This window comes from Somniosus microcephalus, chromosome 32, assembly GCF_052327205.1.
Source record: "Somniosus microcephalus isolate GS21.2 chromosome 32, FLI_Smic_1.0, whole genome shotgun sequence".
Classification (NCBI taxonomy): domain Eukaryota; kingdom Metazoa; phylum Chordata; class Chondrichthyes; order Squaliformes; family Somniosidae; genus Somniosus; species Somniosus microcephalus.
Window position 1 is genome coordinate 18,304,736 of NC_141018.1, and position 66,579 is coordinate 18,371,314.

The 66,579-nt window shown below is 48.4% G+C and overlaps 1 protein-coding gene across 1 annotated transcript; it reads right to left on the minus strand.

Annotated features, from left to right (window-relative positions):
• Positions 1 to 17,581: 17,581 nt before the first annotated feature.
• On the minus strand, positions 17,582 to 57,623 carry LOC147097315 (uncharacterized). Its single transcript, XM_085972185.1, has 12 exons — positions 57,508 to 57,623; positions 54,572 to 55,312; positions 47,318 to 47,377; positions 44,650 to 44,702; positions 40,640 to 40,784; positions 38,202 to 38,626; positions 33,639 to 33,867; positions 31,610 to 31,727; positions 27,475 to 27,598; positions 25,331 to 25,442; positions 23,113 to 23,225; positions 17,582 to 21,375 (listed from the first exon to the last, which is right to left on the minus strand). The coding sequence occupies exons 2-12, from the start codon at positions 55,298 to 55,300 to the stop codon at positions 21,303 to 21,305; spliced, it is 2,181 nt and encodes a 726-aa protein (XP_085828311.1). The 5' UTR covers positions 55,301 to 55,312; positions 57,508 to 57,623; the 3' UTR covers positions 17,582 to 21,302.
• Positions 57,624 to 66,579: the final 8,956 nt, after the last annotated feature.

The following is a 66,579-nucleotide window of genomic DNA, read 5'->3' on the forward strand; positions in this document are numbered from 1 at the left end:
GGCACAGCAGTCATCATGGGTGACTTTAATCTACATATAGATTGGGCTAACCAAATTACTAACAATACTGTGGAGGAGGAATTCCTGGAGTGTTTACGGGATGGTTTCCTGGACCAATATGTTGAGGAACCAACCAGAGATCAGGCCATCTTAGACTGGGTATTATGTAACGAGAAAGGATTAATTAGCAATCTTGTTGTACGAGGCCCCTTGGGTCGGAGCGATCATAATATGATCGAATTCTTCATTAAGATGGAGAATGAAGTAGTTGACTCAGAAACTAGGGTCCTCAATTTAAATAAAGGAAACTACGATGGTCTGAGGAGCGAGTTGGGTAGGATTGATTGGGGAATGGCACTCAAAGGGTTGACGGTGGATAGGCAATGGCAAACATTCAAAGACCGAATGGATGGACTACAGAAGTTGTTCATCCCAGTTTGGCATAAAAATAAAACAAAAAAGGTGACTCAACCGTGGCTAACAAGGGAAATTAGGGATAGCATAAGATCCAAGGAGAGGACATACAAATTGGCCAGAAAAAGCAATAATCCTGAGGATTGGGAGCAGTTTAGGATTCAACAAAGGAGGACTAAGGGATTAATTAAGAAAGGGAAAATAGAATATGAGAGTAAGCTTGCAGGGAACATAAAAACTGACTGTAAAAGCTTTAATAGATATGTGAAGAGAAAAAGATTGGTGAAGTCAAGCGTAGGTCCCTTGCAGTCAGAATCAGGGGAATTTATCATGGGGAACAAAGAAATGGCAGACCAACTAAATACATATTTTGGTTCTGTCTTCACAAAGGAGGACACAAATAACCTCCCGGAAATACCAGGGAACATAGGGTCTGATAAAAGGGTGGAACTGAAAGAAATCAGTATTTGTAGGGAAATGGTGTTAGGAAAATTGATGGGACTGAAGGCCGATAAATCTCCAGGACCTAATAATCTACATCCCAGGGTACTTAAGGAAGTGGCCCTAGAAATAGTAGATGCATTGCTGGTCATCTTCCAGAACTCAATAGACTCTGGAACAGTACCCATGGATTGGAGGGTAGCTAATGTTACCCCACTATTCAAAAAAGGTGGCAGAGAAAATGTGGGTAGTGGGGAAAATGCTAGAGTCTATTATAAAAGATGTAATAGCAGAGCACTTGGAAAGCAGTGACAGGATCGGACAAAGTCAACATGGATTTACAAAAGGTAAATCATGCTTGACTAATCTACTGGAATTTTTTGAGGATGTAACTGGTAAAATAGATAAGGGAGAACCAGTGGATGTGGTGTATTTGGACTTTCAGAAGGCTTTCGATAAGGTCCCGCATAAGAGATTAGCGTGCAAAATTAAGGCACACGGGATTGGGGGCAAGGTATTGACTTGGATAGAGAACTGGTTGGCGGACAGAAAGCAAAGAGTTGGAATAAACGGGTCGTTTTCCGAGTGGCAGGCAGTGACTAGTGGGGTACTGCAAGGATCGGTCCTAGGACCCCAGCTGTTCACAATATATATTAATGATCTGGACGAGGGAATTGGATGTAATATCTCCAAATTTGCAGACGACACAAAGCTGGGTGGGAGGGTATGCTGTGAGGAGGATGTCATGAAATTCCAGTACGATTTGGACAGGTTAGGTGATTGGGCAGAAACATGGCAAATGCACTATAATGTGGATAAATGTGAGGTTATCCACTTTGGTGGCAAAAACAGGAAGGCAGATTATTATTTGAATGGCAATAGATTGGGAGAAGGGGAAGTGCAAAGAGACCTGGGTGTTCTTGTGCACCAGTCGCTGAAGGTAAGCATGCAGGTGCAGCAGGCGGTTAAGAAGGCAAATGGTATGTTGGCCTTCGTAGCAAGAGGGTTCGAGTACAGGAACAAGGATGTCTTGCTACAGTTGTACAAGGCCTTGGTGAGACCGCACCTTGAGTATTGTGTGCAGTTTTGGTTGCCTTATCTGAGGAAGGACGTTCTTGCCATGGAAGAAGTGCAGCGAAGGTTCACCAGGCTGATACCTGGGATGGCAGGAATGATGTATGAGGAGAGATTGTGTCGATTGGGCTTATACTCACTGGAGTTTAGAAGATTGAGAGGGGATCTCATCGAAATCTATAAAATTCTGTCAGGCCTGGACAGACTAGATGCTGGAAGGATGTTCCTGATGGTCGGGGAGTCCAGAACCAGGGGTCATAGTCTAAGGATAAGGGGTAAGCCATTTAGGACTGAAATGAGGAGGAATTTCTTCACCCAGAGAGTGGTGAACCTGTGGAATTCTCTGCCACAGAGGGCGGTGGAGGCCAGTTCATTAAATATATTCAAGAAAGAGTTGGATATATTTCTTAAGGCTAAAGGGATCAAGGGATATGGGGAGAAGGCAGGGACAGGGTACTGAATTTGGATGATCAGCCATGATCTCATTGAATGGCGGAGCAGGCTCGAAGGGCTGAATGGCCTACTCCTGCTCCTACCTTCTATGTTTCTATGGTATGTTGGCCTTTATTACAAAAGGATTTGAGTATAAGAGTAAAGATGTCTTACTGCAATTATATAGGGCCCTGGTGAGACCACACCTGGAGTATTGTGTACAATTTTGGTCTCCTTACCTAAGGAAGGATATACTTGCTATAGAGGGAGTGCAACGAAGGTTCACCAGACTGATTCCTGGGATGGGGGGATTGTCCTATGAGGAGAGATTGAGTAGACTAGGTCTATATTCTCTAGAGTTTAGAAGAATGAGAGGTGATCTGATTGAAACATACACAATTTTTAAAGGGCTTGACAAGGTAGATGTAGGGAGGATGTTTCCCCTGGCTGGGGAGTCTAGAACCAGGGGTCACAGTCTCAGAATAAGGGGTCGGCCTTTTAGGACTGAGATGAGGAGAAATTTCTTCACTGAGGGTGGTGAATCTTTGGAATTCTCTACCGCAGAGGGCTGTGGAGGCTCAGTCGTTGAGTATATTCAAGACAGAGATCGATTTAGATTTTTGGATATTAAGGGAATCGAGGGATATGGGGATAGTGCGGGAAAGTGGAGATGAGGTAGAAGATCAGCCATGATCTTATTGAATGGTGGAGCAGGTTCGAGGGGCCGAATGGGCTATTCCTGCTCCTATTTCTTACGTTCTTATGAACTCTCTTCTCACAGATGTGCTTTGACTCTGTCCCAAATCTGTGGGCAGGGTCCTTTAAATATTGTGGGCAGGACATTTCTGGCATTAATCTACCATCAGCCTTGGAGGAGATTTGAAGGAGAGAATTTTGGCTGCAGGGTCTGTTTGCAGCATGGGTAGGCCAGTATTGCTGACCCAAGATCATCCTCACGCCAAGTATCATTGGCACTTTCTCGAGGCCAGTTTCCTGATCAGTTTCTTTTGCGGAAACCAGCCTTTTAAATTCTCCCCCTCCATTTTCCCCCCAGAAACACTAAGGCCAGGGATGCACAGGTGCTCAGGGGTGTTGGGGTGCAAGTGAAGAGCGATACATTCCGTTTGTAGATGACACCATCCACCCTGTCCAAATCCACCTGAATTTCTGAACGGGGCCTCGGGCTCTGCCTAACCAGGTCCTGGCTCACGTGGCCTCAAAGATTCCTCTTGTGCATGAGCCCTACAGACCTTTGACTCCCAAGTTCGATTGAGCCATTAGGTCTGAAATATAAGACACGGTAATAAAGGCAACTGAGACACTAAGTGTATAGCTCGTGTATTTCCTCTCTCCAGTTTTCTCCCCTCACCTTCTCTCCTGCCTGCTCTCAATCCTTGCTGGTCCACAGACGCCTCCAGTATCTCCTGCAAGTGCTATTACTCACATGTGAGCTTTAAACGTGTCAAAAGCCTATTCGACTGTAATCGTAATTGAGCCGGATCCTGACCTCACCTAACGGCTAAACTCCAGTGAGGATGATTGGATAGTGATCAGGAACAAGAAGTGCACCCAATTTTTGCCTCCTTGAATTGACTGAGCCCATAGATAGTGTTGAGCATTTAACTTTCTAACCTTTATTATGGTGCAGTTCAGTTTATTTTAAAAAAAAATTAAAAAAAAATTAGTTCAAATGTAATAAAGTTTGTAATTAACAGGTAAAGGCTTTAAAAGAAAGACTTGCATTTCTATAGCGCCTTTCACAACCTCAGGATGTCCAAAAGCGCTTTGCAGCCAATGAAGTACTTTTGGAGTGTAGTCACTGTTGTAATGTAGGATTTTCTCAGTGTTCTTGCTCAGGCCAGCATCCCCAGCATCAAACCTTTGACCATGCTTGATCAGCTCCGATGGACGGGCCACGTCGTCTGCATGCCCAATATGAGACTCCCAAAACAAGCACTCTACTCTGAGCTCCGACACGGCAAGAGAGCCCCAGGTGGGCAGAGGAAATGCTTCAAGGACACCCTCAAAGCCTCCTTGAAAAAGTGTAACATCCCCACCGACACCTGGGAATCCCTGGCCCAAGACCGCACAAAGTGGAGGAGAAGCATCCGGGAAGGCGCCAAACACCGCGAGTCTCTTCGCCGGGAGCAAGCAGAAGGAGCGCATGTCAACCCAAGCACCCCACCCGCCCGCCCCTTCAACCACCGTCTGCCCCACCTGTGACAGAGACTGTAGGTCCTGCATTGGACTCATCAGTCACCTGAGAACTCATTTTTAGTGTGGAACCAAGTCATCCTCGGTTCCGAGGGACTGCCTAAGAGGAAGAAAGGATTTAATTTAAAATTTAATAGCCTTTGATTTTATAATTCCATCTTGGTTAACTCACTACCTTCTGCTCTCAGTTGTTAGACCTCAGAATTCTATACACCATTATTTACTCTTAAGGAAGAAAAATAGCAAGAGCTAAGTGTTGATACTAGGTTAGTAAATACAGATCATGAAAGTCTGGCTCCTATTAACTCGCAGGCTTTAGAACCATCCTCCTCCCACTGAGGAAAAATATTCCTGGGAATAGTTGGCCTCCATTGTAGACATATAAAGGCTAATTTAAAACATTTCACTGACAATCGCAGACTAGTGGAAACACTGTGAAGAATGAGAAACTTTTATAAACAGTTGTGCCCAGAACTTGATAACTTTGCAGCAACTTCTCCAGTTAAAGGCCGAGTCATTTTATTTCCTACAGCTCCACAAAGCTCAGATGGATAGGGGTTTACCAACTCTCCAGAATTGACCTGGAGTCTCCAGGAATTGAAGATTAATCTCTAGGACACTGCTGCGAGCAATACCCGGGTGAAAAATCATACAGGTATTAAAAAATATTTTTTTACCCATTTATACTCCTGTCCTAACTCGCACCAAGTCCCGTTCGCCCATCACCCCTGTGCTCGTTGACCTACATTGGCTCCCGGTTAAGCAACACCTCGATTTTAAAATTCTCATCCTTGCTTTCAAATCCCTCCATGGCTTCGCCCCTCCCTATCTCTCTCATCTCCTCCAGCTCCCCCGAGATCTCTGAGCTTCTCTAATTCTGGCCTCGAGTATCCCTGATTTTCATCGCTCCACCATTGGCGGCCGTGCCTTAAGCTGCCTGGGCCCTAAGCTCTCAAATTCTCTCCCTAAACCTCTTGGCCTCTCTCTCCACCTTTAAGACGCTCCTTGAAACCTACCTCTTTGACCAAGCTTTTGGTCACCAGTCCTAATATTGTGGCTCGGTATCAAATTTTGTCTGATAATTGCTCCTAGGAGGAGGTGCCTTGGGATGTTTTACTACATTAAAGGTGCTGTATAAATGCAAGTTGTTGTTGTTGGAGGGGGGAGGGGAAAAAAGTAGTTTGACTGAGTCAAGAATCATCCAATCGTATAATGAGTTTGTTTGCTTCCCATTTGGTGTGGGAAGTTGGTGCACCGCGAGGATTGACATGTTGGGTGACCAATGGTGGGGGCGGGGCAGTTGGAGGTGAGAGGTCATTGATTAAACCTCCAGGAATACGTCCAATCAGAGTTAGTAACCCTACCCGTGGACCACTAGGGTTCGAGCGCCAGTCACCACCAAGATTCCAGTGCACCGTTAACGCAATGTGAAGTAAGCTTTTCAATAACTTTGCCAACAAGTTGATTTATGCATTTGCTGAGTGGATAATTCAGAGATTTTCAGAGCCACTGCCCCAGATTTTCATCTTGGTTTAGCTAATACAGTGGATACTTTTGTCAGCTTCTTTATTACAGCTGGGGGGAAAATCTGCTTATAATAAAACCATTGCAGCTTTCGGTCCTGGGCTTCTCATATGATGCAAGATCACGCCACAGATTCAGTGGGTATAAACCACGTATTTATTCTGAATTCTATTTCTCACAGAACAGTGAAGTAGTGGAATAGAAACAGAGGTATACAGCTAAACTCCTATTGCTGATTTGTGAGGGTCTGTCCAAAGTTGTACTTTATCAGAGTTCTTCCAGCTCCATTTTAAATTGCTGACAAAAATCAATCTTTTTAAATGGAAAAAACTCCCCTCCATGCCAAGCACCATCTTCTGGTGAAACAGCAAGAGACTCATTCCTGGGCTTCTTTCCTCTGGTTTCCCTTCTGTGTCCCCTCATGCCCTCTCCAAGCTCATCGTATCCTTGACCCCCACTCCCAGTAAACTGCTGACCACCCAACTTCCCTCCCTGGCCCCCAATGCTAGCTGACATTGTAAATGGTTTCCTCTCCTCAACTACTGCCGTCCTCCCTTTCAAAACTGCCACCAGCTAAACCCTCAAAAAAAAAAAACAAAAAAAAAAAAAAAAAAACCCCCTCGACTCCTCTGTCCTTGCAAACTAACACCCCATCTCCAACCTCGCTTTCCTCTCCAATATCCTTGAATGTGTTGTCACCTCCTAAATCCATGCCCGTATTTGAATCTCTCCAATCAGGTTCCATCCTTCCCAGTGCACCCAAACGGGTTTAATCAAAGTTGCACATCACACCCTCTGGGACAGTGACGTTCTATCCCTCCTTATCTCTCTGCAGCCTTTGATAAGGTTGACCACACCATCCTCATTCAATGCCTCTCTGCCGTTGTCCAGTTCTATGGAACCACCCTTGCTTCATCCCACTCACATATCCCAACATAGCCAGAACATCTCTAGCAATGGCTTCTCTTTCTGCCCCTACATAGTTAACCTCTGGTGTTCCCCAAGGATCTATCTTTGGTCTGCTACTCCTTCCTCATCTACATGCTGCCCCTTGGTGACATTATCCAAACACATGGGTCAGCTTCCACATTGACACCCAGCTCTACTCTCCACTGCCTTTGCATTGTCAGACTGCTTTTCCACCATCCACTCCTGGATGAGCTGAAATTTCCTTGTGTTAAGCATTGGAAAGATTAATGCCAACATCTGCGGCAGCTGCTAGAAACAGTATCCTCGTCACCTGCCCTGCCAGAAACCGTATCCTCGTCACTGCCCTGCCAGAAACCGTATCCTCGTCACCTGCCCTGCCAGAAACCGTATCCTCGTCACTGCCCTGCCAGAAACCGTATCCTCGTCACTGCCCTGCCAGAAACCGTATCCTCGTCACCTGCCCTGCCAGAAACCGTATCCTCGTCACTGCCCTGCCAGAAACCGTATCCTCGTCACCTGCCTTGCCGGAAACCGTATCCTCGTCACCTGCCTTGCTAGAAACCGTATCCTCGTCACCTGCCTTGCCGGAAACCGTATCCTCGTCACCTGCCCTGCCAGAAACCGTATCCTCGTCACCTGCCTTGCTAGAAACCGTATCCTCGTCACCTGCCCTGCCAGAAACAGTATCCTCGTCACTGCCCTGCCAGAAACAGTATCCTCGTCACCTGCCCTGCCAGAAACAGTATCCTCGTCACCTGCCCTGCCAGAAACAGTATCCTCGTCACCTGCCCGGCCAGAAACAGTATCCTCGTCACCTGCCCTGCCAGAAACAGTATCCTCGTCACCTGCCCGGCCAGAAACAGTATCCTCGTCACCTGCCCTGCCAGAAACAGTACCCTCGTCACCTGCCCTGCCAGAAACAGTATCCTCGTCACCTGCCCTGCCAGAAGCAGTATCCTCGTCACCTGCCCTGCCAGAAACCGTATCCTCGTCACCTGCCCTGCCAGAAACAGTATCCTCGTCACCTGTCCTGCCAGAAACCGTATCCTCGTCACCTGCCCTGCCAGAAACCGTATCCTCGTCACCTGCCCTGCCAGAAACAGTATCCTCGTCACCTGCCCTGCCAGAAGCAGTATCCTCATCACCTGCCCTGCCAGAAACCGTATCCTCGTCACCTGCCCTGCCAGAAACAGTATCCTCGTCACCTGTCCTGCCAGAAACCGTATCCTCGTCACCTGCCCTGCCAGAAACCGTATCCTCGTCACCTGCCCTGCCAGAAACAGTATCCTCGTCACCTGCCCTGCCAGAAGCAGTATCCTCGTCACCTGCCCTGCCAGAAACCGTATCCTCGTCACCTGCCCTGCCAGAAACAGTATCCTCCTCACTGCCCTGCCACAAACCGTATCCTCGTCACCTGCCCTGCCAGAAACAGTATCCTCGTCACCTGCCCTGCCAGAAACAGTATCTTCGTCACTGCCCTGCCACAAACCGTATCCTCGTCACCTGCCCTGCCAGAAACAGTATCCTCCTCACTGCCCTGCCACAAACCGTATCCTCGTCACCTGCCCTGCCACAAACCGTATCCTCGTCACCTGCCCTGCCAGAAACAGTATCCTCGTCACCTGCCCTGCCAGAAACCGTATCCTCATCACCTGCCCTGCCAGAAACCGTATCCTCGTCACATGCCCTGCCAGAAACAGTATCCTCGTCACCTGCCCGGCCAGAAACCGTATCCTCGTCACCTGCCCTGCCGGAAACAGTATCCTCGTCACCTGCCCTGCCGGAAACAATATCCTCGTCACCTGCCCTGCCAGAAACCGTACCCTCGTCACCTGCCCTGCCAGAAACTGTATCCTCGTCACCTGCCCGGCCAGAAACCGTATCCTCGTCACCTGCCCTGCCAGAAACAATATCCTCGTCACCTGCCCTGCCAGAAACAATATCCTCGTCACCTGCCCTGCCAGAAACAATATCCTCGTCACCTGCCCTGCCAGAAACTGTATCCTCGTCACCTGCCCTGCCAGAAACTGTATCCTCGTCACCTGCCCTGCCAGAAACAATATCCTCGTCACCTGCCCTGCCAGAAACAGTATCCTCGTCACCTGCCCTGCCACAAACAGTATCTTCGTCACCTGCCCTGCCAGAAACAATATCCTCGTCACCTGCCCTGCCACAAACCGTATCCTCGTCACCTGCCCGGCCAGAAACCGTATCCTCGTCACCTGCCCTGCCAGAAACCGTATCCTCGTCACCTGCCCTGCCAGAAACAGTATCCTCGTCACCTGCCCTGCCAGAAACAGTACCCTCGTCACCTGCCCTGCCAGAAACCGTATCCTCGTCACCTGCCCTGCCAGAAACCGTATCCTCGTCACCTGCCCTGCCAGAAACCGTATCCTCGTCACCTGCCCGGCCAGAAACCGTATCCTCGTCACTGCCCTGCCAGAAACAGTATCCTCGTCACCTGCCCTGCCAGAAACAATATCCTCGTCACCTGCCCTGCCAGAAACAGTATCCTCGTCACCTGCCCGGCCAGAAACAATATCCTCGTCACCTGCCCTGCCAGAAACAGTATCCTCGTCACCTGCCCTGCCACAAACAGTATCTTCGTCACCTGCCCGGCCAGAAACAGTATCCTCGTCACCTGCCCTGCCAGAAACAATATCCTCGTCACCTGCCCTGCCACAAACCGTATCCTCGTCACCTGCCCGGCCAGAAACAGTACCCTCGTCGCCTGCCCGGCCAGAAACCGTATCCTCGTCACCTGCCCTGCCAGAAACCGTATCCTCGTCACCTGCCCTGCCAGAAACAGTATCCTCGTCACCTGCCCTGCCAGAAACAGTACCCTCGTCACCTGCCCTGCCAGAAACCGTATCCTCGTCACCTGCCCTGCCAGAAACCGTATCCTCGTCACCTGCCCTGCCGGAAACAGTATCCTCGTCACCTGGCCTGCCGGAAACAATATCCTCGTCACCTGCCCTGCCGGAAACCGTATCCTCGTCACCTGCCCTGCCAGAAACAGTATCCTCCTCACTGCCCTGCCAGAAACCGTACCCTCGTCACCTGCCCTGCCAGAAACAATATCCTCGTCACCTGCCCTGCCAGAAACCGTATCCTCGTCACCTGCCCTGCCAGAAACAGTATCTTCGTCACCTGCCCTGCCAGAAACAGTATCCTCGTCACCTGCCCTGCCAGAAACCGTATCCTCGTCACCTGCCCTGCCAGAAACCGTATCCTCGTCACCTGCCCGGCCAGAAACCGTATCCTCGTCACTGCCCTGCCGGAAACAGTATCCTCGTCACCTGCCCTGCCAGAAACAATATCCTCGTCACCTGCCCTGCCAGAAACAATATCCTCGTCACCTGCCCTGCCAGAAACAATATCCTCGTCACCTGCCCTGCCAGAAACAATATCCTCGTCACCTGCCCTGCCAGAAACTGTATCCTCGTCACCTGCCCTGCCAGAAACAATATCCTCGTCACCTGCTCTGCCAGAAACTGTATCCTCGTCACCTGCCCTGCCAGAAACAATATCCTCGTCACCTGCCCTGCCAGAAACTGTATCCTCGTCACCTGCCCTGCCAGAAACAGTATCCTCGTCACCTGCCCTGCCAGAAACTGTATCCTCGTCACCTGCCCTGCCAGAAACAATATCCTCGTCACCTGCCCTGCCAGAAACAATATCCTCGTCACCTGCCCTGCCAGAAACAATATCCTCGTCACCTGCCCGGCCAGAAACAGTATCCTCGTCACCTGCCCTGCCAGAAACAATATCCTCGTCACCTGCCCTGCCAGAAACTGTATCCTCGTCACCTGCCCTGCCAGAAACAATATCCTCGTCACCTGCCTTGCCAGAAACAATATCCTCGTCACCTGCCCTGCCAGAAACAGTATCTTCGTCACCTGCCCGGCCAGAAACAGTATCCTCGTCACCTGCCCTGCCAGAAACAATATCCTCGTCACCTGCCCTGCCAGAAACAATATCCTCGTCACTGCCCTGCCAGAAACAGTATCCTCGTCACCTGCCCTGCCAGAAACAGTATCCTCGTCACCTGCCCTGCCAGAAACAGTATCCTCGTCACCTGCCCTGCCAGAAACAGTATCCTCGTCACTGCCCTGCCAGAAACAGTATCCTCGTCACCTGCCCTGCCAGAAACAGTATCCTCGTCACCTGCCCGGCCAGAAACCGTATCCTCGTCACCTGCCCGGCCAGAAACAGTATCCTCGTCACCTGCCCTGCCAGAAACCGTATCCTCGTCACCTGCCCTGCCAGAAACCGTATCCTCGTCACCTGCCCGGCCAGAAACAGTATCCTCGTCACCTGCCCTGCCACAAACCGTATCCTCGTCACCTGCCCTGCCACAAACCGTATCCTCGTCACTTGCCCGGCCAGAAACAGTATCCTCGTCACCTGCCCGGCCAGAAACAGTATCCTCGTCACCTGCCCTGCCAGAAACAGTATCCTCGTCACCTGCCCTGCCAGAAACAGTATCTTCGTCACCTGCCCTGCCAGAAACCGTATCCTCGTCACCTGCCCTGCCAGAAACAATATCCTCGTCACCTGCCCTGCCAGAAACAGTATCCTCGTCACCTGCCCTGCCAGAAACAATATCTTCGTCACCTGCCCTGCCAGAAACAGTATCCTCGTCACCTGCCCTGCCAGAAACAATATCCTCGTCACCTGCCCTGCCAGAAACTGTATCCTCGTCACCTGCCCTGCCAGAAACTGTATCCTCGTCACCTGCCCTGCCAGAAACAATATCCTCGTCACCTGCCCTGCCAGAAACAGTATCCTCGTCACCTGCCCTGCCAGAAACTGTATCCTCGTCACCTGCCCTGCCAGAAACTGTATCCTCGTCACCTGCCCTGCCAGAAACAATATCTTCGTCACCTGCCCTGCCAGAAACAGTATCCTCGTCACCTGCCCTGCCAGAAACAATATCCTCGTCACCTGCCCTGCCAGAAACAGTATCCTCGTCACCTGCCCTGCCAGAAACAATATCCTCGTCACCTGCCCTGCCACAAACAGTATCTTCGTCACCTGCCCGGCCAGAAACAGTATCCTCGTCACCTGCCCTGCCAGAAACAATATCCTCGTCACCTGCCCTGCCAGAAACAATATCCTCGTCACCTGCCCTGCCAGAAACTGTATCCTCGTCACCTGCCCTGCCAGAAACAGTATCCTCGTCACCTGCCCGGCCAGAAACAGTATCCTCGTCACTGCCCTGCCAGAAACAGTATCCTCGTCACTGCCCTGCCAGAAACAGTATCCTCGTCACCTGCCCTGCCAGAAACAGTATCCTCGTCACCTGCCCTGCCAGAAACAGTATCCTCGTCACCTGCCCTGCCAGAAACAGTATCCTCGTCACCTGCCCGGCCAGAAACAGTATCCTCGTCACCTGCCCGGCCAGAAACCGTATCCTCGTCACCTGCCCGGCCAGAAACAGTATCCTCGTCACCTGCCCTGCCAGAAACCGTATCCTCGTCACCTGCCCTGCCAGAAACCGTATCCTCGTCACTGCCCTGCCACAAACCGTATCCTCGTCACCTGCCCTGCCGGAAACCGTATCCTCGTCACCTGCCCGGCCAGAAACAGTATCCTCATCACCTGCCCTGCCACAAACCGTATCCTCGTCACCTGCCCTGCCACAAACCGTATCCTCGTCACCTGCCCGGCCAGAAACAGTATCCTCGTCACCTGCCCTGCCACAAACCGTATCCTCGTCACCTGCCCGGCCAGAAACAGTATCCTCGTCACCTGCCCGGCCAGAAACAGTATCCTCGTCACCTGCCCGGCCAGAAACAGTATCCTCGTCACCTGCCCTGCCAGAAACAGTATCCTCGTCACCTGCCCTGCCAGAAACAGTATCCTCGTCACCTGCCCTGCCAGAAACAGTATCCTCGTCACCTGCCCGGCCAGAAACAGTATCATCGTCACCTGCCCTGCCAGAAACAGTATCCTCGTCACCTGCCCTGCCAGAAACAGTATCCTCGTCACCTGCCCTGCCAGAAACCGTATCCTCGTCACCTGCCCTGCCGGAAACAGTATCCTCGTCACCTGCCCTGCCGGAAACAATATCCTCGTCACCTGCCCTGCCAGAAACCGTATCCTCGTCACCTGCCCTGCCAGAAACCGTACCCTCGTCACCTGCCCTGCCAGAAACAATATCCTCGTCACCTGCCCTGCCAGAAACAATATCCTCGTCACCTGCCCTGCCAGAAACAATATCCTCGTCACCTGCCCTGCCAGAAACAATATCCTCGTCACCTGCCCTGCCAGAAACTGTATCCTCGTCACCTGCCCTGCCAGAAACTGTATCCTCGTCACCTGCCCTGCCAGAAACAATATCCTCGTCACCTGCCCTGCCAGAAACAGTATCCTCGTCACCTGCCCTGCCAGAAACAATATCCTCGTCACCTGCCCTGCCAGAAACAGTATCCTCGTCACCTGCCCTGCCACAAACAGTATCTTCGTCACCTGCCCGGCCAGAAACAGTATCCTCGTCACCTGCCCTGCCAGAAACAATATCCTCGTCACCTGCCCTGCCAGAAACAGTATCCTCGTCACCTGCCCTGCCAGAAACTGTATCCTCGTCACCTGCCCTGCCAGAAACAGTATCCTCGTCACCTGCCCTGCCAGAAACAGTATCTTCGTCACCTGCCCTGCCAGAAACCGTATCCTCGTCACCTGCCCTGCCAGTATCTCAGGCTGAACAAGATTGTTCACAACCTCAGTGTCCTATTTGATCCTGAGCCGAGCTTCTGACCCCATATCCTCTTCACAAAGACCGGCAACTTCCAGCTCCGTAACATTGCCTGTTTCCACCTGCTGTTGAAACCCTCATCCATGTCTTTGTGACCTCCGGTCTTGACTATTCCAATGCTCTCGTGACTGACCTCCCATCCGACTCACTCCATAAACTTCAGCTCATCCAAAGCTCTGCTGCCCATATTCTATCCCATACCAAGTACCGTTCTCACCCCTCTTCTCACTGACCTACATTGGCTCCGAGTACCCACACATTTCAATTTTAAAATTCTCATCCTTATGTTTAAATCCCTACATGACCTCGCCCTCTCCCTATCGCTGTAACCTCCTCCAACCCTACCATCCTCTAAGAACTTTGCATTCCTCCAACTCTGCTTTTAAAGAGCAATCTAGTTCGTCCCACTCCCCCGCTCTTTCCCCATATCCCTGCAATTTTTTCTCCTTCAAGTATTTATCCAATTCCCTTTTGAAGGCTACTATTGAATCTGTATCCACCACCCTATCAGGCAGTGCATTCCAAATTTTAATTAATTATTCATTAGCTGTGAAGCACTGAGATCATAGAATTATACACCACAGGTGGCCATTCAACCATCGTGTCTGTGCTGGCTTTCTAGAACTAGCCATCTAGTCCCATTCCCTGCTCTTTTTGAAATATTTATCCATTTTCCTTTTTAAACGCTATTATGGATTCTGCTCCACCATGTCCTAACAACCCTCTCCATAAAAAAATCCTCTAATCTCTGTCCTTTTGATGTTGATCTTAATCAGATTTTCTCTTGACAGTTCTCGTGAAAAGAGCCGCCGTTTCTCTAGTCTTTCCTCATATCTAAAACCTCTGTGTGAGCCATGGCTCAGTTGGTAGTACCCTTGCCTCTGTATATTAATGATCTAGACGAGGGAACTAGATGTAATATCTCCAATTTGCAGACGACACAAAGCTGGGTGAGCATGTGTGCTGAGAGGAGGATGCCGAGAAACTCCAGTATGATTTGGACAGGTTGGGTGATTGGGCAGAAGCATGGCAGATGCAGTATAATGTGGATAAATGTGAGGTTATCCACTTTGGTGGCAAAAACAGGAAGGCAGATTATTATCTGAACGGCAATAGATTGGGAGAAGGGGAAGTGCAACGAGACCTGGGTGTCCTTGTGCACCAGTCGCTGAAGGTAAGCATGCAGGTTAAGAAGGCAAATGGTATGTTGGCCTTCGTAGCGAGAGGGGTCGAGTACAGGAACAAGGATGTCTTGCTGCAGTTGTACAGGGCCTTGGTGAGACCACACCTTGAGTATTGTGTGCAGTTTTGGTCGCCTTATCTGAGGAAGGATGTTCTTGCCATGGAGGGAGTGCAGCGAAGATTCACCAGACTGATACCTGGGATGGCAGGAATGACGTATGAGGAGAGATTGGGTCGATTGGGCTTATACTCGCTGGAGTTTAGAAGAATGAGAGGGGATCTCATTGAAACTTATAAAATTCTAACAGGACTAGACAGACTAGATGCAGGAAGGATGTTCCCGATGGTCGGGGAGTCCAGAACCAGGGGTCACAGTCTAAGGATAAGGGGTAAGCCGTTTAGGACAGAAATGAGGAGGAATTTCTTCACCCAGAGAGTGGTGAACCTGTGGAATTCTCTACCACAGAAGGCAGTTGAGGCCAATTCATTAAATATATTCAAGAAGGAGTTCGATATATTTCTTAAGGCTAAAGGGATCAAGGGATATGGGGAGAAGGCAGGGGCAGGGTACTGAGTTTTGATGATCAGCCATGATTTCATTGAATGGCGGAGCAGGCTGGAGGGGCCGAATGGCCTAATCCTGCTCCTATCTTCTATGTTTCTATGAGTCAGAAGGTTGTGGGTTTAAGTCCCACTCCAGACATTTGAGCACAGAAATCTAGGCTGAGGGAGTGCTGCACTGTCAGAAGTGCCGTCTTTCAGACGTGGATAAACCGAGCTCTCGGGTGGGGGTAAAAGATCCTCTGGCATTATTTCGAAGAGGAGCAGGGGGGGAGTTCACCCCGGTGTCCTGGCCAATACTTCAATAAACATCACGAAAGCAGATTATCACATTGCTGTTTGTGGGAGCGTGCTTTGCACAAATTGGCTGCTGCGTTTCCTACATTACGACAGTGACTACACTTCAAAAAAGTACTTAATTGGCTGTAAAGCACTTTGGGATGTCCTGAGGCCATGAAAGGAGCTATAGAAATGCATCTTTCTGTTTTTCCTTTCTCTAATTCCTGGTATCATTTTAAGTGACTTTCTTCTGCATCATCTCCATGGCCTTGACATCTTTCCTAAGTCAAGTGCCTTGTAATTCAGCGTGCAAGAATAAGATCTGTATTCTACTCCACACTTTATAATTGCACGTTTAGATGCTACATCTGACCTCCATGAGCACCAGAAAAATATCTGGTACACTTGGGTTATAAATTAGGCTACAAATTAATCACAAGTTGTGTTATGCTTGTTGCTATGAGACCATTTGTCTTGTTCAAATCTGACCTCTGCAGATGTTACTGGGATGCTAGTGCAGCATGCAAAATTAATGGTAGTGACTGGATTTAAAGAGTACATGTCATCTTTAAGACAAAGCTGTTACCGCCCGTTTCACACAATAATGTGCACAAGGAGACATCACATTAGCAATGCCACCACAGATAACCTGTAAAAATTGTTAAAAGCAAAGGGCAAGGGGGCCACAGGTCTTGCTGGAAGAATAATGCAGTGTGCCGTGGGTCAGTATAACAAGTTACGTGCCTGTAATTCCCCACAGATTCGAGTCAAGGTGCCTCCCTGGAGATTTAATATAACCATTATACTGTATTCTCAAACAGTTATCCAAACAAGGTGACATCTTATGCTTTGTGATTCTTGGTACATGGTGTGGCATTTCACTGGGCAGGCAATCACAGGAAGGGAGTGGACGCTCCCAGGCAGCATCAAAGCTGGAAATCTCCCCTCCCAGTTCTACTCTCAACTCCTAAATAAAGATTTTCTTGTTCTTTGTGGCCTCACTTGCTTCCCCCCCAGCCAGGTAGACAGCCGCTCATAGTAGTGTCCTAGCACCCGTTGATTTGCCTTCCTGTTTCACCTGCCTCCCCATTGGGGGGGACCGCCTTGTCCCCGCTCTGTAACCGAGACCAACCCCATAGCGATTGCGACTTCACAGCAATGGAGAACCACAGGTGTGAAATGGTATCCGGGCTCTCCAGGGCCACAGAGGTTGGTGCAGTGCGAGATAGGTTCCGTAATAACTGATCTGCATCATTCCATGAATCTTGGGCCTGTGGTGGTTAATTGGAACTTGAGGTGGCAAATTGCATTGGATTAGTAATTACAAAGAGTAATAGACACAGTTGTTAGGCATGTGATCTTTAATCTTTTGGTGTGTTTGTTGGTAAAATGGTAAGATGAAAAACTGTGTGTGCGTGAGTGTTTTTGGATTGTTGCGAGTGTTGTACATCCTTGGTTACTGAATGGTGGATGATAAGTAAATACACATGTGTGAAGTACATTTACCTGCATTGAGTGTGTGTAAGGCATTCTCCACTAAAATCAGTGTCACCGTGACCATCCTCGTGACGAATTAGCAATTTCTACTGGGCGATACTAGCTTTATTACCATTCTCATGACAGCTGCAGCGTTGGTGCGAAGTCGATGACTTCAGTCGCAGTGTGAATTGATTATATTTTTAATAACCTCACAGGAGGAACTTGCACTGGCATTAGAACCAAAATAAAACACGGGCTCTCTCGGCAGCATCAAAACACCAAACACCTCAAAACTGACAAAACTAAACTTTATTTTAAAATACCGTCAACTCTACATACATGCAAATGAGTATAATTTTTTTTCCTTTTTTAAAATATTTTGCCAGTGTTCACCGTATCAACTCTTTCAGAGTCACACTTTTGCACCAAAATCAGAAATAGGACCAGATTGAAGTTTATTATTCTTCCCAAAAAATACTATATGATTTAGCCACAGCAACAACATGCATCGGGCTACCCCCCCCGCCCGCTTCCCTGGAAATAAGTTTACGTGCGAAGACTTAATGGGGGTTTAACCAGCCCGCACAACCGAAGGGGGAGGGCTGCGGGGGGGCCTCGCCAACTGATCGCACAAATTCAGTGGCACAGATACTGTACCACAAGATGGCCTGAAAGCCCCTGGCAGTGCCCACATTCCTGACCAGTGTTGCTGGCAAACGAGACCACCCACAAGCAGGACTGATCAAACCAGCCCGATCCATTACTGCAGGAACAAACATCTCTCGCGGACATCTGATGATGACCTGCTGCGACTGTTTGAGGACCTGACCGGAGGAGTGCGTGTTAAGTGAAAGGCTTCGCACTTGAGAGCGGTCAGGTCAGGGGGGAGGGGAGGGGCTCCACAGTCACTCGCTGACCACTCCTACATTTCGGAGCGAGGTGCAATTGGGGGGGGGGTGAACAGCTGATGGAGGTGATGGGAAGAGAATCAATAAACAAAGGCACTCTTGTTAGAAAAGGAACATTAAGTCATTTCATGACACGGAAAAAACTCATCACAATTAGTGAGTGCGTGGGGTTAAACCCCAAAATGGAGCACAAGCTCAAGTTACTTACCACGTGGAGATAACTGGTGGCTAACACATCACTGAGGTGTCACGGGTTTAGATCCACGCCTTTCATGTTTAGACTGGCACTTGGACCCAGGCGGTGTTTCGTTTATACCAGGTTTAATTTTAGAAAGTTTCCTGTGGATTTTTTTTTTTTTGCCCCTTCCCTCGGCATTAGTGGCGAAGGTTACACGCTGGTCAGGTGGAAGTGGAGTGCAGGGGGCGCAGAGCGAGGGGCACGTGCGGAGGAGAAAGCTGCTCGAGGAGTATTTTTTGAAATAGTATTGAGACAGGAGAGAGGGACACACATATAAACATGGGAACAAAAGCAAAATGCTGGAAATCTGAAATATAAACAGCAACTGCTGGAAACACCCAGCAGATCAGGCAGCATCTGTGGAAAGAGAAAGAGTTAACGTTTCAGCTCGTTGACTTCTCGTTAAAACCATCTACCTATCCACCTGAAACGTTGACTGTTTCTCTCTCTCCACAGATGCTGCCTGACTGGCTGAGTATTTCCAGTATTTTCTGTTTTTATTTCATATCAACATGGGCACAGGGAAGTAAACTCAGAGATAATAGACACAGACTCGGAAACAGGATGCAGTTAATGTGCAGCCGCCATTAGTGCCAGTAATAGTACTTGTATGAACCAAAGAAAGAAGAAAAGTGCACTTGATCTGCAGCTCACGCTGGGGGTTGCAAGAACATTACAACTGGGCCCAGGCGCTCTGGGCTGCAGGAAGCGAGGTGGTTAAGCTTCTTACTCCCAGTGACCCGCCTGTGCGCAGGCACGGGTTGAGAACCAGGTTAGATTTGATTGCGATGTGGCTGGTGGTAGAACTGCCAGTTGATTCTCTATCTGGGGCTCACACCCGAGAAAGGGTGACTGGAGTGAGGTGCAGGGTGGAAGGGAGGGGGACGGGTCTCTCTGCACAAGGCACCAGCCTCGGGACAAAACTGAAGGGAGGAATAAAAATAACTGGACCTGCAGCCCCCAGACAGGAATGTTAACTTTGCACTTTAACCAGCCGAAACTCTCTGAGGGCAACTTTAGGTTTGTAAAAATCAGGATTTTAAGACTTTAAAAGTATAAGCTTATTCCCATCTCTTGAAGGGCAACGGAATCCCAGGCTGTAGCGATTGTCTGAGAGATGGATTTGCAACTGACAGTGGGTGAAAGGACAAACTGCTACGGTCCAACTATGATCCACTGCAGTCAGTGCTGTGAACACATTTTATTCTCCTGCTGAATTAAGGTTACTTTCCTTGTTTTGCGAACTCTGTAAAGTGATTTAGCCAGGAAGGACCTGGATGCTGGTACTCTCCCTCACTTAAACAATCGGAGTTGGCATTTCTCCGCTGGATAACTGCGGCACTCCGCCGTACAAAGCAAGGAGGCTGCGAGATTGATGCGTGACGGACTGAATTAGTGCTGGAGCTTCTGCGATTGGGATCGGTGTCCCTGGACTTGGGAACACTGCCACCTGCTGGAAGGCATGCACGTGTACACAGTGATTGGAGGCAGGATTCGGCTGCCTCGATAAGTCAAGTATCCTGTATGCCCTCGCTGTATAAACTCAGAGCCGTGACACTTTCATAGAGAAAGCTCTTGGAGCTTTCAAGACCGGAGACTGACAGATTTTTGTTGGGTAAGGGTATCAAGGGATATGCGGTACAGATCTGCCATGATCTAATTGAATGGCGGAGCAGGCCTGAATGGCCTCCTCCTGTTCCTATGTTGTACAGGTGGGCTTTTGGGACCCCATGGATCAGGACTGAGGGAATCCTACCCGTTGACACTCGCTCAGTATATAGCATTTACTCACTTCTTGCACTCTGACAGTCAATGGGAGACAGTGATGGACAATGTCAGCGGTATTGTTCACACAGTCCCACACAGGGTGCGTTCTAATTACTGCTACCTCTCTAGCTGTCTGTCTGTGGTTAGCCAACAGAGGGTTATGATCTTTCCCTCCATCTCATTTCCAGGGCTGCAAGGGTTTCCTTGCTTATTGTTGGTACGGCAATGTGTTGCATAGAACAAGATTTGACTGCATTTTATAAAATTGCCAAATTAAATGTAAATCACCACAGTGATAACCTGTAACATTCAAAACCAAATGACAACACAACTTCCAATTGTACTCGTGTGCAAGCTCGCGTCTTCCCGCATTAAGACGAGGCTGGAGCGAAGAGCACTACGTTCTCAGAGAGTCTGTGCAGAGGTCAGTCCCGGGCTGTCCTACATTGCCTCAATATTACATTTCAATTTCTACACCCGACTTAAGAGTCCGTATAGAATCTGAGCAACGATCTGCTCTGCAACGCCTGTCTCAACAAAGGCGGTGGAGGCCCCACGCTAACACCGACGGTGCGGCACTCTATTCGTGAACCAGGCACCTAGTGCCTTGCCCTCTGGTGTGTTACGCAGTCAGGCCTGCACAAGTGCTGAGTCCATGAGTATCGTCAACATGTCCAGAACTCCCCTCTGATCTCCGACGGGTTGAGTGGTGCTGGATCCCTGGCTCATAGAAGAGACGGAGCAAGTTACCGCCCGGGGCTTCTGCTGGAGTGTGCCTCTCACTCGCGGTTAACGATGCAAGGCAGCCGTCGGAACTCTCTTCAGCCTGTTCACAGGGCAAGGATGGCGTTCTACGGTATCCTACATAGATCAAACTAAAAAGGTGTCCAACTCCTTCCTGGACTTGGTGCTGTTTCACCCCCCCTCTCCCCGAGATCCTTTCCTTCCTTTAAAATTTGAAGAACATTTATCCTTTCATCGCCTCATTGGAGGGAGAAAGAAACAACAGAAAAAACACACACGCGCACGCCAAACCCACTCACAGAGTCATTACTAAGGCCACTGTCCAGGTCAGGGATCCTAATCCGGGCCAAGCTGCTCACTTCTGATGCTGACGCTGGAATCGGCGAGACACGGTCTTTGCAGAGTTTGAATATTTCTGTTTGTCTTTGCTGTGAAAGGGAATGAAACGTGGAATTAAAAACAGGCCGAACCATCTGATAAATTGAGCACAATCTCTGTGTTTGATAAGGCCGTGCGCACAAAGTCTTCCTTTAAGAGGATTCCAGCACCTTTCACCCTTTGACTGTGAATCAGAAACCCGAGGACATGACAAGGCCCAAAATAAATGCAAGATTTCTCTGTTCCTCGACGGTGCGTTCAATCATCTTTCAAATAGCAGTTTCCAAACGTCCTTTTCCCGGTGACAAATCTTCCTCGACCAAGGAAATAAGATGCTAATGGTTCACTTCCGTCCTTACCTAATCTGGCTGGTATGTGACTCTGAACTGCCCTCGGGAGTGGCCGAGTGAGCCGTCAGCTGTATCAAGTAGAAGGGTTACCGCTACCTTCGTAGGGCAACTGGGGATGGGCAATAAATGCCGGCCCTGCCCACATTCCGAGAATGATGAATAAACGAATATAATAATCACTGCCTCTTCTGATCTGTTTTGAGGATGTGTGTACCAGTAGGAGTGTTTGGCTCACCCTCCCCGCTTCCCTCTCTACAGGGGATGCATCACAGCCCAAGACTGTGAGCTTGCAGTCGTGTGAACAACAGGCACAGACTCCTCCCCCATCACTCCACAGTCATTCACACGCCCACAGCTCGTGCGCTTGCCACATTCATCATCAGGTGTAAATTAGGTTAAATTTAAACCGGGCCCACTTGGGTCTTGCTGCCCTGCGGTTCGCCAGTCTGTTAAAAGTGCGCCTTGTTTACACAGAGTGTATTTGGCCAATTAATGCCAAGCCCAACACTCCAAGTGCTTGTCTTCAAGTACACGGCTAACATGGGTCAAGGAGGAGAAAGCCACAACTCGCCACCAGGACAGTTCCACATCACGGCTGTTCCACCAGGAAAGGCACTGTGGAAACCAGACATTTCCCCACAGGAAGGGAGGGAAAGTACAGCAGGGAAATCACAAGGGCTAGTCTCACACATGAATTGTTGGAAGAAGCTCCTTGTTTGTGGGAAAGAGGATTGGGGTTATTGGCTGTGCACAAATTTCACGTGTCAAGCTGAGGAGCCAGAGACAGCGAGAGCCAAAGGAGCCAGAGAGAGAAAGACAGAGAGCCACAGAGAGACAGTGAGACAGAGCAAGAGAGGGAGACAGTGAAAGAATGATGGGCAGCGAGAGACACAAAAACAGAGGGAGGCACAGAGCAAGAGGGAGAGTCAGAAAGTGGGAGGGTCAGAGAGAGAGATCAACACTGGCACACAGAAGGCACAGAGAGTGAACAAGGCATGAGGGAGACATCAAGGCGCAAGAGGAGAGAGAGCAGGACACGAGTGAGAGAAAGAGAAAAGCACGAGGAACCTTATTTCTAGGTGTTAACTGTAGAACTGTGAAGCACTGGGATTTGTAGAAAATATGCAAGATGAAGTTTGTTTTTTTTCCTAAAATTTTACTGATTATTTTCTAAGACTTCAATAGAAACACTAGGCGCTAAGGAGAAACGAGTTTAATGTAAGTTAAGTGTCTGTGATAGAATTCTGCTAACACTGAAGTAATCTTGGATCCTGGTGCGTGTTACGGGCCATTGCTGGAGTAAGTTATTGCAGAGGAGCAGCGCCCGACTCGAACACTCTGGATCCTGAACCCTGGCGTTCGCACTGCGATTGCGGAGCCAGGGACTGACTGAGATCTGCTCGGAGCGAGCGGTGGGAGGCGGCGCAGGGCACTTACTGACTCATTTGCACTCTGCTGCGACAGCCTTGGCCTCCTTCCCAGTGGCTAGAGTGGGATCCTTTTGTCATCATCGCTCCACAGGCAACACAGGGCTTCCCGTTGTTGTACGGCTAGAAACAGAGAGACTAAATGAGCCCGAGGCAAGACGGCACTGCCACCCCCTCACAGACGAGACAAACGCATGGAACCCAATAGCACAATGTCACTTTAGTCATTCAGCCTTATTGGCACATAGCCTAGGTGGGACATTACCAGCAACCAAACTGACTGTGATCTAAAAAAAAAAAATCAGTTATTTTACATTTCTACTGGCCTTTCTGACTCCACAGAAGGAAAGACTTGCATTAATATAGCGCCTTTTACGACCTCAGTGTGTCCCAAAGTGCATTACAGCCAATGAAGTGTAGTCACTGTTGTAATGTAGGAAACGCTGCAGCCAATTTGCGCACAGCACAGCAAGCTCCCTCAAACAGCAATGTGATAATGTCCAGATAATCTGTTTTATTGATACTGGTTGAGGAATAGATATTGGCCCCAGGACACCGGGGATACCTCCCCTGCTCTTCAAAATACTGCCGTGGGATCTTACGTCCACCGAGGGAGCAGATAGTTTAACGTCTCATCCGAAAGGCGGCACCTCCGACAGTGCAGCACTCCCTCAGCACTGCACTGGGTGTGTCAGCCTGGACTTTTGTGCTCAAGTCCCTGGAGTGGGACTTAAACCCACAACATTATTTCCTACATTCAGAAGCGAGAGTGCTGCCCACTGAGCCACGGCAGACACTTCACCCTCCTGTACCTCCCTGCATCACTCGCCGAGAGCAGGAGGCAAGCAACCTATTCGCAGGAGGTACTGGCACAGCACAGCCATCCCTCCCTCCCTCCGGGAAAGTACACGCCCTCTGCTTAGTTCCTTCCTATGAATGGACATTGGGAATTGGATACGGGGTGAATTATGGGCTGGAACCATATCATTCCACTTTATGGCAAACATCTGAATGAGTGAATGCACATCAACACAACTGCAGCCCGTGCTGCATAGTTTAGTATTACAAAGACCCGAGTAGCACTGACAGAGCAAGTGAGAACTTTAAAATGAATCCTGTAGTGCATTAATCAACAACACTCTCCAAAGCCAGTTGGCAGGGTCAAAGGTTGTGCCATTAAAGGGACAAGCTGCGTGAGGTGTAACAATATAAAGGAATCACGTGCCCACTATAGTGACCCTCATTCACGGTTATGAACATTTCACCTTCACCCAAAGAAGCTGAACTCCCTCCCACCGAGTGCCAGGGGACCTTTTAACTCGCCTGCATAGGGAGCCATGCTATTGCCACTCTCACACCAGGGATCCTCCCCCTGATTGTTTCCTACATTATAACAGTAACAGCACTCTCCACTTGCCTGGATGAGTGCAGCTCCAACAACACTCAAGAAGCTCGACACCATCCAGGACAAAGCAGCCCGCTTGATTGGCACCCCATCCACCACCTTAAACATTCACTCCCTCCACTACCGGCGTACCGTGTCTACAGTGTGTACCATCTACAAGATGCAACTCGCCAAGGCTTCTTTGGCAGCACCTCCCAAACCCGCGACCTCTACCACCTAGAAGGACAAGGGCAGCAGGCACATGGGAACACCACCACCTCCAAGTTCCCCTCCAAGTCACACACCATCCGAACTTGGAAGTATATCGTCGATCCTTCATCGTCGCTGGGTCAAAATCCTGGAACTCCCTCCCTAACAGCACAGTGGGAGTGCCTTCACCACACGGACTGCAGCGGTTCAAGAAGGCGGCTCACCACCACCTTCTCAAGGGCAACTAAGGATGGACAATAAATGCCAGCCTTGCCCACATCCCATAAGTAAATTTTAAAAAACTTCATTGGCTGCAAAGCGCTTTGGGACGCCCGGTGGTCGTGAAAGGCGGTATAGAAATGCAAGTCTTTTCTCACACACCAGACCCATCAATGTATTTTTAAAAAACTCTCAGCAATTATATCTCTTTCCCCAAGTTCTAGTTCATCAGTACATTTTACTTTGATGTTCATTTCCTTTTCACTCTCGTTTTAAATTTTCCCAAAAGGCACCCAGTGCTAACCCTGGATTTCCTGTTGATTGCGGTGACTAACACGTCACTGAAGGGAACACACCCGTTTAACCTACAAACTCTGTCGGGTATCTCGACTGCCGTCAAGACAGCCGGGCTCACCTGCTCCATCGCGCAGTAGCCACAGATCATTCGATTGGCCAGCTCCATCAAATGGTCTTGATCACTGTCGTGACACACGTCACACGGGTAGGCTTTGCCACAACATGGAAACCTGAAAGCATTGGGCAACAAGGGAGAGCCTTTTAGAGCAGTGTAATAAGCAGATACGCACAACAGGAATACGACAGTTCCGCCTATTGCCCCAGTGTCACACAACTCCCTCTCTGGGTGAGGGGGCAAATTTAATGCAACTTGGTGTAAAATGACAGACCTCCATTTTATGCAGTGGATTTGTGTCCCCCCCCACCCCCCCCACAAAGTGGATTCAGCTACTCAAACTCGTTCCCCTTCAGCAGAGAACATAAGAAATAGGAGGAGTCGGCCATTCGGCCCCTCGAGCCTGCTCCACCATTCGATGAGATCATGGCTGATCTTCCACCTCAACTCCATTCACCGGCCCTATCGCCATATCCCTTGATGCCCTTACTAGTCAGAAATCTATCGACTTCTGTTTTGAATATACCCAATGACTGAGCCTCCACAGCCCTCTGGGGTAGAGAATTCCAAAGATTCACCACCCTCTGTGTGAAGAAATTTCTTCTCATCTCAGTCCTGAATGGCCTACCCTTTATCCTGAGGCTGTGGCCCCTGGTTCTAGACTCCCCAGCCAAGGGAAACACTCTCCCAGCATCCACCCTATCAAGCTCTGTGATAATTTTGTGTGCTTCAACGAGATCCCCTCTCATTCTTCTGAATTCAAGAGAATACAGGCCTAGTTTACTCAATCTCTTCTCATACGACAGTCCCGCCATCCCAGGAATCAATCTCGTGAACCTTCGTTGCACTCCCTCTATGGCAAGTATATCCTTCCTTAGGTAAGGAGACCAAAATTGTACACAGTACTCCAGGTCTCACCAAGGCCCTATATAACTGGAGTAAGACTTCTTTACTCCTGTACTCAAATCCTCTTGTAATGAAGGCCAGCATACCATTTGCCTTCCTAATGGCTTGCTGCACCTGCACATTCACTTTCAGTGACTCATGTACAAGGACACCCAGGTCCCTTTGAGCATCTGCATTCCCCAATCTTTCACCATTTAGGAAATACTCTCTGCCGTTCTGTTTTTTCTACCAAAGTGGATAACTTCACATTTATCCACATTATATTCAGAGGGGAATAGATCTTAATTCTATCAGTTGGAGCTAGATTGAGCCCACATTCTGGAGGTCCAACTCACTGCACAGTCCACCTTCAGCTAACCTTCTGTGCAACATCCCCCCTAACGTGGGCGGGCACGCGGCCATGCATTGACCGGGACGGTCCCGCGCAGGCTGTTGCCACTTGAAAAGCGGCCGCGCGTCAAATTTAAAGGGACCGCGCCGGAAAAAAAATATTAGAGGGAACACTGCTTCTGTGATGTCCAGTGAAATGCTCAGATCAGTGGAGTAGCAGCTTCTAAAAAAATGATTATATAAAGCAGGTAAGCTAACAGCTAACACTACACAGAGCGTGTGCCAATAAAGAAATCGATTGAGGACTGAGCTGAGGAGAAATTTCTTCACTCAGAGGGTGGTGAATCTTTGGAATTCTCTACCCCAGAGGGCTGTAGAGGCTCAGTTGTTGAGTATATTCAAGATCGATAGATTTTTAAACACGAAGGGAACCAAGGGATATGGGGACAGTGCGGGAAGGTGGTGTTGAGGTAGAAGATCAGCCATGATCTTATTGAATGGTGGAGCAGGTTCGAAGGGCCAAGTGGCCTACTCCTGCTCCTATTTCTTATGTGCTTAGCTTATGTTCTTTAATTAGATCACCCCTTAATCTTCTAATCTCAAGGGAATACAAGCCTAGTCTATGCAACCTGCCCTCATCATTTAACCCTTTTAGGCCCCGGTATCATTCTGGTGAATCTGCGCTGCACCCCCTCCAAGGCCAATATATCCTTCCGGAGGTGCAATGCCCAGGACTGAACGCAGTATTCCTATCAGCTCAGATTGCATGGAAGGGAGAACGTAAAGGTAAATGAATGTAAACCAAGATTCTGCACCCACCCCCCACCCCCCCCCCAAAAAAAAAACTTGGGAGTCAGAGAAACAATTTCCTTTCTCACTCAGGAGCTGGGAGACTTGCAGCATACCCTTACCTGAGCCAGCGACAACTCCTCCTGTAGTGGCTGCAGGTACCAAACTCGGGCAGAGATTTGCCAAGCTGAATAGCGGGTCCGAGGGGCAGTCTCTTCTGACTTTGATGAACTGAATTCTTGTCGTCTTCAGCAATAAATAAAAGCAAACAACTGGTTACTGGATGATTTTGAAGCAAGAGGCAGCTACCTACAGATATACAAACTACGGCAGCAGGGGGAAGGAGACCTCGAGGGAAATTTCCTCCTCCTATCTGGGGGCCAAGCCTGTGCTCTTCCAGTCTCTGGTAATCAGCAAATCCTGGCCATTTCTTATTTGATTGATTCAGCAAAGGGTGTATTCAGTATATCAGATAATAGTCTATTCCTTAATTCAACTCCACGGGTGGAGTAGCTACTTTTTAAGTCAAATTTATCTTAAAATTTCCCCGGTTTATAATCAGAACAGCGAGGTTATACCCAACAGGAAAGGATGAACAGGCTGGGTCTCCTTTCTCTTGAAAAGAGAAGGCTGAGGGGTGACCTAATAGAGGTCTTTAAAATTACAAAACATAGAAACATAGAAGATAGGAGCAGGAGTCGGCCATTCGGCCCCTCGAGCCCGCTCCACCATTCAATGTGATCATGGCTGATCATCCAAACTCAGTACCCGGTCCCTGCTTTCTCCCCATACCCCTTGATCCCTTTAGCCTTAAGAAATATATCCAACTCCTTCTTGAATATATTTAATGAATTGGCCTCTACTGCCTTCTGTGGTAGAGAATTCCACAGGTTCACCACTCTCTGGGTGAAGAAATTCCTCCTCATCTCTGTCCTAAATGGCTTACCCCTTATCCTTAGACTGTGACCCCTGGCTCTGGACTCCCCGGCCATCGGGAACATCCTTCCTGCATCTAGTCTGTCCAGTCCTGTCAGAATTTTATAAGTTTCAATGAGAAAGCTTTTGATCGAGTGGATAGAGAGAGAATGTTTCCACTTGTGGGGAAGAGCAAAACTAGAGGCCATCAATAGAAGATAGTCACCTCAAATAGGGAATTCAGAAGAAACTTCTTCACCCAGAGAGTGGTGAGAATGTGGAACTCGCTATTACAGGGAGTGGTTGGTGTGAATATTATAGATGCATTTAAGGGGAGGCTAGATAAACATATGAGGGAGAAGGGAATAGAGGGTTATGCTGAAGAGTTAGATAAGGAAGGATGGGAGGAGGCTCGAGTGGAGCATAAACACTGGCATGGGCTGGTTGGGCCACGTGAGCCAGGACCTGGTTAGGCAGAGCCCGAGGCCCCGTTCAGAAATTCAGGTGGATTTGGACAGGGTGGATGGTGTCATCTACAAACGGAATGTATCGCTCTTCACTTGCACCCCAACACCCCTGAGCACCCCTGGCCTTAGTGTTTCTGGGGGAAAATGGAGGGGGAGAATTTAAAAGGCTGGTTTAAATTTAAAAGAAACTGATCAGGAAACTGGCCTCGAGAAAGTGCCAACGATACTTGGCGTGAGGATGATCTTGGGTCAGCAATACTGGCCTACCCATGCTGCAAACAGACCCTGCAGCCAAATTTCTCTCCTTCACCCCTCCTCCAAGGCTGATGGTAGATTAATGCCAGAAATGTCCTGCCCACAATATTTAAAGGACCCTGCCCACAGATTTGGGACAGAGTCAAGGCACATCTGTGAGAAGAGAGTTCATAAGAACGTAAGAAATAGGAGCAGGAGTCGGCCATTCGGCCCCTCGAGCCTGCTCCGCCATTCAATGAGATCATGGCTGATCTTCTGCCTCATCTCCACTTTCCTGCACTATCCCTCGATTCCCTTAATATCCAAAAATCTATCGAACTCTGTCCTGAATATACTCAACGACTGAGCCTCCACAGCCCTCTGGGGTAGAGAATTCCAAAGATTCACCACCCTCTGAGTGAAGAAATTTCTCCTCATCTCAGTCCTCAATGGCCGGCCCCTTATTCTGAGACTGTGACCCCTGGTTCTAGACTCTCCAGCCAGGGGAAACATCCTCCCTGCATCCACCCTGTCAAGCCCTGTAAGAATTTTGTATGTTTCAATCAGATCACCTCTCATTCTTCTAAACTCTAGAGAATATAGGCCTAGTCTACTCAATCTCTCCTCATAGGACAATCCCCCCATCCCAGGAACCAGTCTGGTGAACCTTTGTTGCACTCCCTCTATGGCAAGTATATCCTTCCTTAGGTAAGGAGACCAAAACTGTGCACAATACTCCAGGTGTGGTCTCACCACGGCCCTATATAATTGCAGTAAGACATCTTTACTCTTATACTCAAATCCTCTTGTAATAAAGGCCAACATACCATTAGCTTTCCTAATTGCTTGTTGTACCTGCATGTTAACTTTCAGTGATTCGTGTACAAGGACACCCAGGTCCCTCTGAACACCAACATTTCCCAATCTCTCACCATTTAAAAAAAACTCTGCTTTTCTATTTTTCCTACCAAAGTGGATAACTTCACATTTCTCTGCATTATATTCCATTTGCCCTGTTCTTGCCCACTCATTTAGCCTGTCTATATCCCCTTGAAGCTCATTAATTATTTACATTTAATGGCTGAAATTATAAAGTGCAGAATAAAAATTAAATCTTTTTTGGAACGTTTCTTCTTTCACTCATGTCCTATGATTGTTAACCACAAATGTTCTGCCTATTTGTCATACGTGACATAAAGAAGAAAATAGAAGATCATCTAGAAACCAAAACTATAATAATGAATAGTCAACATGGATTTCAAAAGGGAAAGTCTTGCTTGACCAACCTCATTGAATTTTTTGAAGAGGTAACAGAGAGAGTAGACGAGGGTAATGCAGTAGATGTAATTTATCTAGATTTTCAAAAGGCCTTCAATAAGGTTCCCCATAATAGACTGATGAACAAGGTCAGGGAATGCGGAGTCAGGGGACAAGTAGCAGAATGGATTGCTGGCTGGCTTCAGGACAGAAAGCAGAGAGTGGGAGTAAAGGGGAGCTATTCACAGTGGCAGAAAGTGGGTAGTGGTGTTCCACAGGGATCAGTGCTGGGACCACTGTTGTTCACAATTTATATTAACGATTTAGACTTAGGAATCAAAATCACAATTTCTAAATTTGCGGATGACACCAAATTGGGGGGATAGTCAATACTGAGGAGGACTGCAACAAATTACAGGAGGACATTAATAAACTTTCAGAATGGGCATATAATTGGCAAATGAAGTTCAACACAGATAAATGTGAGGTAGTACATTTTGGTAGGAATAGGCAGGTCACTTATCACTTGGACGGTGCGAGTCTAGGTGTGGTAGAGGAACAAAGGGAACAAGGGAGTACAAATACACAAATCGCTAAAAGTTGTGACACAGGTTAACAAGGCTATAAAAAAGCAAACCATTATTTCTAGAGGGATAGAATTGAAAAGTAGGAAAGTTATGCTAAACCTGTATCGAACCTTGGTTAGACCACACTTAGAGTACTGTGTACAGTTCTGGTCGCCATATTATAAAAAGGATATAGAGGCACTGGAGAGGGTGCAGAGAAGATTTACAAGGATGATACCAGAAATGCGAGGGTATTACATATCAGGAAAGGATGAACAGGCTGTGTCTCTTTTCTCTTGAAAAAAGGCGGCTGAGGGGTTACCTAATAGAGGCCTTTAAAATTATGAAAGGTTTTGATAGAGTGGATACAGAGAGAGTGTTTCCACTTGTGGGGAAGAGCATAACTAGAGGCCATCAATATAAGATAGTCAGCAAGAAATCCAATAGGGAATTCAGAAGAAACTTCTTTACCCAGAGAGTGGTGAGAATGTGGAACTCGCTGCCACAGGGAGTGGTTGAAGCGAATAGTATAGATGCATTTAAGGGGAGGCTGGACAAGCATATGAGGGAGAAAGGAATAGAGGGTTACACTGATAGATTTAGATGAGGAAGGATGGGAGGAGGCTCGAGTGGAGCATAAACATCGGCATGGACTGGTTGGGCCGAATGGCCTGTTTCTGTGCCGTATATCCTATGCAAGTCTATGCAAATCTCTAGACCTGTACACCCTGAATCTACGTTCCCTCAGATCGCGTCTCCTTGCCCCTAACCCTGTGTTCGTGTCTCTAATGAAGGCAGATTTATTTAGCTGGCCTCACCTGTTTCATCCTGCGACTGGGCGTGGGTCTGGTAAAACTGGGCTGCCTCCACCAGAACGCCGAGTTTGCTGTGACAATGCAAGCAGTTTAATTCCTTGTTCCGGCCGTAGGACAGGCTCTGGGTAACCAGAGAGAAACGTTATGAATAGTGCAGTCACGCAGTCCCCACGCCGCAGGTTAATCACTCGAAGCCACTTCGATGAGGGACTTCCAATTTGACGGGCAAATCAGCGGTTAAAAACGGCCCTTAATTTTACAGTGCGAAATTCAAGACCTTTAAAATAATTTAGACAGTTAAGGAGGGAGGACACTGGGCCACTTGTGGGAATGCTGGTACTGTTTGTCTCGCACTGCCAGACTTTTAAATTAAAGAAGTCAAAATTCAGATCAATTAAAAAATCAATTCAAGTTCAGCAGAGTTAGGAAGATGCTCTTCAACAATCACTCTTTGGTGCTGCTCATTCCGTACAATATAAAGGGACAGCGCAATGCGAGAGACAGATTACAAGCAGAGTCACATAGCCTTGGTGCGTGAGCAAGGGCTGCGAACGAGGGCCGACAATAATTACAAAAAAAACCACAAAGTGGCCGCCCAAGTCGCTTACTGCTGATCGCACCGTGAATGGTTGCAACATCCGTGGGTGGCTTTGGGTTAAAGGACTGGATGGGCAGGCTTTGTGCTCACAGTCTACCACTGACAGACTGGCTTTAAGCACAGTACTAACTCATCGGGAGTGGACTGCGCCTGGAGGAGACCGCCTTCGGTTTCCACTGCTGCGTTTGTAATCAGTGATCGGCTAAGAAACAACTGCAGGAGCGTGGAAATCAATGTTGGCGTGACTTTTAATTGCAGTCTCCGTGTGGGTCTGTACTTACAACAACAACAATTTGCATTTATATAGCACCTTTCACATAGTAAAACGTCCCAAGGCGCTTCACAGGTGAGTTAATATTTGGCACCGAGCCACATAAGGAGATATTAGGACGGGTGACCAAAAGCTTGGTCAAAGAGGTAGGTTTTAAGGAGCAACTTAAAGGAGAACAAGATGGAGAGGTTTAGGGAGGGAATTCCAGAGCTTAGGGCCAAGGCAGCTGAAGGCACGGCCGCCAATGGTAGAGCAATGAAAATCGGGGATGCTCAAGAGGCCAGAATTGGAGGAGTGCAGATATCTCCGGGGGTGGGGGTGGTTGTAGGGCTGGAGGAGATTACAGAGATGGGGAGGGGCGAAGCCATGGAGAGATTTGAACACAAGGATGAGAATTTTTAAATCGAGGCGCTGCCTGACCGGGAGCCAATGTAGGTCAGCGAGCACAGGGGCGACGGGTGAACGGCACTTGGTGCGAGTTAGGACACGATTTAGATTCTGTCCCGTCAGTGCGACTCATTCTAAAGCTTTCCTCTACAGGGAGCAGTTTAGACACTGTGAAATTTCACCGGTAAGTCTGCAATTGACTTTCTCACAGATCAGGGAACAGAGCTCCGAGATCCACCGGCGATGATGGAGAATGTACGGGTGCATCAGGGGTTTTTACCGACATGGTATTCAGCTTTTCCTTGTGATAAGACAGTAAGCAACACTGTGACTCTCAAGCACACTAGCTTTCCCTTTTGTTGCTGTCTAGTATTAGGGGGTTGCAGGTCGAACACAATCTTGGGGACAAAAAAAACCCCAGCAAACGCCAGAAATATGAAATAAGCACAGAAAGAGCTAGAGATGCAGGAGGTCAAATACAGGCCGACAACCCTTTCAATTACAATCAGCCGGTCCTGAATAAGGCTGTAATCTGAAGGACTAACCTTTCTGCTAACTGACACACTCTGCACTTCCTACATGGCCTGGATGTCTGAAACCTCTCTAACTCTCTGGTCATTAAGGTGCCGATTGCAACACTGCTCTCGTAACTTCCAGTGACGTATACGCAACGTGCGCCTCCATCAACCTTCTGCGCAGGAGGAGCAGATGGGCACTCCAATCGCTGGCGCAGGTCAAGACGCTGTTTTGAGATGACCCGTGTTTTACTTACTGACCTGCAGCGCTCCCTCCTTGGAGCAGTTTAGGCAGCCCACGGCAAACTGACTGTCCTGTAACACCAAGTCCACAGGGACACACCCGTGCAGGTCCAGGTACCCCATAACGTCCGAGTACTCGTGCAGCACGCTGGGCTGGAACGCCACACTGATGTCCACATTACATTTCTCGCAGCTGACAGCGGAAGGGTGCTTCTGGGACACAGTCAGATCCGCAGTTACTTTGCACCTTGGAGAAGGAAGTGAGCAACAGACGGTCAGTTCCATGGAAACTAGTCATCAGCGCGCGCTCTGCGCAACACCCTTGCTGCTCGCACTTAGAAGCAAGACCCGCACCCAAGTCAAATGAGAAATTAATTCACGTGGAGGGAAATCTCACTGAAGGATTTAAAGGGTTAAACCTTTTGGACACTATTGCAAAACTGCTACTACGTATGGATTGATCAGGTCAACTCGGGATCATAATGGACAACGGCTTGCGTGTGGAATGAAGTCTGGTAGAGTTTAGAACATAGAAAAATAGGAGCAGGGGTCGGCCCTTCGAGCCTGCTCTGCCATTCAATATCGTGGCTGATCCTCTATCTCAATACCATATTCCCGCTCTCTCCCCATACCCCTTGATGCCTTTTGTGTCTAGAAATCTATCCATCTCCTTCTTAAATATATTCAGTGACTTGGCCTCCACAGCCTTCTGTGGTAGAGAATTCCACAGGTTCACCACCCTCAGTGAAGAAATTTCTCCTCATCAGTCCTAAATGTCCTATCCCGTATCCTGAGACTGTGACCCATCGTTCTAGACCTCCCCAGCCAGGGGAAACATCCTCCCTGCACCCAGTCTGTCTAGCCCGGTCAGAAGTTTAAAATAGCTAATGAATGAGGAAGGTCGTTAACCCGATAACGGGACAGGCCTAGGGCTGTACCTGGTCTGGCAGTTTGGCTTTTACTCGATTACAAGACTGTTAATAACCAGCCAATTCAGCAGAGCGTGATTGGTTAAAAAGTGGGACTTGTAGCCACTGATACTCACGCCCCCCAGCCCAGGAGAAGACTATGAGCAGAACGTTGGAGCAGGACGGGGCCGCAGTCACTGGGAAGACAAGGAGAGCAACTAGGAAGAAGTTGATGCGTTAACATAAGTACTGTGGCAACAAGAGCAGGCCAGAGGCTGGGTATTCTGCAGCGAGTGTCTCACCTCCTGACTCCCCAAAGCCTTTCCACCATCTACAAGGCACAAGTAAGGAGTGTGATGGAATACTCTGCACTTGCCTGGATGAGTGCAGCTCCAACAACACTCAAGAAGCTCGACACCATCCAGGACAAAGCAGCCCGTTTTACTGGCACCCCATCCACCACCTTAAACATTCACTCCCTCCACCACCGGCGCACCGTGGCTGCAGTGTGTACCATCTACAAGATGCACTGCAGCAACTCGCCAAGGCTTCTTCGACAGCACCTCCCAAACCCACGACCTCTTCCACCTAGGACAAGGGCAGCAGGCGCATGGGAACGCCACCACCTCCAAGTTCCCCTCCAAGTCACACACCATCCTGACTTGGAAATATATCGCCAATCCTTCATTGTCGCCGAGTCAAAATCCTGGAACTCCTCCCTAACAGTACTGTGGGAGTACCTTCACCACACGGACTGCAGCGGTTCAAGAAGGCGGCTCACCACCACCTTCTCAAGGGGCAACTAGGGATGGGCAATAAATGCTGGCCTTGCCAGCAATGCCCACATCCCATAAACAAATTTTTAAAAACTCAAGTGCAAATGGGCTGATCACCCGGTAGCCTTAACGACACTCACCATTTTAGCAAGGATGTGCAATAAAAAGAAGTTTAGCCTAAAAGACGGCATATTGTCTTGTGTTTTCCTCGATCGCACTGCTTGGCTCCATATTACTCTGGTGTACTACAGACGGTATTCAGAAACCTTACACTGCTCCTAACACGAGCAGAATAGGTCAGACATGCGACTCAGATGTTTAGTTATACTACAAGTTTTTTTTTTAAATGATCATATACAAAACAGCAATAATAAATTGGTCTTTGTGGAAAAAAAAATTCAAACGCTGTCAGGAAGGATGTAAACCATCACATCTGATGGCTTATGAGTTGCGGAGTCAGTGTGTAAATGAGAAGAAATGTCTTTACAGAGGGTTGTTGGAGCATGGACAGCTTTGCCGTAGAGAGTGGTCGAGACAGAGAAAGAAAAAGTGGATAAACGTTTGAAACACGGGAAGACAGAGGACTATTGGGGAGAGCGCGGAGCAGTGGGATTCGCTTCGGATTGCTCCAGCAAAGAGCCAGCACAGATACAGTGGGCCGACTGGCCTCCCTCTGTGCTGTAAACCGCTAGGTTTCGATCTCCCAAATCCCACCAATCCTCATCAGAAGTTCGACGCAGCCCTCAACAAAATATTTCCATACAAAGTATCCCGAGGGCTGGATAGTTGTACACCAAGCATCCATTTCATTCACTCTTGTCGAGACCCATGTTGTCCAGCAGATATCGCTGACTATCCACATGTACTAATTTTAGCAGAAAACTCCTGACACACACACTCACAATGCAGGCAAACGTACTCAAACGGGGTACTCACACGTGTATATTTACTTAACATCTACCACCATTCAGTAACCAAGGAAGTAAAGCACTGACAACGATCCGAAAACACATACTCCGATTTTTGTTTTACTAATAAACACCACAAAAGGTTAACGTTCACACACGTATGTCGTGCGAATATGAGTATTGAGATTGTATGCCCATCGACAGTCCCTATTACTCATTTTTTTCTTTATTAATCAGAAAGGATATTTGCCACGTGACTAATATACTGCACAACACCGGTCTAGACGCTCAATATTTAGCAGACACTGGTCAGAGTAGAGCTGTACGCAGCTTCCTCTGCACCTGTATCCTGTAGGAACTGCAGGAGACTACCCAGGCAGCCTAGTGGTCATGGTCCTGGACCAGTAAGCCAGAGGTACGAGTTCAAATCCCACCATGGTAAGTTGTGAATTTAAATTCATTACATCTGGTAATGGGCTGCTACAAGGAAAATGATCCTAAAATCTGCTGGATCAGAGAAGGGAATTAGTCGCCCCTACCTGGTCTGGCCTACACAGGACTCCAATTTTAGTTGACTCAATGTCAGCTAGTGGCTCAGTGGGTAGCACCCTCGTCTCTGAGTCAGAAGGTTGTGAGCGCAAAAATCCAGGCTGACACTCCAGTGCAGTGCTGAGGGAGTGCTGCACTGTCGGAGGTACCGTCTTTCGGGTTAAACTGAGGCCCCGTCTGCTCTCTCAGGTGGATGTAAAAGATCCCATGGTATTATTTCGAATAAGAGCAGGGGAGTTCTCCCCAGTGTCCTGGACAATATTTATCCCTCAACCAACATAACAAAAACATGATTATCTGGTCATTATCACATTGCTGTTTGTGAGAGCTTGCTGTGCGCAAATTGGCTGCCGCGTTTCCCACATTACAACAGTGGCTACACTTCAAAAAATACTTCATTAGCTGTAAAGCGCTTGGGGACGTCTGGTGGTCGTGAAAGGCGCTATATAAATGCAAGTCTTTCTTTTGCTTTCACATCCCAAGAACATCTTACAAAGAGGTGGATTTGCAGCCAGAGCCCAGAGATGGATGTACAAGGTGCCAGCCAAATATACCTTACTTTTATAAATCTGTTTCAGGCATGTTATGGCTTTACACAAAAACACCTCATAAGGGAGTGAAGGGTTATGGGGAGCGGGCGGGGAAGTGGCTTTGAGCCCAAGATCAGCCATGATCTTACTGAATGGCGGAGCAGGCTCGAGGGCCCAAGTGGCCTATTCCTGCTACTATTTCTTATGTTCTTATTTAAGAAGGTGGCAGGACAAGTTAAAAAAAAGCACACGGGATCCTTGGCTTTATTAATAGAATAAAGTACAAAAGCAAGGAAATTATGCTAAACCTTTATAAATCACTGGTTAAACCTTAGCTGGAGTATTGTATCCAATCCTGGGCACCACACTTTAGGAAGGATGGCAAGGCTTTGGAGAGGGTGCAGAGGAGGTTTACTAGAATGGCGCCGGGGATGAGGGACTTCAGGTATGTGGAGAGCCTGGAGAAGCTGGGATTGGTCTCCTTAGAGCAGAGAAGGTCAAGGGGAGGTTTAATAGAGGTGTTCAAAATTATTGAAGGGTTTTGATAGAGTAGAGGGGGGAGAAACCGTTTCCACTGGCAGGAGGAGCGGTAACCAGAGGACGCAGATTTAAGATAATTAGCAAAAGAAACAGAGGGGAGATGAGGAGAAATGTTTTTTCCACAGTGAGTAGTTATGACCTGGAGTGCACTGGCTGAAAGGGCGGTGGAAGCAGATTCAATAGTAACTTTCTGAAAGAGATTGAACAAATACTTGAGAAGGAGCATTTGCAGGGCAATGGAGGTAGGACTAATTGGATGGCAATCACAGGCGCAATGGGCCAATTGGGCTTCTTCTGTGCTGTCTGATTCTCTGCCTCTGACATGGCTGACTGTTTCGAATGCGCGCACACCGCTGATCGCTCATCATACCTGCTGCACTTCAGTGACACGGTGATCTGCTGAGCCGCCAGCGTTGCTGTCCCTTCTCCCAGCTGAAAGCCAACGAGCCGCACGGCAGTGCCCTTACTCGGGGCCTCGCTGTCGGGATCGACCGCCAGCCGCCCGCTCGCGTTGCCAGCGGAGCACAGTTCGTGCCTGTGACCAGTCCGTGAATAACTCTCGTCTTCCTCGCTGGAGCTAATTTCGCTCCCCGTGCCGCTCAGTTCGGGGCTTTCCGGCTCCGTGACCTTGGCTTGCTGCAGGTGCTGCGACAATCCCTTGAGGGCGTCCTCCTTCCGAGGGCACGGAGACGCGTCGGTCGTCTGCGAAGCTCGAGCGTCTGGCAGACAGGCTTGAAGGTGCTGGTAGGGTACAAAGCGGATCCCTGCTCGCTCTGTGTCCAATTCCCTCTTTATCTGGAAAAGAAAGGAAAAATTTAAGCTATTTTGTTGACAAAAATGCAAAATATTCTATAGATTTCCTTCAACAATAATTTGCATTTATAGAGCAGATTTCAAATATCCTAAGGCACTTGACAGTGGTATAAAAGAACTTATTTCCAAATGATTTCAGGATGTCTTAAAGTGTTATCAGCCAATAAAGTACTTTTAAAGTGTAGTCACGGTTATAATGCAGGAAATGCGGCAGCCAATTTGCACACAGCAAGTTCCAACAAACTGCAATAACCAGGTACAGGAAACTTTGGTTTATCCGGAGGTTAACTGTCCGGAATGCTCGAGCCACCGGCAAAAATCAGGAGCCGTTTCGTTAGGTTTTTTTTCTTTTCGTTGCTTTTTTTTTTCCACCAGTCAGGCTCTGCAAGGTCTCGCTGAAGCTGCTGCTAAGCTACAGAGACGCTTGCAAGGTACAGCCGACTGTTTAGAAGCTGTTAAGCAACAGGGTTTGTTGCCAGATACGGAGCTCAAAAGCTCCGTATGTTTTAACATTAGCGCTGGTTTGTCCGGCAGTTTTGATGGGACGGCAACAGCTCGGTCCAGTCGGTGCCGGATAGCACAAAGTTTCCTGTAATCTGTTTTTGTGATGTTGGTTTAGAGATAAATATCGGCCAGGGCACCAAGGGAGAACTCCCCTGCTCTTCTTCGAAATAGTGCCGTGGGATCTTTTCCGCCCACTGGAAAGGTTTAACGTCTCCTCCGAAAGACGGCACCTCCGACAGTGCAGCGCTCCCTCAGTGCTGCACTGGGAGTGTCAGCCTGGATTTGGCGCTCAGGTCTCAAGAGTGGGATTTGAACCCACGATTCGGACTGAAGAGGCGAGAGCGCTACCCACTGAGCCACGGCTGAAACCTAAAGATATCGTCCCCTCTGAAATCGATAAAACTGAAATGGTAATGAATGGGAAATAAGCCCTTTCGAAATTCCTTTTGATGAAATTTCCACTGAATGTTTGTGGGTGTTATGATCAGAGGAGGCAGTGGACCCTGCTGTGTAAGGGGCTGCCATTTTGAGTGTTCTTTCTGTCAGCAGGGTTTGTGAAGCTCCCTCGGGCACCACGTGTCAGGCCTTGTGAAGGACAGTGAGCAACAGACGATCCTCTCAGTTAGTTCAGCAGCAACACAGCTCCCACTACTGGTGCAGCAGTGGTGTCCCCAAGGGGCAGTGCGGGAGATTTGACTTTATTCCATTATATTGCAGCACACTGCCCAAGTGAGCACAAAAGCGAGATAGTGTGCGGGTTTTATTAGTCCAATTTATTCCGCAGAATTCCTTTCACTGTCCACTTATGTGGACTCCTCTTAACCACCAAGTTACAACCTGATGAAGTGGAATGAAGCCTATTCTGACAGAATGAGGCACAGCATTATTGAGCAGGGTGTAAAAAAGAACTTGCATTACATCGCGCCTTTCACGACCCCAGGACATCCTAAAGTGCTTTACAGCCAATGAAGTACTTTTGAAGTGTAGTCACTGTTGTAATGTAGGAAACGCGGCAGCCAATTTGCGCACAGCAAGCTCCCACAAAACAGCAATGTGATAATGACCAGATAATCTGTTTTAGTGATGTTGATTGAGGGATAAATATTGGATCGAACACCAGGGAGAACTCCCCCCTGCTCTTCTTCGAAATAGTGCCACGGGGTCTTTTACGTCCACCTGAGAGCGCGGACGGGGCCTCGGTTTAACGTCTCATCCGAAAGACGGCACCTCTGACAGTGCAGCACTCCCTCAGCACTGCACTGGAGTGTTAGCCTAGATTTTTGTGCTCAAGTCTCTGGAGTGGGACTTGAACCAACAATCTTCTGACTCAGAGGAAGAACAGTATTACTGAACGAGTAGAGCACTGTGTAAAGGAAGGACGGTACTATTGAATAGATAGGGCAGTGTGTAAAGGAAGGACGGTATTATTGAATGGATAGGGCAGTGTGTTAAGGTAGGACAGTATTATTGAACGGATAGATGTGGTCTTACCTGTCTAGCTCCCTCTGTGAACAGCTTCTCCATGTTGCGATCCAACCACCGCAGGTATGGACGGAAGAGCAGCTCTAATTTTCCCATCAGCCTGTTGGTGGCATGCTTTGCCTGCAGCCATTCCGCTGAAGCACTACACACACGCCTGAATTAAAGAGGCGGGGGGGGAAGATACACTTGTGAAATTACAGGACAGACCTCAGAAACAGGAATTAACACAATGAAGCTGAACAACCAGTCACTAGGTAAATCAAGAATATAAACTCCATATAGTTCACACTTCTGCTGCGACGACAAGGATGGGGGTGAAATTAGAGATTTACTTTGCTATCGCCATTCATCCTTTTAATGCCTTTCTGCCTGCACGTTATCCTCCTGATTTGGGATAGAGATCTTGCTGCTCTATCACCCAACAGAAGATGCGCATCATATCCTGGGATAGGCTTCCCGACTGATTCTTACTGGCCGACTAGTTGGGCCACAGCTAGAGTACTGAGTACAGTTCTGGTCACCACATTACAGGAGAGATGTGACTGCACTAGAGAGGGTACAGAGGAGATTTATGAGGATGTTGCCAGGACTGGAGAACTTTAGCTGTGAGGAAAGATTGGACAGGCTGGGGTTGTGTTCTTTGGAACAGAGGTGGCTGAGGGGAGATTTAATTGAGGTGTATAAAATTATGAGGGGCCTAGATAGAGTGGATAAGAATGACCTATTTCCCTTAGCAGATCAGGGACATGGATGCAATCAACAGTCAGCTCACATGTTGCAAAACACCAGGACCAAAGGGTTAAAAAAAGATACATCTTCGAACTTATCACCAACAGTTACCATCACTTGGGATCTTCATTAAAACTCTAAGAGACATTATGGGTAAACGTCCGAGACTCCCCAAACTACAACAACTTGCATTTATATAGCCCCTTAAATGTAGTAAAACTTCCCAAGGCGCTTCACAGGAGCGTAATCAAACAAAAAAAATTGTCACCGTCAAAGAAGATATGTTGGCCTTTATTACAAGAGGAATTGAGTATAAGAGTAAAGACGTCTCACTGCAATTATATAGGGCCCTGGTGAGACCACACCTGGAGTATTGTGGACAGTTTTGGTCTCCTTACCTAAGGAAGGATATACTTGCCATAGAGGGAGTGCAACGAAGGTTCACCAGACTGGTTCCTGGGATGGGGGGATTGTCCTTTGAGGAGAGGTTGAGTAGACTAGGCCTATATTCTCTAGAGTTTAGAAGAATGAGAGGTGATCTCATTGAAGCATACACAATTCTTACAGGGCTTGACAGGGTAGATGCAGGGAGGATGTTTCCCCTGGCTGGGGAGTCCAGAACCAGGGGTCACAGTCTCAGAATAAGGGGTCGGCCATTTTGGACTGAGATGAGGAGAAATTTCTTCACTCAGAGGGCGGTGAATCTTTGGAATTCTCTACCCCAGAGAGCTGTGGAGGCTCAGTCGTTGAGTATATTCAAGAGAGAGATCGATAGATTTTTGAATATTGAGGGAATCAAGTGATATGGGGCTAGTGCAGGAATGTGGCGATGAGGTAGATGTTCAGCCATGATCTTATTGAATGGCGGAGCAGGCTCGAGGGGCCGAATGGCCGACTCCTGCTCCTATTTCTTATTAACTGGTCAAGGAGGTAGGTTTTAAGCAGCGTCTTAAAAGGAGGAGGTAGAGGTGGAGAGGTGAAGAACTTTGGGGAAGGAATTCCAGAGCTTAGGGCCGAGACGACCGAAGGCACGGCCGCCAATGGTGGGGCGAAGAAAGTGGGGGATGCGCAAGAGGCCAGAGTTGGAGGAAGGCAAGACTCCAATCTGGGACATGCCTTGAGAAAGGAGCAAATTAAATGAGGGTAGTGGTTACCTCAGAGCCACTTACAAGATCAGCTGATCAATGAGCACCACTGGCAGAGGCTTGGGAGCAGGTCCCCATCCAGTCAGCTCGGAGTGGTACGGAGAATGGAGGGGAAAAAATAAAACCCCAGAGAAAAATTTGAATAGAAGCACCTTGATGCTTGTAGTTGTTTGCCTTAGAGCAGAGAAGGCTAAGAGGAGATTTGATAGAGGTGTTTAAAATCATGAAGGGTTTAGATAGAGTAAATAAAGAGAAACTGTTTCCGATGGCTGAAGGGTCGATAACCAGAGGGCACAGGTTTAAGGTGATTGACAAAAGAACCAGAGGCAAAAGATTTTTTTACACAACGAGTGGTTAGGATTTGGAAGAAAGCAGGGACAGGGTTCTGAATTTGATGATCAGCCATGATCTCATTGAATGGCGGAGCAGGCGAGGGGCCGAATGGCCTACTCCTGCTCCTAGCTTCTATGTTTCTATGTTACGCACTGCCTGATAGGGCGGTGGATACAGATTCATTAGTAGCCTTCAAAAGGGAATTGGATAAATACTTGGAGAAAGAAATTTCAGGGATCTGAGGAAAGAGCAGGGGGGGGGGGGGGGGGTGGTGGGACTGACTGGATTACTCTTCGAAAGAGCCGGTGCAGACTCGATGGGCCGAATGGCCTCCTTCTGTGCTGTCCTATTCTGTGATGAGTTATGATCTGGTTGAATTTTCCCCTGATTGACTTGGCTCAGCAGTTGCACTCTTCTCTCCGAGCCAGAAGGTCGTGGGTTCAAGCCTTACTCCAGGGCTTGAACACACAATCCAGGCTGACACTTCAGTGCAGTACTGAGGGAGTGCTGCATTGTCGGAGGTGCCAGCTTTTGAACCGAGGACCGCTGGCCGCCTGTTCTGATGAATGTAAAAGATCCCACGATAGCATTCGAAGAGGATTACCCCCAGCGAACAAGATTAACTCGCTGATGCTCGTGGGCTCTTGCTGTGCACAAATTTGCCTACAAAACAGTGACTGCACTTCAAACTCACGGCCAACGAAGCAGTTTGGGACGGCCAAGGATGTGAAAGGCGTTACATATAAATGCAAGTTCTTTGCAATGTACTGACATGCGATGTGCCATGTAGTCACTCAAATAAGGTGCTACAGGAAACTCCCGATTTACCGGCACCTAAATAACCGGATATCTCGGTTAACCGGCAAAATTCAGGAGTAGGTTCAGGTAAGTTTTACTTCATATTACTGGCCGTTCCTGGATCTGTGGCTGTGCAATCGGGTGTGGCTGCAGCTGTTGCTAAGCAACAGGGACGCTTGGATCTTGTGGCCATTGTTCCTGCACCTGTTGCTAAGCAACAGGGAAGCCTGGGTTTGTTGCTGTATACGGAGCTCTCAGCTCTCCTACTTTTTAACTATAGCTCTCGGTAATCCGGACTTTTTGATAAACCGGCACCGCGACGGTGCCGGATAAAAAAAAAGTTTTCTGTACATTCAGATAAAGTAGGGCTGTCCACCCTTGGATGGGTGGCAGCACAGGCTTGAACAGCATTCACTGCTTCCACCAAGCATGCATTAGGTTTCCCAGCCAGGCTTAAGGCCAAGGATAACAGAAAACGCTGGAAAAACTCAGCAGGCCAGGCAACATCCACGGAGAGAGAAACAGAGTCAATGTTTCAGGTCGAAACCCTTCGTCAGAACTGAGAAAAAAGCAGGAAATGAAACAGATTAAAAGGCTAGTTTGGGGGCTGGGAAATGGGGGAGGGGGATGAAAGAACAAAAAGGGAAGGTCAGTGAGAGGTGAAGAGACATTAAGAGGCCAAGCATTCACATCCCGACTGGGAGGAGGGGAGCCGGGCACGGCGGCCAGAGGTCGGATCGTGAGCGGGAGAAGCAGGCCACCACACGTGGAGCCGGCAACAGTGAGGAGGAGGCCATGGTGACGAGGAGGACGGAGCGGCTGAGGGACATCGTGCTCCCACTGCCACGGGAAGCCATTGTATTGACTCTCTGAACGCGGCGCTGTATGTATAGCTGACGCGTCCCTACGGGGAGTAAGCATTCCATTGTAATTGTACTTGTACTGGTTACATATGGCAAATAAAATTGAGCTGAACTGAACTGAAGTTCATTTTTCCTCGATTTCCTTCCTTACCTTCCCATAGACGCTGGCAGATCCTGATCCTCGGGGATATCCACAGTGAACACCTTAGAATTAGAGAGGAAGATGAAGAGGATCAAGAACCAAACTATTATATGTGAGGTGGGAGAATTAACGTAAATCCGGGTGATTACCATTCATTCTCAACAAGGTGTCGGTGGTGGATGGTGGAACGCTTCACTATCTGGGACCTGTCAGAACTACCCAACTGTACATGGAGGACAGAAGTCAGACCTGCATTCCCTCAAAGTACTGTAACCCCTTCAGAAAGGCGACTCTTAATCTGCCACTGGTTCCGCTCCATTTCCTATACCAGGCGCGCTCGTGGGCTCTCTGATCGAGGCTGGCGATTTGGCACCAGTTAACGGCGGGTAGATTGATACGAGCATGGGAATTAGGACGGGAAAAGACCATGGGACCAACCCCAGCCAAACACGGTGCCATTTTGTCCACCCCTTAACCACAGCATCTGCTGCGAAGGGGGAAAAAACAAACATGGTTGGCCAACTTAGCAACAAATCTCACGGTCACAGGGAACGAAACTTCATCCCCTTTCTATCGGAAGTGGGTCGCGCTCACAAAGTGGGCTGGGCTTTCAGTACTCAGTTTGCGCTTCCTTCGAGCATTTATTGTCGGGGAGGAAAGCAACAGGGTCCGATCCTCGCCCAAAGGGTTTTTGACTCACGGCTGTGCACAAACAAGGGAAACAATCCACCATACGGTTGTTTATCACGTCCTCTGGTTAGCACCGTACATAAAAACATAGAAAAATAGGAGCAGGAGTCGGCCATTTGGCCCTTCGAGCCTGCTCCGCCATTCAATATGATCATGGCTGATCCTCTATCTCAATAACATATTCCCGCTCTCTCCCCATACCCCTTGATGCCTTTTGTGTCTAGAAATCTATCTATCTCCTTCTTAAATATATTCAGTGACTTGGCCTTCACAGCCTTCTGTGGTAGAGAATTCCACAGGTTCACCACCCTCTGAGTGAAGAAATTTCTCCTAATCTCAGTCCTAAATGTCCTACCCCGTATCCTGAGACTGTGACCCCTCGTTCTAGACCCCCCAGCCAGGGGAAACATCCTCCCTGCATTCAGACTGTCTAGCCCGGTCAGAATTTATACATTTCAATGAGATCCCCTCTCATTCTTCTAAACTCTAGTGAATACAGGCCTAGTCGACCCAATCTCTCCTCATACGACAGTCCTGCCATCCCAGGAATCAGTCTGGTGAACCTTCGCTGCACTCCCTCTATGGCAAGTATATCCTTTCTTAGGTAAGGAGACCAAAACTGCACACAGTACTCCAGGTGTGGGCTCACCAAGGCCCTGTACAACTGTAGTAAGACATCCTTGCTCCTGTACTCAAATCCTCTTGCAATGAAGGCCAACATACCATTTGCCTTCCTAACTGCTTGCTGCACGTTTGCTTTCAGTGACTGGTGTACTACAACAACTTGCACTTATATAGCACCTTTCACGTAGTGTAACGTCCCAGGGCGCAGCACAGGAGCGTAAACAAACAAAATCTGACACCGAGCCAAGGAGGAATTAGGACAGGCGACCAAATGTTTAGTCAAAGAGGGAGGTTTTAAGGAGTCTTAAAGGAGGCGAGAGAGGCGGAGAGGTTTAGGGAGGGAATTCCAGAGCTCGGGGCCCAGGCAGCTGAAGGCACGGCCGCCAATGGTGGAGCGATTATAATCGGGGATGCGCAAGAGGCCAGAATTGGAGGAGTGTAAAGATTGAGGAGGGTTGTGGGGCTGGAGGAGATTAGAGATAGGGAGGGGCGAGGCCGCGGAGGGATTTGAAAACGAGGATGAGAATTTTTAAGTTGAAGGTGTTGCCAGACCGGGAACCAATGTAGGTCAGCGAGCACAGGGGTGAATGTTTCTTGGTTGCCAATTGTAAATTATGACCTGAAACTTTTTTTTTTTGTGCAAGTGCTCAATTTTAACGATGAGGAAAGATTGGATAGGCTGGGGTTGTTTTCTTTGGAAAAGAGGAGGCTGAGGGGAGATTTAATTGAGGTGTATAAAATTATGAGGGGCCTAGATAGAGTGGATAGGAAGGACCTATTTCCCTTAGCAGAGGGGTCAATAACCAGGGGGCATAGATTTAAAGTAATTGGTAGAAGGATTAGAGGGGAGTTGAGGAGAACTTTTTTCACCCAGAGGGTGGTGGGGGTCTGACTCACTGCCTGAAAGGGTGGTAGAGGCAGGAACCCTCAACACATTTAAAAAGTACTTGGATATGCACCTGAAGTGCCGTAACCTGCTGGGCTACGGACCAAGAGCTGGAAAGTGGGATTAGGCCGGATAGCTCTTTTTCAGCCGGCACAGACACGACGGGCCGAATGGCCTCCTTCTGTGCCCTAAGTTTCTATAATTCACTCATTAGCTGTACCGACATCAACGTGCCCCAACAACCTGGCGCACACCGACAGCACAGGAAGGGAAATGAGATACAGACGGTCATCAGAGGGCTGTGGCTTTCTCATCACCGCCCCATTCGTGTGTTATGATCTCTCAGTGAGAAAGAAATGACCAGCTGGCAGGCTCAGCCGGAGGAAACCCAAGTGTGGACAACACGAGCGCAAAATAGTGCCGGCGCTGACGCAAGACCCACAAACGGCTGCGCCCGTGTGCTATTGGGAATCTTACCTCCAACGGATAGTCATCTGGGAAGCAGATCTGAATATCCATCTCCTTCAAATCAAAGGGCTGTAACAGATGAAGACAGACAGAATCAACATGGGGCAATGCCAGGGGCTGCCTGTGGGAAGCAAAAAAATCAACACTAACAGTTCATTACACAGAACATCACAGGGCGGTTTATGGGGGGGGTGGGGGGGTCACCGGGCAGGAAGTAAATGGGGGGGAGGGAAGAAGAAATTAAAGGCAGTGTGAAAGTGTCAGATGTTTAGGAGATTCTAGAAGCTAAACTGGTTTTAGAAGAGTGCTGTACGGTAGCTGAGATACCAGCCTCCGATGGTGGCGAGGGGAGGGTGAAGACGAACACTAGTGCAGTGTCAGAAGAGCGGAGAGTGTGGGCTGAGATGCATGATTGGGAGGAAATTCCCTACATAGGGTAGACTGAGGCTGCATAGTGAAACCAGGATAAGGATCTTTCCTTCTGGAAGTAGGGATAAGAACAGGGAGGAAGTAGAGCTGGATGAGGACAGGCCGCTGTGTGTGGGGGACTTTGTATGGGGGCGGCGAGGAGGGGGGGGAGACTGAGAAGGTCTGGATTACCTGGGGTTTGTGAAGAATGGAGGCAGTGGGGCCGTCAAAGAGAGCACTGGGCTTTTAGTAGCAAACTGGGCAAGTTAGGGGACTGAGGCAACATTCGAAGGGTGGGGTGGTGTTGGCGATACGGCGGATTTGGTTAGAAAGCTCAACGCGGGGTCCGGGCTTCGCACAATCAGCCTGAGCCTAGGACGTTGTTGGAGTCAGCACCGGGGTACGCAGTCCTGGCGAGGGTAGAACGGGCTGGTCGCTGCTTTGTCAGTGTTCAGCTGTAAGAAGTGGTAACACTCCGTCGGTGTTCTGTATGGGACATGTGGTAGCTAACCCAGTGCATGGTGTCATCAAGGGGTGGTAGGTAGATAATAAATAAGGGGGTATACAATAGCGCGCTGGGGTACATTAGAAAATGGCCATGCAGATACAGGAGATGTACTGAGACTTTGGGTGATTGGGCAGAAGCATGGCAGATGCAGTATAATGTGAATAAATGCAAGGGTATCCACTTTGGTGGCAAAAACAGGAAGGCAGATTATTATCTGAACGGCAATAGATTGGGAGAAGGGGATGTCCTTGTGCACCAGTCGCTGAAGGTAAGCATGAAGGTGCAGCAGGCGGTTAAGAAGGCAAATGGTATGTTGGCCTTCGTAGCAAGAGGGTTCGAGTACAGGAACAAGGATATCTTGCTGCAGTTGTACAGGGCCTTGGTGAGACCGCACCTCCAGTATTCGTGTGCAGTTTTGGTCGCCTTATCTGAGGAAGGATGTTCTTGCCATGGAGAGAGTGCAGCAAAGATTCACCAGGCTGATACCTGGGATGGCAGGAATGACGTATGAGGAGAGATTGGGTCGATTGGGCTTATACTCGCTGGAGTTTAGAAGAATGAGAGGGGATCTCATTGAAACTTATAAAATTCTGACAGGACTGGACAGACTAGACGCAGGAAGGATGTTCCCGATGGCGGGGGAGTCCAGAACCAGGGGTCACAGTCTAAGGATAAGGGGTAAGCCATTTAGGACAGAGATGAGGAGGAATTTCTTCACCCAGAGAGTGGTGAACCTGTGGAATTCTCTACCACAGAAGGCAGTTGAGGCCAATTCATTAAATATATTCAAGAAGGAGTTGGATATATTTCTTAAGGCTAAAGGGATGAAGGGATATGGGGAGAAGGCAGGGACAGGGTACTGAATTTGGATGATCAGCCATGATCTCATTAAATGGTGGAGCAGGCTCGAGGGGCCGAATGGCCTACTCCTGCTCCTATCTTCTATGTTTCTATGGGACTTGGAGCCACTGAGATGGACCACTCAGGAGAGATTGTTCAAGGCAGTAAAGAGCTGGAGGGAGACAAGGACACAGTGTGAACCATGGCTGCAGTCACACAGGATGCCACTGCTGGCTTTGACCAGAATGGTCTCGATGTTGGAAGCCAGACTAGAGGGAGTGGTGAGCACACAGTTTGGTGGCAATATGACACGTTCAAGGACCCTGTAGAAAAACGCCAGGTTACAGACAGGGTAATAGTTGGCCATCAGAGAGCGGGGTGAGGGGGGGCTTTATTGATGAGCAGTGCGAGCAATGCCCGAGAAGGAAGGGGACGGGCCCATCAGCTGAATGATTTGGCCTCAGCCAGGACAGAGGTAGAGGCACTTCAGTCCACCTCAGTACCCTGCCCCCGGGAGTGGAAAACCAATCAATCGAGACCGGCACTGACTGCTAGCAAGCGATGTCAAGCAAGGGTAGCACTGAACTTGGCTGTGATACCCACAGACTGGCAATACTTACTACGGTTATATAGAGTGGCCACTTAGCTGGAGGTTCCAGTGGGCTACCAGCGTGAAACTATGTCCAACCACGAGCCATAGGAAAATAGGAGCAGGAGTCGGCCATTCGAGCCTGCTCCGCCATTCAATATGATCATGGCTGATCCTCTATCTCAATAACATATTCCCGCTCTCTCCCCATACTCCTTGATGCCTTTTGTGTCTAGAAATCTATCTATCTCCTTCTTAAATATATTCAGTGACTTGTCCTCCACAGCCTTCTGTGGTAGAGAATTCCACAGGTTCACCACCCTCTGAGTGAAGAAATTTCTCCTCATCTCAGGCCTAAATGGCCTGAGACTGTGACCCATCGCTCTAGACCCCCCAGCCAGGGGAAACATCCTCCCAGCATCCAGTCTGTCTAGCCCGGTCAGAATTTATACGTTTCAATGAGATCCCCTCTCATTCTTCTAAACTCTAGTGAATACAGGCCTAGTCGACCCAATCTCTCCTCATACGACAGTCCTGCCATCCCAGGAATCAGTCTGGTGAACCTTCGCTGCACTCCCTCTATGGCAAGTATATCCTTTCTTAGGTAAGGAGACCAAAACTGCACACAGTACTCCAGGTGTGGTCTCACCAAGGCCCTGTATAACTGTAGTAAGACATCCTTGCTCCTGTACTCAAATCCTCTTGCAATGAAGGCCAACATACCATTTGCCTTCCTAACTGCTTGTTGCACCTGCATGTTTGCTTTCAGTGACTGGTGTACAAGGACACCCAGGTCCCTCTACATCAACATTTCCCAATCTATCACCATTTAAATAATACTCTGCCTTTCTGTTTTCCTTACCAAAGTGGATAACTTCACATTTATCCACGTTATACTGCAGCTGCCATGTATTTGCCCACTCACTCAACTTGTCTAAATCGCCTTGAAGCCTCTTTGCATCCTCCTCACAACTCACAATCCCACCTAGTTTCGTGTCGTCAGTAAACTTGGAAATATTACATTTGGTTCCCTCATCCAAATCATTGATGTATATTGTGAATAGCTGGGGCCCAAGCACTGATCCCTGCGGTACCCCACTAGTCACCGCCTGCCACCCCGAAAAAGACCCATTTATTCCTACTCTGTTTCCTGTCTGTTAACCAATTTTCAATCCATGCCAGTATATTACCCCCAATCCCATGTGCTTTAATTTTGCACACTAACCTCTTATGTGGGACTTTATCAAAGGCCCTTATCTATTCTACCAGTTACATCCTCAAAAAACTCCAGTAAGTTTGTCAAGCACGATTTCCCATGTTGACTTTGTCTAATCCCGTTGCTATTTTCTAAGTGTCCTGTTATCACATCCTTTATAATAGACTCTAGCATTTTCCCTACTACTGATGTTAGGCTAACCGGTCTGTAGTTTCCGGTTTTCTCTCTCCCTCCTTTTTTAAATAGTGGGGTTACATTTGCCACCCTCCAATCTGCAGGAACTGTTCCATAATCTACAGAATTTTGGAAGATGACAACCAATGCATCCACTATTTCCATGGCTACCTCTTTTAGTACTCTGGGATGCAGATTATCAGGCCCTGGGGATTTATCAGCTTTCAGTCCCATTCATATCTCCAGCACTTTTTTTTTACTAATACTAATTTCCTTTAATTCCTCCTTCTCACTAGACCCTTGGTTCCCTAGCATTTCTGGGAAGTTATTTGTGCCTCTCCCGTGAAGACAGAACCAAAGTATTTGTTTAATTGCTCTGCCATTTCCTTGTTCCCCATTATAAATTTCCTGTTTCTGACTGTAAGGGGCCTACATTTGTCTTCACTAATCTTTTACTTTTTACATACTTGTAGAAGCTTTTACAATCTGCTTTTATGTTCCTTGCAAATGTACTCTCGTACTCAATTTTTCCCCTCTTAATCAATCTCTTGGTCCTTTTTTGCTGAACTCTAAACTGCTCCCAATCCTCAGGCTTGCTACTTTTTCTGGCAACTTTATATGACTCCTCTTTGGATCTAATACTATCCTTAATTTCTTTTGTTAGCCATGGTTGGGCCACTTTTCCTTTTGTGTTTTTGCACCAGAAAGGAATGTATAACTGTTGCAACTCATGCATTCGTTCCTTAAATGTTAGCCATTGCCTATCCACCATCATGCCTTTTAATGAAGCTCCCCAATCTATCATAGCCAACTCACTCCTCATACCTTTGTAGTTTCCTTTGTTTAGATTTAGGACCCTAGTTTCGGATTGGACTTCTTCACTTTCCATCTTAATGAAGAATTCTATCATGTTATGGTCACTCTTCCCTAAAGGACCCCACACAACAAGATTATTAATTAACCCCTTCGCATTGCACAATACCCAATCTAGCATAGCCTGTTCTCTAGTTGGCTCCTCAACGTTTAAAAAACCATCTTGTACACACTCCAGGAATTCATCCTCCACAGTATTATTGCCAATTTGGTTTGGCCAGTCTATATGTAGATTAAAGTCACCCATGATTACTGTAGTACCCTTGTTACATGCATCTCTAATTTCCTGTTTGATGCCATCCCCTACATTACCACTACTGTTTGGAGGCCTATAGACAACTCCCACCAATGTTTTCTGCCCCTTGGTGCTTCTTAGCGCTACCCAGACTGATTCTACATCTTGATTTTCTGAGCCAATATCCTCTCTCACTATTGCTCTGATTTCATCCTTTACTAACAACGCCACCCCACCTCCTTTTCGCCTGTCCTTCCTAAATATTCTTGGATATTCAGCTCCCAGCCTTGGTCACCCTGCAGCCATGTCTCCGTAATCGCAATTATATCGTATCCGTTTACATCTATTTGTGCTGTTAATTCGTCTACCTTATTACGAATGCTCCTTGCATTCAGATACAGTGCCTTTAGATTTGTCTTTTTAACATTTTTAGACATCTTAACATTTTTTTGTACTATGGCCCTATTTGTCTTATTACCATTGTTTCTTACCCGGACCCTATTTGTTCGTGCACTCCTTTGTTTGTACGCTCTGTCCCTTCCTGACACAATCTGGTTATCCTTACCCCAATCACTTTCCTGCACTGCTTCCTTGTCTTTTCTCTTTAGCATTCTAGATTTCTCTCCACCAGGACCTTCTCCCCCACCCCCCCCACCTTATTTAGTTTAAAGCCCTATCTACCTCCCTAATTATTCGATTCGCTAGAACTCTGGTCCCAGCATGGTTCAGGTGTAGTCTGTCCCAACAGCGCTCTCTTTCCCCAGTACTGGTGCCAGTGCCCCACGAATCGAAACCCACTTCTCCCACACCAATCGTTGAGCCACGCATTCATCTCCCTGATCCTATTGACCCTATGCCAATTTGCTCGTGGCTCTGGTAATAATCCAGAGATTATGACCTTTGCAGGAAGGATGTTCCCGATGGTCGGGGAGTCCAGAACCAGGGGACACAGTCTAAGGATAAAGGGTAGGCCATTTAGGACAGAAATGAGGAGGAATTTCTTCACCCAGAGAGTGGTGAACCTGTGGAATTCTCTACCACAGAAGGCGGTGGAGGCCAGTTCATTAAATATATTCAAGAAGGAGTTGGATATATTTCTTAAGGCTAAAGGGATCAAGGGGTATGGGGAGAAGGCAGAGACAGGGTACTGAATTTGGATGATCAGCCGTGATCTCATTGAATGGTGGAGCAGGCTCGAGGGGCCGAATGGCCTACTCCTGCTCCTATCTTCTATGTTTCTATGTTTGCGGTCCTGCTTTTTAATTTAGTCCCTAGCTGCTCAAACTCTCTCAGCAGGACCTCTTTCTTTGTCCTACCTATGTCGTTGGTACCTACGTGGACCACGACAACGGGATTCTCCTCCTCCCACTCAAAGCCAACGCCCTCAAAGACAAGGAACGAAAACTGGAATGGGAAAGACATGGGTTTTTTTTTGCTTTCCCATGTGGCCGGTAGATTTTAGTAACAGATGATGATTAGGGACAGACGCAGTCCATTCAGCCCCTCGGGCCTGCTCCGCCATTTATTCAGTTGGATCATGGCTGATCTGTACCTCAACTCCATTGTCCTGCCTTTGTTCCGTATCCCTTAGCTAACAAAAATCTATCGATCTCAGTGTTGAAAGCTCCAATTGTCCCCCAGCATCCACAGCCTTTTGGGGGGGGAAGAGTTCCAGATTTCCACCACCCTGTGTGTGAAACATTGCTTCCTGATTTCCCTCCTAAATGACCTGGCTCTAATTTTAAAATTATGTCCCCGCGTTCTTGATTCCCAGAGGAAATAGTTTCTCCGTATCTACCCTATAAATCCTTTTAACATAACTGAACCCTCTAAGCCCCGGTATCATTCTGGTGAACCTGCACTACACCCCTTTCCGAGGCCAGTACATCCTTCCCGAGGTGCGGTGCCCGAAACTGAACGCGGTGCTCCGGATGGGGTCTGACCAAGGCTCTGTACAACTGAAGCATCACTTCCTCCCTTTTGTATTTTAGGGACCACCGCCCTGTGACTAGGTAACACCACGAGTGGAAACATTTGCAGGGGAGTGGGACTAATTGGAGAGCTCTTTCAAAGAGCCGGCACAGGCACGATGGGCCGAATGGCCTCTTTCTGTGCCGTACCATTCTATGATTCTAGTCGAAGTGAATAGCATAGATGCATTTCAGGGGAAGCTAAATAAGTCCAAGAGGGAGAAAGGAATAGAAGGTTATGCTGATAGAGTGAGATGAAGTAGGGTGGGACGAGGCTCGTGTGGAGCATAAACACCGACACAGACCAGTTGGGCCGAATGGCCTGTTTCTGTGCTGTGCACTCGATGTAATACTCCTTACTCTAAGCTGGACAAAGACCTTTAACTTGCTCGCTCTGACGGTACGGAAGCCTTTCTCTCCGCCACCCCTCAGCAAGACACCAGGACTTACCCAGTCTGGATCTGTAGGTTCCACCGCAATCCGGTAGTAGGTCTGCTTCCTGTCTTCGCTTTCCTGAATGATCAGCTGGTCCTTGGGGAAGCGCTTCATCAGCTGGCTGATCTCGGTCTCTCGGAGTTGCCGGGCGACCTCCTGGGTCAGCTCGGTTAGCTTAACCTCGTCCTTGACCACGGCGGGCCGGGGGACAGGCGGGCGAATGAGGGGCCCGGCCGGTCTCAGGTTGACCCTGGCGGGCTCGGAGTTCACCGAGTCCCTCAGAGGAGGCTGCTTCTCGGGGTGCCAGAAGCGGCACCTTTCTTCCATCACGCAGTAGCCGGCCAGGTAGTAGCGACACGGCCTCTTCGGTCTATCGCGGGGAACCAGCACCTTGGGCGTTCCGAACCTTACTCGCCCGTGGGCACCGGGGTCCTCGGTGAGCTTGGCGGTGCTGCCATCGGGCAGACTTTCCGCACCGCTCTGGCACTGGGAGATGTGTTCGCCGGTGCCACCGCTCTGGTTTTCGGCCACGCTCAGACCAACCCGCGGCTCCAGATGCTCGTGCAGGAAGCGACACCTCCGGCCGAACTGGCAGTACTTTCCCCGAGAGTAGAAGCGGCAGACGGGGGGCTGCGGATTCGCGCTTCTGGGTTTCGACTGAGACGTGCTGAAGGTCCTGGTCTTCTCCGTGACGTCACTGGTCTTGGGCAGCGCCTCAGGCGCTGGGCTGGGACCGACCTCCATTGCTTCCGGATTCTGCAGACAGAAAAAGAAAGACTTGCATTTATATAGCGCCTTTTATGACCCCAGGACATCCCAAAATGCCTTTCCAGCCAATGAAGCACTTCTAAAGTGTAGTCACTGTTGTAATGTGGGAAACGCAGCAGCCAATTTGCGCACAGCAAGCTCCCACAAACAGCAATGTGATAATGACCAGATAATGTTTTACGTGATGTTGGTTGAGGGATAAATACTGTCCAGGACACTGGGGAGAACTCCCCTGCTCTTCTTCGAAATAGTGCTGTGGGATCTTTTACGTCCACCTGAGGGGCGACGGGGCCTCGGTTTAACATCTCATCTGAAAGACGGCACCTCTGACAGTGCAGCGCTCCCTCAGCACTGCACTGGAGTGTCAGCTAAAACTTTTGTGCTCAAGTCTCTGGAGTGGGACTTGAACCCACGACCTTCGGACTCAGAGGCAAGTCAGAGACACGACGTCCAATTAGAGCAATTCCAGCATTGCATATTTCAAGAATCTCTGCAAAACTGTCAACAGGTATCTGTATTTCAGCAGAGGGTATGGCTTCATACACTCTGCATTTATTCAGCAACTCATTACTGCAGCCTTAACTTTAAAAAAAAAAAGCATCAGCAACATATTGGCTCCTTCTTGGTTGTCAATCACAGAGGATAATTCACCGTGTACTCCATTTGCACTTACGTCCTGCCCTCTCCCAAACACACACATGCACAGAGGTACTGACCACCGCCTCGCGTGCATTCAGCACTGGCAGATAAGCAGCGTCTTTGTTTGCAAAAGCTCAAGGTCATCAAAACTGCAAAGGACAGCAAAGTTGGGCAATTCATGTCTGCATTTTGCAATTTGCAAAACATCTAGTTTTAGCATAGGGGGGTGGGCGAAGATCTAGCAACTGATGACCTGGAAGCTGGCGGCGTGTCGGACAGTCATTGCGCTGAAGGAATTCACAGTGATGGGAGAAACCATTCACTTGTGAGCAAAAACAAGCAGCCTGTCACATAGAAAGGAGGGAAGTTGAATAGATTATACTTATTAAAGAAATCTTTGTTACAGCACATTACATTTTCTAGACTAAAACTTCAAAGGATTAGCTCCAAACTTTCATCTTCTATGTGGGGGGAGGAAGCAAAATTTTGCAGATACTGGAAACAACAGAAAAGGTTGGAAACTCTCAGCAGGTCAGAAGAGACTGAGAGAAGAACATGTCTGAGGAAGGCTCCACGCCTGAAACACCTTGTCTGCTCTCTCCACAGATCCTGCCTGATATGCTGAGTATTCCCAGCCTTTTTCGGTGACCTAAGAACATAAGAAATAGGAGCAGGAGTCGGCCATTCGGCCCCTCAAGCCTGCTGTGCCATTCAATAAGATCATGGCTGATCTTCTACCTCATCCCCACTTTCCTGCCCGATCCCCATATCCCTTAATTCCCCTAATATCCAAAAATCTATGAAATATGCTCCATGACTGAGCCCTCTGGGGTAGAGAATGCCAAAGATTCACCACCCTCTGAGTGAAGAAATTTCTCATCTCAGTCCTAAATGGCCGACCCCTTATCCTGAGACTGTGACCCCTGGTTCTAGACTCCCCAGCCAGGGGGAAACATCCTCCCTGCATCTACCCTGTCAAGTCCTGTAAGAATTTTTATATGTTTCAATGAGATCAATGGCCTCACCCCCCCTTCCCCTTTTATCCTGGGGGATTTGCTTGAGCTGGTTCCCCCTTCAGTGAGGCCGAGAGCCCCGGGGGGAGAGTGAGAGAGATGGAGGGGCTGTCACCAGGCAGCAGCACCGGCAGTGAGGGGCAGAGGCCGCCCCCCTCCTTCACTCGCACCGAGGGAGGCTGCGGCAAGCGGGCCGCTGCAGGAGGCGAGGCTCGGCGTCAGGTTCAGGTTCAGGCCGCCTCCTCCTGGCTGGGATCAGGGGGGGGGGGGGGGGGGAGGAGGATAAATCGAGCCCGGGGTCTGGGGGGGGTGGACACTCGGCCTCCTCAGCGCCGCTCTCGGTGACTGACGGACGGGCCTCCCGCCCACCCCGGGCCGGGACAGCCGGCGCTCGCTCCGCTTTCACTCCGACTCCACCCGCCCCACCGCTGACGATCCGGATTATCATTCCGCTCCCGCTCCCGCCGCCGCCACCGATTTGGTTTTTTTTTAAAGCCGCTCCCTCTCACTCCGGGCGGAGCCGCCATTTACCTGCTACAGCCGGAAGCACAAAACCAGCGGACCGGCTCCCGCCACAAACTCTTCCCCCGCCCGCCGGCCGGACCCACCATCCCGCGGCCAGCGCGCCTGCGCGGCACCAAGGGCTCTCCCCCCCCCACGTACCAACTGCGCCTGCGCGGCACCAGGGGGGGGTGTCCCCGTACCAACTGCGCCTGCGCGGCAACAGGGGGGCACCCCGTACCAACTGCGCCTGCGCGTTACCAGGGGGGTCTCCCCGTACTAATTGCGCCTGCGCAGTACCAAGGGGGCGGGCGCCCCGGTACTAACTGCGCCTGCGCGGCACTAGGTGCCAGCTCTGCCTGTGTCCCAGGACTAGAATTACACAGAAACAGGCCATTCCGCCCAAGCTGGTGTTTATGCCCCACATGAGCTTCTTCAACAACAACTTGTTTTTATATAGCGCCTTTCATTGTACTAGTTACATATGGCAAATAAAGAATCTTGAATCTTGAACATCCCAAGGCGCTTCACAGGAGCGATTATTACATAGAATTACTTAGGATATCCGGCACAGAAACAGGCCATTCGACCCAACCAGTCCATGCCGGCGTTTATGCTCCACTCGAGCCTCCTCCTGTCTTTCCTCATCTAAATCTATCAGCGTAACCCTCTATTCCCTTCTCCCTCACATGCTTGTCCAGCCTCCCCCTAAATGCATCTATACTATTTGCTTCAACCACTCCCTGTGGTAGCGAGTTCCACATTCTCACCACTCTCTGGGTAAAGAAGTTTCTCCTGAATTCCCTATTGGATTTCTTGGTGACTATCTTATATTGATGGCCTCTAGTTTTGCTCTTCCCCACAAGTGGAAACACTCTCTCTGTATCCACTCTATCAAAACCTTTCATAATTTTAAAGACCTCTATTAGGTCACCCCTCAGCCTTCTTTTTTCAAGAGAAAAGAGACCCAGCCTGTTCATCCTTTCCTGATATGTATACCCTCGCATTTCTGGCATCATCCTTGTAAATCTTCTCTGCATCATCTCCAGTGCCTCTATATCCTTTTTATAATATGGCGACCAGAACTGTGCACAGTGCTCCAAGTGTGGTCTAACCAAGGTTCGATACAGGTTTAGCATAACTTCACTACTTTTCAATTCTATCCCTCTAGAAATAAACCCTAGTGCTTGGTTTGCTTTTTTAATGGCCTTGTTAACCTGTATCGCAACTTTTAGTGATTTGTGGAGCAAAATTTGACACCGAGCCACATGAGGAGATATTAGGGCAGGTGACCAAAAACTTGATCAAAGAGGTCGGTTTTAAGGAGCGTCTTAAAGGAGGAAAGAGAGGCGGAGAGGTTTAGGGAGGGAATTCCAGAGCTTAGGGCCAAGGCAGCTGAAGGTGCGGCCACCAATGGCAGCGCGATTAAAACCAAGGATGCTCAAGGGGCCAGAATTAGAGGAGCGCAGATACCTCGGGGGTTGTGGGGCTGGAGGAGGTTACAGAGATAGGGAGGGGCGAGGCCATGGAGGGATTTGAAAACAAGGATGAGAATTTTAAAATCGAGGTGTTGATTAACTGGGAGCCAATGTAGGTCAGTGAGCACGCTACTTCACCCCATCCTAAAAACATATCCTTCTATTCCTTTCCTCCTTGTGTGTTTATCGAGCTTCCCTTTGACTGCATCTATGATAGTCGCCTCAACCACTCCTTGTGATAGCCAGTTTCACATTCACTCTGATTAAAGAAGTTTTTCTTGAATTCCCTATTGGATTTATTAGTCCAATCATTAATGTTGCAGAAATTTTGCACCAGCACTGGGAGCGGAAGCTTTAGTACAGATAATGGTAAGTGGTATATTGGCCTTCATTGCAAGAGCACAGGAGCAAGGATGTCTTACTACAGTTATACAGGGCCTTGGTGAGACCACACCTGGAGTACTGTGTGCAGTTTTGGTCTCCTTACCTAAGAAAGGATATACTTGCCATAGAGGGAGTGCAGCGAAGGTTCACCAGACTGATTCCTGGGATGGCAGGACTGTCGTATGGGGAGAGATTGGGTTGACTAGGCCTGTATTCACTAGAGTTTAGAAGAATGAGAGGGGATCTCATTGAAACGTATAAAATTCTGACTGGGCTAGACAGACTGGATGCAGGGAGGATGTTTCCCCTGGCTGGGGGGTCTAGAACGAGGGGTTACAGTCTCAGGATATGGGGTAGGACATTTAGGACTGAGATGAGGAGAAATTTCTTCACTCGGAGGGTGGTGAACCTGTGGAATTCTCTACCACAGAAGGCTGTGGAGGCCAAGTCACTGAATATATTTAAGAAGGAAATAGATAAATTTCTAGACACAAAAGGGGTCAAGGGGTATGGGGAGAGAGCGGGAATATGGTATTGAGATAGAGGATCAGCCATGATCATATTGAATGGCAGAGCAGGCTCGAAGGGCCGAATGGCCGACTCCTGCTCCTATTTTTTTTCTATGTTCTACAGAGTGTGTTTCCAATTGTTGGGGGAGTCCAAAAACTAGGGGCCATCAATATAAGATAGTCGCTAATAAATCCAATAGGGAATTCAGGAGAAACTTATTTACCCAGAGAGCGGTGAGAATGTGGAACTCGCTACCACAGGGAGTGGTTGAGGCAAATAGCACAGATGCATTTAAGGGGAAGCTAGATAAATATGAGGGAGAAAGGAATAGAAGGATACGCTGATGGGGTGAGGTGACGAGGGGTGGGAGGAGGCTGGTGTGGAGCATAAACACTGGCACGGACCAGTTTGGCCGAATGGCCTGTTTCTGTGCTGTACATTCTATGTAATTGATTATCATCGTGTTCCTACAGTTTCAGCATTGTCCTACAGCCTCAGCAGTTTTGCGGTTTTTGTTCTTACACCGGGGCAACGCATATCCACTGTGTGCCGAGCGAATGGAAGCCCTTGTGGTTTGCCTGTGCCGCTGGGCTGGGCAGCGGAGCCTGTGTGTCCCTCCCTGTGCGGGCCACAGCCTATCGTTCCTGCCCGGCACTCTGGCAGAGCCGAGCTTTCTGCTTTGTTCGCATGTCAAGAAAACGACTGAACCTGCCAGTCGTAAAATGAACGAGCTGCAACATCCATCGCCTCCTGAATGCAGAAGAGTTTGTTCTGGGCGGGGCAGCGGGTTAGTGAATTAGCCTCTCACCGTGAGCTGCTATAATACCACCGACTGGCCCCATTCTAAAGGAGCTGGTCTGGATACGAGCAGGGTTGAAAGCCACATGGATAAGTATAGTCTTAGGGGAAGACTGTGGTCCAAGGGCCATTCACAAGTCACCTGTGGAAATCAACCAAAGATTGGGTAATGTTAATCATAAATTTAGATAGTTCTGAACCTTTGATTAATTACCTTTGAAGGTCAGAGTGAAGTTTCAGAGTTTTTTTGATGAATTACCTCTGCAGCCCTCTGTCCTAAACATTAATTGTCTTTTTCCCCCCTGCTATAGATGCTGATTTACCAGTTGTGTGTTGCCAGCATTTGCAGCTCTTGTATTCTACTCGTTCTCGACAGGTGAGCTTTGGGAATAACAACAGAAAATGCTGGAAAAACTCAGCAGGTCAGGCAACATCCGTGGAGAGCGAAATAGAGTCAACATTTCAGGTCGAAACCCTTCGTCAGGACTGAAAAAATACAGGAAATGATCAGATTAAAAGACCAGTTTGGGGGCTGGGGGAGAACAAAAGAGAAGTGAAGAGACATTAAGAGGTATTCAAAACGAGACGAGATGGTGATAGGACTAGTGGAGATTAGGTGTGATCAAACACGAGAAGGGAAACTGAAAGTAATGAAGATGAACAAGGTTGAAGAGCCAAACGGAGATCCCGTCGAAGAGAAGAGCAGAACATCTTCAAGGTAGGCATTCCTAGAAGAGGTGTGGCAGTGAACTAAACACTAGTACGATAGCAAAATACCGCAGATGCTGGAAATCCGAAATAACAACAGAAAATGCTGGAAAAACTCAGCAGGCCAGGCAACATCTGTGGAGAGAGAAATAGAGTCAACGTTTCAGGAATTCACTGTAATGTCAACTCATGACCACATGATGGCAGCACAGTCCAACAAACTGAACCAGTTCATTTCCCAAACAAAACTGCAGATGCTGCAAACTCAGCAGGCCAGCTGCATTTATACAGCGCCTTTTAACATAGTAAAAACGTCCCAGGGCGCTTCACAGGAGCGTTATCAGACAAAATCTGACACCGAGCCACATAAGGAGCTATCAGGACAGGTGACTAAAAGCTTGGTCAAAGAGGTGGGTTTTAACAAGCGTCTTAAAGGAGGAAAGCGAGGGAGAGAGGCGGAGAGGTTTAGGGAGGGAATTCCAGAGCTTAGCAGCTGAAGGCACGGCCGTCAATGGTGGAGCGATTAAAATCGGGGATGCGCAAGAGGCCAGAATTGGAGGAGCGCAGAGATTACAGAGATAGGGAGGGGCGAGGCCATGGAGGGATTTGAACATAAGGACGAGACTTTTAAAATCGAGGTGATGCCGGACCGGGAGCCAATGTAGGTCAGCGAGCGCGCTACTTCACTCTAAAAACATAACCTTCTATTCCTTTCTCCCTCGTGTTTATCTAGCTTCCCTTTAAGTGTAGGTCAGCGAGTGCAGGGGTGATGGGTGAATGTGACGGTGTGAGTTAGGCCAGCATCTGTGGAGAGATCATTTTAGGTGCCTTTTTTAAAAACCGTGCATCTTTTGACTTAATGCAAGGGAACATCAGGCGAGAGCCCGTGGGCTGTAAGTAAAAATTAAACCACCCACGTAGTCTCATTTTTTTTCCTTGAGGACATTTTTTGGAAACAGCATTTTCAAGATCTTGGATAAGATTCCTGGAAAGGGACATGTGATATAAAGTTCAGAACCTGGGTGCTGGATTGGGTGAGTTTGCTGTTATTCGCTAGTAATTATTGCACCCTTTATATCTGTAAGCAGCCAGTCTAACGTCAGTGGTGGGAAAACTACTCAGGACCATTGTCAAGGAGGAAATGAATTCTCGCTTGGAGAAGCAAGGGTTAATAACGGACAGCCAGCGCAGATTTGTTAAAGGCAAATCCTGTCTGACTAACCTGATTGGGTTCTTTGATGAAGTAACGGAAAGACAGATGAAGGTCGTGCGGGAGATGTTGTATATATGGAATTTCAAAAGGTATTTGATAAAGTACCTCATAGCAGACCTATTTGGAAAATAGAGACATTGGGGGGTGATTTGGCCAATGGGGAGCTTTTGGAGGCGGGACTCCCACTTGTCGGGTTTTAGTCCCGCCTCCAACAACTTCTGGCCAACCCACGCTATTTTCCCTCGATTGACCTTGTTAAGCCCACCCAGTGGGCTTAGCAGGCCAATTAAGGGAAAGCCGGTTACAGAGCACGTCAGCATATGATGTTTCATCTGTCAAAAATTTTTGACAGATGAATTGTCATCATTTGACAATTCTGTGAAGCTGTCAAACACTGACATTCTCTGTAGTTTGATGAGTTCTTGAATACAGAACCCTATCAAACTTCTTTCTTTAACAGAATTGAGATGGTTGTTGCATCTGTGAATGCAATGGCCATCTGTCAATCCCAACACGGAGGGTCCGAGACTCTCCGCATACACAGCGACTGAAGCCTGCAGGAAGAAACAAAGGTAAGTACACTTTTAAAAACACTTTGCACTTACCTCAGGTACTCACCTCTCCACTCTTGCACCCATCACTTACCTTCACATCACACTTTTGCACTCTCCCCGACCCTCGCAGAGCCAGTACTCGCCTCGCTGAGCTGGCGGGTTTCAGAGCCTTCGGGAAGCCCGCACTTGTGAAGGCAAAAAGGGGATAATCCTATTTTCTGCCTGTTAACAGGCAGTTAATTGGCTTTAATCCCTTCCCGCCTCCAAGGTTGGGCACCCGCCCACAAATTCTGCCATTTTCCTGGCAGACCCGCCTCCCCAGGGCTGGCAAAATCGCCCCCATGGTATTAAAGGGCCGGTGGTAACTCGGGTACGTATTTGGCTAAGGGATAGGAGGCAGAGAGTAGCGGTGAACGGATGGAGAGAAGTCTGCAGTGCGGTCCTCGAGGAGTCAGTGTTAGGACCATTGCTTTATTGTTGTACATAAATGAGCTGGACTTGGGTATAGGGAGTACAATTCCAAAGTTTGCAGATAATAAAAAACTTGACAATGTAGTAAATAGTGAGGAGGATCGCAGCAGACTTCAGGAGGACACAGACAGACTGGTGAAATGGGCAGACAGGCGGCAGATGCAATTTAATGCGGATAAGTGTGAAGTGATGCACTTTGGGAGAAACAACATGAGAGACAGTGTAATCTAAATGGTACAAAAGCAAAATCCTGCGGATGCTGGAAATCTGAAATAAAACCAGAAAATGCTGGAAATACTCAGCAGGCCAGGCAGCATCTGTGGAGAGAGAAACAGAGTTAACGTTTCAGGTCGATGACCCTTCATCAGAACTGGGAAAAGTTGGAGATGGAACAGGTTTTTAAGCAAGTGTAGGGGCAGGGAAAGGGGGGAGGGGAGGAAAGAACCAAAGGGAAGGTCTGTGATAGGATGGAAGGCAGGAGAGATTAAAAGACAAAAGGGCTGATGGTGCGAGGCAAAAGGAGATGGTAATGGGACAAGTTAAGAAACAAAAGATGGCTCTAGATGAAGTGTAAATGGCGATGGCAGAATGATCGACAGCTGCCATGTGAGAGAGGGGAAAAATGATAGGGGCAGAGGTTATGGTCTATCTAAATGGTGCTATTGTGAGGGGGTTGTAAGAGCAGAGGGACCTGGGGGTGCATATTCACAAAGCTTTGAAGGCAGCAGGTTGATAAGGTAGTTAGGAAAACATATGAGATACTTGGCTTTGTAAATAGGTTAATTGATTACGAAAGCAAGGAAGTTATGCTAAACCTTTACAGATCCCCGGTTAGGCCTCAGCTGGAGTATTGTGCACAATTCTGGGCACCGCACAAGGCCCTGGAGAGGGTGCAGAGGAGGTTTACCAGGATACCAGGGAGAGATGAGAAAAGCTGGGATTGTTCTCCTAGTCATAGAGTTATACAGCGCAGAAAGAGGCCCTTCGGCCCATCGTGTCCACGCCAGCCATCAAGCCCTGTCTATTCTAATCCCATTTTCCAGCACTTGGTCCGTAGCCTTGTATGCTATGGCATTTCAAGTGCTCATTTAAATGCTTCTTGAATGTTGTGAGGGTTCCTGCCTCTACCACCCTCCCAGGCAGTGAGTTCTCCTTGGAGCAGAGAAGGTTAACCGGCGACCTAATAGAGATATTCAAAATGATGTGGGGTTTTGATTGAGCAAGTAGAGAGAAACTGTTTCCCCTGGCAAGTGGGTCGGTAACCAGAGGTCATAGATTTAAAATAATTGCCGAAAGCACTAGAGGAGAAATTATGAGAATTTCTTCACACAGAAGGTTGTTAAGATCTGGAACGTGCTGCCCGAAAGGGTGTTGGAATCAGATTCCATAGCAACTTTCAAATGCAATTGGACATGTAGTTGAAGAGGAATAATTTGCAGGGCTACGGGGAAAGGACAGGGGACTGGGACTAATTGGAGAGATCTCTCAAAGAGCCGGCGCAGGCACGATGGGCCGAATGGCCTCCTTCTGTGCTGTGAGTCTATGATTTCTGTGGTCTTGACACTTTTTCAAAAGGTACACTTTGTTAAAGCGTTCTCGAGAAATCAATAACCTAGGGACTTGGGATGTTTTACTACTTTAAAGACACTATATAAATGAAAATTGTTGTTGTTATACTTATCCGTGTTGTTATATTTTTCACTCCCACTTGCTCCAGATATCGGTTTATCTCCTTTAGCTGTCACTCGTGGCTCAGTGGAAACACTTATGTCTCTGGGAGAATTTGCTGAAGCGGGTAATCCCACGGCCTGCCCCATTAGTTAGACTTCAGCTCGAAAAGTGTTATCGCCACAAATTGCTGGAAGTGCGAGCGGATAACTGGGTAGACGGGGCATCTGTGACATTAGTGAATAATGGGGCCAACTATCTCCTTAAGCAATGAGATTTAAGGATTGAGAAATAAACAGAGGAACGACAGAGAAGGAAATCGGGTGAATTAGGCTCAAATCAGGTACAGAAAGAGAAATAAAGAGAGGGAAATAAGGATTGGATTAAGAGGAAAAAAATCGAAAGGAAAAGGAAGAAAAAAAGTTACATTTTTTTTAAATTTGAAACTCCAAGAACAATTTACTACCTGCAGGAATGAGTCTCCACCGTTTTAATTGTTCCCTTTCTGGGCTGGAGAGGTTGCTGGGCATCGCAGGAACATAATTCTCATCATTAAACAGGTACTTACGCTATAAAGCCCCAACTTTCTGTGGCGAGTTTAATATGGTCATTAATATGCAAATGCAGCGACTGCCTGAAACTCATGGGGAGGTTGAGGGCGAGCTCCCGTTTTCATGAGGCAAACAGCGGAGCGGCGCAAATCGTCCTGCATTTTGTGGCGATTCGCAACTCGCGGAGCGGCTGTTCCTCGCCACAAGTTGCTGGACGATTTACACGCGACTAACAGCATGCGCCATTGAACTGGCCTTTAATTTGCTAGCAGCTTCTGGCCCATGGTTTTAAAGCCAACTTATGTCAACTGACGACCACTAGGTGGCAGGGGAGAGCCGTGAAAGGGAGAAAGTGCCTGTCCCCTCCTTTATTTTTGCCTGCGGTTCCGGGCATCTTTGTGGTATCACACTAAGTGCCGCCAGGTTCTTGAAGCACTGCCGGCTACAGACCAAGTGTAAAGCTGCCGGGAATCGCCCTCACCGGCTCAGTTTTTAAGCTGTTTCTCTTGAGTCTCAGCAGTCCTACCGCTAAAAGAGACTTGCATTTCTATAGCGCCTTTCACGATTTTGGGGTGTCTCAAAGCGCTTCACAGCCAATGAAGTACTTTTATTTTTGAAGTGCAGTCACTGTTGTAATGTGGGAAACGCGGCAGCCAATTTGCGCACAGCAAGCTCCCACAGACAGCAATGTGATAATGACCAGATAATGTTTTTGTTATGTTAATCAAGAGATAAATATTGGCCAGGGTACCGGGGAGAACTCCCCT

Coding starts and splice junctions, on each gene's coding strand:
- LOC147097315 (XM_085972185.1), bottom strand. CDS start 55,300: ATGGAGGTCGGTCCCAGCCCAGCGCCTGAGGCGCTGCCCAAGACCAGT. Junction 38,627..40,639: donor TCACAGAGGGAGCTAGACAG/GTAAGACCACAT, acceptor TTTCTTTTCCAG/ATAAAGAGGGAATTGGACAC. Junction 23,226..25,330: donor GCTACTGCGCGATGGAGCAG/GTGAGCCCGGCT, acceptor CTCTGTTTCTAG/CCGTACAACAACGGGAAGCC.